Source organism: Cygnus atratus, chromosome 5 (genome assembly GCF_013377495.2).
Source record: "Cygnus atratus isolate AKBS03 ecotype Queensland, Australia chromosome 5, CAtr_DNAZoo_HiC_assembly, whole genome shotgun sequence".
NCBI classification, from domain to species: domain Eukaryota; kingdom Metazoa; phylum Chordata; class Aves; order Anseriformes; family Anatidae; genus Cygnus; species Cygnus atratus.
Window position 1 is genome coordinate 10,131,737 of NC_066366.1, and position 72,089 is coordinate 10,203,825.

General features: G+C 39.3%; 1 protein-coding gene across 15 annotated transcripts; it reads right to left on the reverse strand.

The window, feature by feature from the left end:
- Positions 1-4,656: 4,656 nt before the first annotated feature.
- On the reverse strand, positions 4,657-59,623 carry ANO5 (anoctamin 5). 15 transcript variants are annotated; one of them, XM_050711114.1, is made up of 22 exons: positions 59,412-59,572; positions 49,575-49,619; positions 46,862-46,932; positions 34,593-34,706; positions 28,615-28,683; positions 27,142-27,426; positions 26,680-26,793; positions 25,065-25,180; positions 24,064-24,198; positions 22,715-22,820; positions 22,565-22,625; positions 21,259-21,410; positions 17,451-17,525; positions 16,569-16,791; positions 13,785-13,954; positions 13,442-13,539; positions 13,046-13,176; positions 11,397-11,602; positions 10,061-10,242; positions 9,019-9,079; positions 8,839-8,944; positions 4,657-8,387 (listed from the first exon to the last, which is right to left on the reverse strand). In XM_050711114.1, exons 1-22 carry the CDS (start codon positions 59,470-59,472, stop codon positions 8,341-8,343), a joined length of 2,628 nt encoding a protein of 875 aa, XP_050567071.1. In that variant the 5' UTR covers positions 59,473-59,572; the 3' UTR covers positions 4,657-8,340. The 15 variants fall into 15 exon arrangements, with proteins under 15 accessions (XP_050567071.1, XP_035406302.1, XP_035406290.1 ...); XM_035550409.2 differs by lacking the exon at positions 9,019-9,079 and adding an exon at positions 41,122-41,169; XM_035550397.2 differs by lacking the exon at positions 9,019-9,079 and adding an exon at positions 41,122-41,169 and having other exon boundaries at positions 25,065-25,231.
- Positions 59,624-72,089: the final 12,466 nt, after the last annotated feature.

Below are 72,089 nucleotides of genomic sequence, written 5' to 3' on the forward strand. Positions count from 1 at the left end.
CATACGAATTGCATTTCTATTTGGGAACCAGAAGCCCATGCAAGGAAGACTGTTAGCAGATGAATGGAAGTGTGACCTGGCACCTAGGATTCAGTGTCTGCTAGTACTGCCACTTCTGAGGAAGCCAAAAAAGCTGTCATGATACAGAAGCAATGCTATGTGAAAGGGGAAAAAGCAGGGAATCCTTCCTGATTGTAATATACTCATAGCTTGCTTACAGCAGCACGATGTCTAGACACCTTGCAGCACAGAAATGCTGGTACTGCTAGCGGTCGCAAAAATAACAATTGCCATCATATATATGGTGAGCTGTATTTTTGTAAACCTCTTGGCCCACCTACTGCAGCAACTTTTTTAAATCTGGATTTCATAGTGAAATTTTGAATTCTTGGCCACATTGGAAAATGGTAGCAAAATTTTCATCAGTATAGATGGACCCAGGATTTTAGCTGAAGAATAATATAGAGACTACAACCAAAAAACAGGCTCAACCATACCATGATTGTTTGCTGTCACTGCTAATATGATAATGTCAACAGAAATGTTTATTCGAGAGAACCCAAGAGCAAGAACATCTGTTGTGATGAGGCTCTAGCAAGGCAGAGAATCCAGCCTTCAGTTTCTCATACTAAAATGTTCTCTTTGGAGTATTTCTATTCCTCCTCTGGAAACATTAAAAGAGCCACCTAGCATGCAGCCCATGCTTCTTGAACATAGGCCTCCTGTTACATTGCTGCAAGAACTATTTGAGACAAATTAGTAAAAGCCATCAGCACAAGAGATGCATGTGGCCAGGGGCAATCTGATACAGAACTTTTCCACTGTCACTTTTCATTGCTGCAGACGGTATGGTCCAGATACCTAGCCACATCAAGCATTTCAAATGCACTCTGGAATAGAAAGAACACGGTGGCAGTGTTTAAAAGGCTCATTTATGTAATGTCTCTTGACTAGAGAAGTAGTTCTGCTGTCCTGTACATCATTCAGGGTGAAAATACACTGCTGAATTCCCTTTCTGTCTGGCTGTAAAATGGCGGGCCACTGGGAACACCAGGTGCTTGCATTTCTTTGTTGTAGCAAACAGTGCTCCTGCTGCAATGCCTACAGACAGTTATGGTGTGTGCCTGGAAGGAATACCTGGAACAGAGCAGGGACATTTGGAAATCACAACAAGATAATACTGTGCTTGTTTTTTTCCCTCTTCCTTTTGTCTGTCCATCCATCACACTGAGGCTGTGTAAATGAGCTCTGGGAGAAGGAAAGCTCTGGTGAGGAGCGATGCTTCAGCGTTACAATCAGCTGAGCGACCCACAGTGGTGCTTCACCGAGGCTGCTTCAGATGTGCACCATGTGAAGAGCACCAGAAGGCAGGGGTTTGCTTATGGTGTGTGGAGGGAGTGCCCGCCTTGTGGGAAGCGAGGGCTCACAGCACACTGTTGGAGCATGGGCTGTGTAGGCATTAGGGTGTACACAGCTCAATACAGACAGCTGAAAAAACTGTACACTGTGATAACTCTCATAGACTTCATCCATTCTTACAGTAGCACATACGTAAGTAGAAACAGGTCTTGTATGTATTTGCAGCTCAATTTGTAACCATGGGACTTGTAGATCTAATTAATTCTTTAGCTGCTCTGCTTCCATAGCAAACCAGCTTTATTGCTTGACTGTCCCACCTTTTGTTGTTTGGCCTTTGAACACAGCAATTTAAACATGGCTGGCTAAAGGTGTCATTCAGAGGAGTTTGTATTTCAAGTAACTCCATGGTCTTTTACAGCAATTGCCCTGTCTTTGGGCTGCACACATCTATATCAGAGCCTGATACCAAGAGAACAATGATCATCCTGAAAAGAGCCATCATGCAGACAAACATTACCATTTAAAAGCAAGAGCACCTGTGCTTTTAGTTTAATACCTTCATTACTGCCTACATCTTCAGATTAAATTACATAATATATTAAAAAGCCACCTGAGTTTAAATCTCTCTTTATTTCTCCTTAGGCTAGATAGATATGTAACATTTGACCACAGAATTACTGAGGTTTCTATTCATTTCTGGCAGCAACCATTCAGCTAATGCACAGGATTGCTAAGTAATAGCTGTGGGCCTTTGGACCATCAAATGAGAAAGCTCAGTCAGGCAGCAGTTCGAATACAAATGTGTTTCTGACTAGTTAACAGTATTGCTGAGGAGTTAAGGAAGAGTCATACACTTACTAAATGTTTTAGGTTGACTCATTTCTGACTGAGAAAGCATAGTCACTGGTTGCTGCAGGGGAATGTGCATATGTGCCTTCCAAAAATTGATATGGCTGCTGAATTTCACATCCTACTCAGCTCCCAGCAGATTTCTCAGTACACATGCTTATGTAAAAAAAAAAAAAACCTTCCTGAGCTGCATCTGAATGATGTAAGTGTTGGGTAGGGACAAGTAATTATTTAAAACCAGAACAAGATTTAATTTAGCTCTTTCTTTTTAAGGACACCAAGACTATGCTGCAGAATTGTGATGACCCCGAGTAGGCAGGAGGACAGACAAGAAACAGTAGCCGTGACTGAATGACGTTACATTACAAAGTTATTTCCAGAATATTTGAATCGTTGATACAGTAATGGTCATTTTTTCTCCCTTCACTGCCTCCCCTCTGTATAGGGAAGGAAGCATTTTGATGTGTTAGTCCTTTGTTTGGGCTGCATTAGCCCTCTTAATCCCATCTCTTTGCTATACCAGAGGTTTGGGACACCCCCCCCCCCCCCGACCCAGCTTCATGTAGTAGCCTGTTACTCTAACAGTAGCCTGTTACTCTAGCTTTAGTTACATCTGGGACTTGCAGGAGTTGCCAGTGGTAGAGTTGTGCTGACCTGAAGGTATTTTCACTGTCACTACCAGAAATGTAGGTTTTCTTTAATTTTTGAACAATTTGAGGAATGTTAGACAAGACATTTTAATTGTTGCAGAGCCCGTGCTTCTGAAACAAACATGAAATGTGCAGATTTCAAATTCTGGGATACCATTTCTTCCAAGGCTTGCTTTTTGTTTTTCTAATAATCTACTGGTGAATGGGGTTACTTATATAGTCCTACAAAAACAGAAATATGCAGTGTACAAGATAGACAGAAATGCACGTGTTCAAAACCTTTCTTCCATTTCAGTACTCTCTACCATTTTGCATAGCACAAATAGGAGCTTATTTTTAGAAAGACCCTTTAATATGTGTAGCTGACAATACTGAGCAAACTAAATGCCACCAACCACCAAACACTGCTGTTCATTTATAGTACAAAAGAAATGAAGTTAAGACTTCATAAGGGTAACTATAATTTTTGATCATGAGGACAAACAGATATGTTCCAGGATTTGTGGATATCTGACAAATTATCATGCCATTCTTATAAAATACAATTGTTTTTGGATGAAAATCATAGCCTCAATTAAATGTCCTTACCCATTTGCCACAGGTTTCAGTGTGGGCAATGAGCCCGCCTCCAAGAGCAAATCTTGAATTTGCCTGAAAGCTTTTAACATTTCTATAAAGCACGAATATCCCCTATGTCCTGCAGAGCAACAGCACCTCCCTTTGTCTTTTTTTTTTCCTAATCAGTTTTCTTTTCCCATCTTTCTTAATTATTCCTATTGATACCTAATTAAGTAACCTATCACACCTCAGTAACAAACAATGGTGATAGCATAATACATAATTACACCTTGCCTACTTTTTTTTTTTTTTTTAGTGCAGATTAAACTGTTTTGTTCATCTCACACATTTCTTTCATGTGATTGTCTTAAATTATTTTTTTAAAGTTCAAAAGAAAGCAACTTACTATGTCTGGAAGGTGGTGGTGTTGCCAGAGTTTTGATAATGTGGTTAACAAGTTCCGGTGCTAACTAGTGATGGCAAGTGATTCATTGTGATTTAACTCCAAGTCCCACACCAGTGCCACAATTAAGTTTTAAAAAGAAGGTAAACCATGTAGAGGTATCTATGAACATTAAGACTTGACCAATACCTTGAAAAAATCTTGAGCTCTATTGTACTCTCCAGTATACATCCTCCAAGCTATCTAAGCACACGTGAACCACTCACGCTGCGTGTGAAAAATGTGTGCGTGACTGAGAGCTTGAGGAGAAGCCACCTCACGTCCTGACATCAGGAAAATAAAAACTGTATCCAAAGAATGAAGGAAAAAGTAGCCTGGATGAAAAATGAGTGTAGGTTACCATGCTGTTTGTACCATATCTTGAGGAAGATGCAAGTACTCCATCTTGTTCACTGAATTGTGGCCTTCTAACATAAGGAATTTGGGAAGCTACAATCACTCATGAGGTAGCATAGCTATCATATACACATGCTATCTCAGCTGACGTGCATTTCTTACAATATATGCAGAACTTAGTACATATTTCTCTCAGTAACTAGTTTCTTAACAAAACATTCAGTTGGAAGATGATAACCAGATGTAGACTTTCTTACCATTTTTTTTTTTTTTTTTTACTCAGACCACTGCAGGAAACCTGTACACAGCATCCAAATATCCTGCAATGAGTTGAACAAATCTTTATGAATACTCTTCTCCATGAGGCTCTCAGGGCATTTAACTTGCTGAATTCTTGATTTTTTTAAAAAAAATCAAAAAAACAAGTTGACAGCATATTAAAAATAAACACTGCTTTATTCGCAAGGTTTAAATCTTATTAAATGTACATATATAAGTTAGCTGAATGCAATGTTTAAAAAATTACCCCAACATTAGTGTATCATATATCAGCAACATACTTCGACAGAAATGCCACTCTGATTACATGACGGTACAAGTCAAAACAAGCAGTACACACAGAACAGTACTGAAGTCCACGTATTTCCACTCTTTCCATTGCCTCAACCTGATAGTCTTACATAAAAAAGTAAAAACATAACAAAATCTTCTAGAAATAAACAGTATAGTGTTTTGTAGTAGCACTCATTTTGCAGTCATTTGCTTAGATCATACTACACAATCTAATGTATAAATACTAAATTTCAACTGGAAGAAAAAATTCCCTGATTGTATTACACTTGAAAGACCAATTTTATTTTCTAGCTAACTCTAATGAAGCAATCTACTGTAGCTTTAACTACAGTAGTTCCAACACAGAAGTAGCTTTGCTTTGGTTAAAGGACACTTTTAGATACATATTTTAAACACATCAAAACCAAATATTCTAACAGTAAGAACAAGCACAGCCCCAAACTGCCCAGACCGTTTTTTCTTATTTTGTCACTTTTCAAGAACACTTCAGGAAATATGTATACATGGACCATTATAATCCTAATCGTGCTAATAATCTTTTGTCAAAATACTGCTTAATGACAAGTAAAGGCAAATGATGACATAAATAGGTGTTAGATTTTCTGACATTATCTCTTAATATGACAACACATTTTCTCTTTAACAGTTTCTGTTATACTGACAAATAACGTTACGGAGTGTCATGATATATTTTTAGATACATATATTTTAAATAAGTAGATCCCAGATATTTTTTTACTTCTTATTGCATGATACAACATACGCAGAACATGTTTCAATAGCATCAAATAGGAAGTGATGTCAAAAAACAAAATTGAAAGAAGCAAGAAGTGGGGGCCCAAACATGAAATCAAATTCAAGGTCTGCACATGGGGCTTCTGCATCTCTCTGCTATATGTATCCCAAACTACGCTACTTCCTTGTTTTCCTCCATCTTGCTTTTAAATAGCAAGAATCATTCACAATGCAGCTATTTTGCTGACAACTTTTCAAGTGTAGTACATGAGGACACTTTATTACAGGATCTGAAGAAACTCATGTTCCGTATGCAGGAATAGTGCATCTAATGCTAATTGTTTCAGATCTGCTTTCAGCTTCAATCAGATCTGTACATTTTGCATAGAACTGTCATTTTGCATCTCATCACCTATTTGAAACAACTGTTTGCATTGCTAACAGTAAAAAAAAAAAAAGTCTAAATTAAGCAGTTTAGTTAACTGTATAGATGTAAGAAGCAGGAAAGTGCTAACATTATATAAATCCACGTGTCACATACGTAATTATGGTGAATGATACTCTTCTTTGGCTTACACATTAAGCAGCAGAGATAGCTTATTTAAACATGCATTCCTGCAGTATATCCATTTCTTCAAATGTATATGAATATTCAAGAACATGGTCAGTTCATCATAAACATGAATTGCCAATATGTGTGATTTATCAAGCAAACTTACAGAACAATGCTGAATAACTTACAGAAAAGTAGAGAAATGTACATCTGCTTCAACTCCTTGACTGGCAGCCAAACCAGGTGATGTTTGTTCGAGGTAGGCACTTCAATGTTAGAACTTTTGCTAGTTATAACAGTTCCACTGAAGACACTAATTTAAAACTCTCTTAAAACATTAAGATTACTAGCCAAAATATTTCAAGACACAGGCTAGGTCTCCTAAAATGAAATATGGGAACCGTAGGTTGTGGATCTAGTAAACAGTACATAATTTAGCTGATATCAAATACAAATCTATCTGATTTTTTTTTTCTTGTACACTTGCAAGGAAGTATAACTTTCAAAGTGCAAATATTAACATCTTTGATCTCTCTAGCCAGTGTATTTCAGCATGAGAGAGCTCAACAGTCTGGTGCTAGTTTACCTAAGCAGTCTAGGTATGAACTGTTTCCTGTGAACGGTCTGCGTGGCACTAACACACAGAAGCGTGCCAAGGCAGGCATTGTTTGGCTAACGCTATAGTTACGTGTGCAGGTTCACAGTATCATGATGCCTGCAAGCACACTTAGGAAATGCACATTTCCACATAGTGATCATCTTCACATCTTTTGCCAAATGCAAATAAACAAGGCACTAAGCGTGGAGGCGTTGATATGTTTTAAATATACAGCAAAATCATCAAAATGCATAACTGCTTAAAAGTATAAGCCGAGGGCACATTCATATACAGGTTGTAGCTACTTTGCACAAGTATTTATCTATTTATAACCTTAATAACTTTGTAGAAAAATCCCATGACAAAACAGAAAACAATTCCTTCCTGAAGATTAAAAAGAAAGATTCCTATGTGTAAGGACAGGAACAATGTAAACAAAGTACATGGCATTCTTAAAATCTTTTGAATATGAATCCTAACCTCTGAACAATCATGTAGCTTGATCAGCTAGTGTGGCAGTCCAGCCCCCAGTCCACTGCACTCTGAAGTCATACTCTGTGGCATGGATCAAGCACAGACGTATCGTTTTAAAACCACACCTTTTGTTAACATTCACAAAAATGGGAAGAATGTAAACAAAGGAGCAGTTTTGGCCAACACTTATGCCAAGCAAATTCTTCCAATGGCAATTTTTGAGATGGAGAAATAAGTTAGCCGCATTTCTCCAAATTGTACACATCTTTTAGAAAACACTTTAAATAGAGGGTTCCACAAAATCTGCATTTAAAGAGCAAACTCTTTGGCAGATGTTATCTTAATTAATATAAATTATGGCGTTTTTTTTTCCTTCACTAATAGATATTAACTGAATTCTGTGCCCTAAAATAATTCCAAGTGGAATTAAGCCAGTATATCTTAAAAACAACAATAACAAAAATCCTTCTAAAAAGCATACAGAAGTTCAAAGCTAGGAACAAATGTTTTGTAAGACCTAGTTGATACAAAAAAGCCCCAAACCCCAACCCAAACCTTTTATCAGGACTTATCAACTGTCTGATTTTAAATGATCATGTCACGAAGTCATCCTTCTCAGCCTTTTCCACAGCAGGAATCCTCTATGATATCCTGTTCATTCAGCTGGGATACAGCCTCAAAGTTTGCATTTAGCAGTACAGGAAGGGCTTGGTGGTAATGACCGTATGATATCCTGTGAGCCCTTTTAGCGTAACGCTCCCTGTATTGGGAACCTAGATTCTAGGATTACATGATTATTTGAAGTGATGGGTAAATAGAGAACAGTGCCCAAGTCTTACAGTTAAATAGATTTACTAAACCTAGGATGCTCAGTACAACTTTTAAAGAAAAGTCTGAAATCTTTGGACTGAAAGCAAAGGGTTGAACCTGTCCTATAGCTTTCAAGTTGATGCATACTGAGCAAACCACAGATAAAGAAGCTAAAATGAGCTAAATCCCAAACAGTTGTATTTTCAACTACATTGCTCTGGATAACTCCATTTTCCCTTCTGTAGCAATGAACTCTTTTTCTGTGGCTCGTTTATCACCTTGACACAGTCTCTCCTTCAGTTTTTCAAGCTCATACTCATGTAGGATTTTCTGTGTTAAATACTTTTCACGTTTTATTTTGGCTTTCACATCTGCAGGGACATCAGGAATCATCCATGCTACAAAGAATTTGACGATGAATACAACGTGCTGCAAAAAATAACATTGTGTATATGAGATGTGCACAAAGATTAAAACATTTCCTGTTATACAGAAAATTTACTTCCAAACCATTTATGAATTAGCAAAGCCAACAGCAAAGTGTCAGGTTCTGAATTCCTAGCATCACTTTCTAATACCCATGTGTGCTTCGTTAGCTGTTTTTTACCCTACATAAACCACCACAAAACGCTTTTAGGATTTTCAATACAGATCAAATCTAGTAGTGTCCTTATCAGTTGTTTTTACTGCTCTTACTCTGAGGTTGACTTACTGATGTCAAAAGCCCTACTTAGACTATTCATTTAAGACGGGTATTTGGGATTACTTAAGGAAGAAACTCTTTTGTACTCTCAGCAATTCTGTTTTCTGTAACATTAGTAGCTACCTAGCAAACGTATAAAGGTATTAATTTCAGAAAGGAGTAACATAGGTAACATACCTCCATAATAATTATAAAGGCCAGTTTTGCAGCAAGAATGTGCCAAAACTGCATAGTGTGTAAATATCTCCTCTCGTGATCTGGAGGATATCGATAGTCTCTGTACCTGTTGAATAGAAAGGTATGCGAAGGTGAAATGTCATTCAGTCTGAGACAGACTACAAGCTCAGTGACACTTACAGGCAAATACAGCTGTCTCTTAAGGAACCTTTTCATCTTGTTTTCAATGGTCTGTTTCCTTCTGCAGAAAAAGGTTGCCTCTCCATTTGTTTCAATCTTATGTTTGCTTAAACATCCACACTCACAGCAACAGAATATAGATGAGTATGTGTGAAATTTTTATACATAGCTTACTCTTTTTTTCAAGCAATAATCAAATAATGCAGGAGTGATGAGATTTATCACACAATAATTAACAAATATTAAATAAATCCAACAGATGTTGACAGATTACATACTGAAATAATGCAGGGCTTAATGGAAGCACTGTCTGGAATTTGTGTTCTAACACTGCTCACATGTATAAGTAGGATAAAAACTCCCATGTCTTTAAAACAAAAGCATCATAAAGCTGTAGCAACAACTTGATTTTTTTTTTTCTTCACCAAATCAAAATGCTTCTCTTTTACCACGGACTTCTCTGAAATTCTTTCCCAGTTCTTCCAGAAGCTTCTGATAATTCTTGTGGTAAGAAAGGACTGTTTTCTCTTTTTATTTTTTTTAAATGAAAGTAGGATGGACCACAATTCCAGAGATATTTAGTATGGCAACAATTGACTTCAAAGACCGCATCTCATTTTCAGCTTTGGAGTCTGAACTGCCCCTTAATGATGCTTCCTTGGCCACTGAGGAAGCCAAATTCAAGCCTAAATACCTTGAAAATTCATTTTGGTGTTGCAATCTTAGGGACATCAATCTCCTCCATCACTCAAAAAAATAACAAACAAAAAAAATACCAATAGCTTAATTGACTAAAAAAAAACAAAAGCAAACCACATTAGCCATAAGAGTCTCTTAAAAAAAAAATTTCTTTTTAATTATGGGCATGATCTCTTACCATCTCAAACACTGCCTTTTTAATAGCTTAAATGCTATGCCTTACATTTCAGAATGATGAAAAGACATGATTTAATTTCTAGTAAACTAATTAGATCTGCAGTAACTTTTTTTTACTGTATTCTAAATAAAGGCACAAAATATTTATCATTATAACAACACCAACCTGCATATGACAAAATTTTCTGGGTTCGTTTTAGGCTTATTTCTCTCAGGAAAATCAGAGATTAGAAACACTGACAAACTATTGTTTATGTATCCGGACATCGGTGAGTCATCACTTTCAGAATAAGCGTAGTAGTAAACTAAACGAGGAATCATGTCTGATGTGAATGCAACAATAAAAGCCTGAAAAAGAATTTGACAAGAAATTAAGCAAGTTCTACACAAAAATTGTGAGCAGATTCATAAAGGCTTTTTGGTACCGACTGTGGCATAAACCAGGATCCACTGAGCAAGGGTGACACTAAGAGGCACCAAATCCCAAATATCTTTTTCTCTAGAAGAGTATTCTGACTTCAAAGTCATTCTTCCCTTTCCTCTCATTTACTAAGTTATCAACTGTTTTATGCAATGCAGGACACATTCCCGTACTTTCTCAGCCCTAAACCGAATCATCTTAAGTCAGCATTTACCACACTCCTTGGTGAAAAAAGAGATGCAGGCTAGAATTCTTCCAAGAACAGACGAACTTGAATTAAGTGTGTGAATCAGCCAAGTTATTTTATGAAAAAAGGGGAGCCATTTTCTCCAGCTGTATTGAAAGAGTTAACAATGACTACTGGCACGTTTTGCCTGGAAGCATGAGATATTTGAAATGCTCAGGTACCTTGCTACTTGGGGGTTGGAGTTGGATGATCCTTAAGGTCCCTTCCAACCCGAGCGATTCTGATTCTATACTTTGGCAATAGCTGCAGGTGGTTTTGTTGCCTAAGACATTTGCAGATCTGATACTGCTGAATACACTACATTAAAAAGAAGCAACTCTTTTGCCCAGTGGTCTGCTTTACATTACATTCAAGATGAAATACTGAAATACCATTTTGTTTCCAGTGTGTAAGAAGTACCCTAAACCACCACCCCTATAGGGGCATCCAAAAGCAGCTGAACTAGCAGCATTCCCACGGAACAGGCCTTACAATGATGAGAGAGAAATGTCATCTGGTAAGCAGACCTAATCCACCTCTCTTGTCCCTTATGGTCCCCTCTGGATGATCAGCGTGCTTCATCAGACTAAGATTCAGACTGGATTATACCATTACAAAATGCTGAAAAAAAATTTCATGTGAATGAAAGATTATAGTCCAATGAAATATGGATGCACATCATCAGCACACAGACAAGCTGAATCAGCCAAACAGTTGTACCCTATCTCCATAGGGTAGCATGTGATAAAATTAATACTGTTGATGAAGGAGAAAAAGCATTAGCTGATTTTTAAATCCGCAAACTCCGAGTCCATAAAAGAGTCAAAGCTGACTTAGCGCAGTTAGCTTACTTACGTTAGTGACAACAGACAAGATGGCCATTCCATTCAGAATTTCTTGCCAAACTCCTATGCTATGTGCTTTTGCAGCCACCGGTCTTCTGTACTGAGTGGTTAATTTCCAGGAGTCTACTCGAATCTCCAGGATATTATTCATCAGCGCAAGAAGCGGAGCCAGAGGAAAGGACGCCACAAAGAGCGTAATGAATCCAAACTGAATGACTGCAAGGCAGAAAAGACAATTGCTGACACCTGCCTCTAGTAAAGCACCTTCGGGATGACAACGAAACATTCAACTTGGCCCTTACAGACAAATGGCAAGCTTCTGTCAGCACAACAAGTCTCCTCCAGCTCTGCCCAAAGCAAAGTGACAAACTGCCCCAGTCCCAGGCCTGGTCTCTTCAGGCTGCAGCAGCAAAAGGGAAGGGAAATTCAGGTCCTGAAAAATGATGCTGTCAGCAGTGCTGGATACTAATGCTTTCATGGTGCTGCAGTTCTGTTCTCATAAATGGCAAGTAGCTGTAGGGGAAGGGGAACATACTCACACATCAAATTTCTGAATCATGAGAGGAGTTAAAGAAAAAAAAAAGCTGTTTTTTCTCTTTTTCTTTTCCTGCAGTTTGTGCAGATTAAGTAAAAACCCAAAGGGTTTCCTATCAGTTAGACTCCTAAGTAAGAATGAGGAAATACTTCTATTTTTATCACAACCTTACCTCCACCTATTGTTAATGCTTTAGACAAAATATTAATGCCAATTTTCCACTGGGGAGTCTTAACTTAGTTTAAGAACTGTAAATAAAATACATAAATGATCACTTTAGTCGTTACCAAAATGAAAGAAATCAATTAACAGGCATGACTAACAAAATTGATTTTTCTTTGAGTATGAATTTCACAAGATCACAGCCCTTCATGAAACATCACCAAGTGTACGAAATGACAATAATATAGCTTCACTAGTATTACAGTCAATCTAGAATACTTAAAATTACAAGGGACCCCTTTTTAACCAATTTTGTCCTTCTAATAGACAAATATATATGTATGTATATATATATATGTAAATATATTTTAAGTATCCTTTAGATTTAGTTTTCTGAATTTCTTTTTCTAATTTCTCGGGTTTTGTAAACTAATTTCATATGCTAATCCTGTTCGCGTTACCCCTGAAAAAAACTTTTTCTGTTACTTGAGCTCCCTCTGCTGGTCTACTGGACAGTATCACAGCACAGCGCAAACCAAAACTAAATGGATTCTCTCTGATCTGGTTCATAGATCTCACGTCCGCAGCTTAGACCCCACAGCATATTTGGCATTCATCCCATGCTTTGAATTTCCACTGACATCAGCTGATAATGTGCTTGGGAACAAGAACGAGATACAGACTAAGACAGCTGGCTGCACTAAGAATAATGTTCACCATTTGAATGAGTGAAACAGTGTTCACAGTGTTTCTATGAAATTCTATCCCCTGCATTTGAAGATGCAAAGACAGCTTTTTTTTTTTCCTCCTCCAAATTGGGCTGGCCTATTTAATCATTTCCAGCTATTAATCCTTTACTGTTTACCATATGAAAATGGTGCCATCAGCCTTCAACAACTTTTCTGCTAAGTGTCAATACAAAGTGCCTTGTCCTCATTCCAAATGTATATTTTTAAACTTACCCATTTCTAGATATTCATAGAATAGGCCCAAGGCTCCAAATGTCTGCAGATCATGGTCCTGCTCCCAGCGACTATACAAATTTTCTGGATTATTTCTGGCTTTCCGTCGTCCCCACCAGTTACAAATCCAACTGCACATGCAGAAAAAGTTAATAATGAGACAAACAGATCAAGGATCCCATTTTCTAAACAAACTCCTTGTTGCAATATGCTTTTACAAACATGGCTTTCAAAAAAAGATGCAAAAGCCGTTATAAAACTGTCTACTTCCTATGCACTTAATTTGCACACAGTATTTTTTATTGATTCATCATATAGCAATGCTCACTAGCCAACTCTTGTTTCCAATAATTTCCTCTGTCCACAACACAGGCATCTCAGTGTAAGAGAACTTACGGTACAATGGCCTCTTGGATATTTCCCCAGATCTGCTTGCCAGCCATGACTATGGTGAGCTGTGTCGTCAATTCTATCAAGCAGCCTGCAGGATCACACTAATAGAGACAGATTGGGGGATTAATGGACATGAATAACTGACATTAACCAGATAAAATACATCTTACTGCTCTATAAGTGAAAGAAAGGAGAGAAGTTCTTAAAGATTATTAAGACAATGCTTAATTTTCACCTGGACTGCCAGTTAAAATATCCTTTTCACCAAGGCTGTTAGAGAAGGACATTAAATGCTCAACATGCTTGATAAAGTGCATGATAAAACGTCATGATCAAAAATTCCTACCTCTTCATTTCGCCAGCGATTGAACATGTATGTGTATGCACCTGGGTAACCAACGAACTTCCCTTTGAAAAATGCCACATAGAAGCAGGATGAATAGTAGTTGACAAACTGGAACAGGAACATTTTCATAGTGAGCCTGTTCTCATACTCCATATGAGTTCTGGGAATCTCTGTGAAACCAGAAAACAGTAATTTTATTTTCCGTTATTCCCTTAAAAGGGTACAGTTTCATAAATACTTATCACCCACAGTGACTTTACATCCCAAAAGAAATGAAAACAAAAACAGCCCTCCAAATTCAGTTCAGCAGATGGAGCACCCGTCCTCAGACACCCTACCCTTAATTACAGGTGCAATGTTCTGAGTAGACAGGCAGGTGGAATTCCTTCTTGAAATGTTTATTGGCTTCTTGATACTATCTGCTATCACTTGTAGCATCCCCAGATATTTCATCTCAGAAACAGGCACATCTCAAACATCAACTAGCAAGGGCTCCTAGAGTATGATAATTCTAATGTTGGCAATGCACAAGATAAGGAATATTTTTGCATTGTGGCAAAGAAGTATGTTACGGTACTGCTTCTTCAATGTGCAGTACGTATGCAACTTAAATTGACATCAGGCCTCCGAATTATGAAGCTCACAGCGGGGGGAAGAACAGGTGAGGATACAGGCTGCCCAGGAAAGTGGTGGAGTCCCTTTCCTTAGAGGTATTTAAGAGGTGTGGAGGTGGCAGTAAGGGATGTGGTTTAGTTGATGGGACTCGGTAGGTCAGGATGATGGTTGGACTTGGTCATCTTGAAGGTCTTTTCAAACCTAATGATTCTGTCATCTTGGCAACAGTTAACATCACAAAGCCTTGGCTTAAGATTTGGCTGCCTCCATAATCACATTTTCCATCATATTTACCTTTTTAAGGTATCAGGGAGCCCTAAGCACAGTATTTATAAAATGGTAACATGCAACCAATTCAAGCTGGAAGAAAGGGGAAGAAAATAAACCATAAAAATTCTACTTCCTCTGAATTGGTCAGGATCTGGCAAACATGACCTCACCTGCCCTATGGTACAGTTATCTCACATTTGAGTAATGTTTTCAAGTTTGGTGTAAGTTTGCATGACTGAGGAACAGGCGGTATTTACAAGGAACATGAAAACAGGCCACTGTAGAGGAAGCAGTACTCAGAAAGGTGAGGAGGTCTTCCTAGGATGCAGCTCATAAAGATATTCACATTGTCACTGGGTTGTTCAAATGCTTACATCAGATACTCAATGTCCAGTACAGAAGAGATAGGTTGTACATTTGCCCACAAGCATAATCTGGCCTAGCCTTTTTTTCAAGAATTTAAGAGTTAAGGGAGCTACAACAGACGCTCCTGACAGATGTAGTCAACGTTTCATATTCCCATCCTCAGCCACTTCTCTAAGCCTTAACTGCAGCTCCTAAAGCTGCCGTAGGAGGGCAGCAGTCCAACAGACGTAAATAAATTACTTTCCCTCTGCATCTGCTAACTGCTGACAGTGCTGACAGTTGGGAAATCAATCCTTCACGCTTCGAAGCAGGAAAACAACATGACAGCCTTCATGCTCGTAAATCGTGCCTTTCAAGAAAGAAAAACTAAAGATTTCTGTTATTTTTGCTAGAGGCAATTTTACTTATTACTTGTTCTGTTTTTCCTTGGTCTAATTAGGCCAAGTGAGGTAAGCAATACACATCTGAAATGAGATGGGCCAGAATTAATCAAAATGAAGCCAATTCAACATCCCAGTAAGTTTCTGCAACACATGCTTTCCAATTCTTAATTCCACTTGTAAAATGTCATTAGAAAAGATCACCCAACTGCTTTTATGACAGCTGTACATACTACAAATATCCAATAATTTTCAGCTCCCTACATGCCCCATTCCTGCTGAGTATTCTGTGAACGTTGCTTCTTCTTGTGAAGCACCTACAAGGACTTGTATGTATAAATCATTAAGGGAAAACAAAAAAATACATAGCAAGGTCCCTAGGGAAGGACAGATCCACCAAGCAAGCAGCAGTCAAAGAAAACCTGCCACAAAACCAGGAGATCTTTCTGCATCTGCCTTCCAGTAAGCAAGCTCCTCCAGCTCTGGAGCGAGTCTACTGAAAATAATGCTGCCAATGGCCGTACCCACAATGACACATCCTCGGCCCAACTGCTTCTCAACCTACTCAATCTCTGCCTTGAATCTAACTCCAAATCTGTAAATCCATACCTAAGAGAAGGTGTATTAAGTAAAAAAAAAAAACCTGAAACATATACACCATCCTATCCCCCATTCTCCTACCCACCCTTCTCCCTCCAAAGTAACAAACATGATTATTTCATGTTTTGTTTAAAAACAATGTCTGTTGAAAAGCTGCAATCTCTTCTTAAGAATACATCCTCAGGATTTCTAATTGAAATACTGGGAAGTCAAGATGTTTTTAGTTCTGTTCGGTGACTCTAACATAATGAATTTTTAATTATGTTCTGAACTGTGATCACCTTGTTAGACTAGTTTTAATATATGCAAACATTGTAATATGATAAAGCAGTTTATGCTAACTATTCAAATGCAAGGAAAATGTTTAGCATGGCCATGGATACAACTGAGTCTTTGTTCCTAACCACAAATTTATGTCCAAAATTACTGAGAACCCCTAGACAGTTGGACACGGTGATCTTTGCAGGTCCCTTTCAACTGCAGCTATTCTCTTCTAGATAGCTCCAACGTCTAGCCATTCCTCCAGAGTTCTGTCTTCGTTTACACTGCTTACCCATATCAGTAATCCAGATAGCTATTCTCTCATATATGAAATTCAGTATCATGATGATGACAAAGTTCAGGCAAGAGGCTGTGACCGAAGTTGCCAGCTGAGGGGTCAGTAATCCACTGATGGGCTGCAGAGTTTGAGTGTTTTCCATGAGGCTGGCAAAGGCGGCATACACTGCAAGACGATATACAATCACAGCTATCATGCTAGCTATGATCAGAGACACCTAAGGAAAAGACAGAGATGTCAGACACACACCTCAGTATAGATATAAACTCATGCATCTTCTGAAATAAGTTCATCATCATGCTTTATACTCTAAATTTTATTCTTAAGGGTATGAGTTTAGCAGCACTGGAATGCAAAATACACCACAGGTAAAACACTTGGTTATATTAGACACATTAAAGCCACAAAAATTCTTTTGTTAACAGAAGTAAAGCAGACATTCAAAAAAACTGTGCAGAAGGATACAAACTCAAAAATGGAGATGGAAAAGACATGTTAGATTATATTGTCCACCCTGAAATTCACTCTACAGTTATTTCTATAAAGAAATACGCTGTTACTTCATTGTAGTGAATAATATTATATTTTTTTCACCTTTACTGCACATTTTTTTACTGTTGCTTGCTAATGGCATGTAAGCCAGAGAACAAGTTAGCCCTATGCTAAAATGTCCCATCAAATTACTAGTTAATGACAGATTTCCAAGGTTTCTTATCTTTGTCCACTGAACTGAACTGCATTTTGCATGACCGCAGGAAATCAGCAGGACAATAATCCAAGCGAAGCTAACACACTAGTGTATGTGTTAATGCCATAATTAGTGATGATCAGTAACTGTGATAAATGTTAATGGGATAATTCAAAGAAGATGCTCACCCAGAACAACACTGTAGTTCCTGAGATGCAGAACCGCACAGCCTGGCTAGTTAGAGGCAAGTAAGGCTCCATCTCCTGAAACAGTCAAGCAAGCACAGCATAGTTCACAAATCCATAAACTTATTCCAACATCAAGCAGCACACAGAGCTCTCAACAGCTGTGGGAAAGTGACCACATCCAAGGAAAACCACTCACAACCCCTCTCTCTACAAGGGCAGGTATGACATCATTTTGAAAGTGCTGAACAAAAAAAATTCCAAAAAGATCAGGACCAAAGCGGCCATAACAATGCTAAAAGTCAAGACAGTACCTGGAAAGAATGGTTAAACCTTTGTGAAAATCAATTAGTAGCTGAAGGAAAAAGACCAACTGCTTCATTGCATGAACAGGGCAGAACTGTAATGCTAGGTCAGCTGTCATACAGCACTGAGTTCAAAACTGGACTGGTTTTTAACAAATCATTTGTGTCAGGGTTTCTTAATGATCATGTAATTGGATGTACCATGTTTTTCCACACAGCCAGAAAGCATTTTCTTCCACTCCTTCAATATACTTATTTTTGTATTGAAGAAATGGCTGCATTCATTAGTTGCCAATTGCTGCTGCAGCATCAGGCAGCTAGGTCTTACCCAAAAGAGTATTCCCACATAGCACAAGAACAGTTTTCCATGTTCGTGTAAAGTTTTCTCTTTAGCAACCAATTCTAATTCCTAAAATACCAGATCACATGTGTTAAGAAATGACTGTTTCAAAATCCACGCCAATAGAAAAAAATTAGTGGCAAGTAATCTGAATTTAATAAATCTTTGGGCCAGGGTACTGTAGCATACTTCTTTTCCTCTTGGAGGAAGGAACTTTGATTGCTACAGGCCAGCGCAATATCAATCATTCTACTGTTGCTTTTTGATGGCAGTATTATTTAACCAATGAGCAGGTTGATACAGATGTCACTGTTACAGGTGTAATTTGCTGCACTCTCATGAGAAAGTAAAATATAGTGCCTATATCTGCCTGAAGTATACTTACTAAGCACATTTATCAATAAATACTTTAGCCTCTGATTATTACAAGTTTTTTTTGATGATGGCAACAGTTTGACGCTATATCAATAGAACTATAAAAACAGCTGAAGAGAAGATATGAGCATAGATATCAGGTGACTTTACGTAGGCTCATAACGTTTTATACTTATTATGCATTAATAAATATTTATGTTCTATACTAGGGAACAAATGTCTTGCATTCTAGGCTTCTTGAACAGTTTTCTACTTTGGAACAAAATACAGACAATAATATACAATGACTGAGTAATTTTGAATGGAATGTTTTGTTATTTATTTATTTAGATTCAACTGCAATCAACAAAGGCAGATTTTAGTTATGATCTAGCTAAATAGTTCAGCACCGTAAGGATGATACCAATACAATTTTAGTTGCAAATGAGACGTTAATTCAATCCTGAAGATGGCAAATTTTTATTTCCGTGCACCTTGAACCTTGAATCATGGCCAGGAGTAATGAAGAAATAGTTTTCTGGTAGAAGCAAAGCTAGCCTTGGGATGCAAGAAACTCAGTGACCTGTGTCCATATCATCTTACCCAGTCTGCAGAATTAATTTTTTTTCAATTACTGTTCAGTATTACATATTATCTAATGAAACAGAATTATGCTAAGGTGTGGCTAACCTGTATGACCTGCTGTAACTGGGCATTGATAAGGATCACTGCTAAGCCCTGCTGCACAAAAGCTTCTGAAAATCCACCAAGGTAATAAATGTATGCGTCATAAAATAGAGGATTATGCATTCATCGAATTTTTATGGCAGCTGTTAATGCATAGTTACAAAGCACAGAACTGTGCACTATCTCAGTCTTAGATAAGAAAAATATATCAAGGTCCAATTTCTATTTCTTTCCTAAATCAATTCCAAATAAGCCATCTACAAGATCTGCATGAATTTAGAGAGAGAGCAGTCTCTTCCCTCAAGACAGTTACACAAATGCACCTAACCCATGCCACCCTGGGCTGTCATCGGCTGTGGCCAGTTCACCTCATCAGACTACAGGTTTTGGACCCTGCCATATGTAACCACTGCCCATGAGCCAGTCCAGTACTTCCTTGCCCTCACACAATCACTGCAGTATGTTACCTCAGAGCACATGAGGGCCCTGAACTGCCTCTGTGATTCCCCCTGCTCTTTCCTTCAACTGCAGCAGAAACGCTGTGGTTCAGTTGGTTTTTGTTACTGTGCAGTTATGTAAGAAAGTGGAGGTTTTCAACCTAAGCATACATAGGGAGGCAAACTAGCAAGTAAACTAGTAAATCTGTTTGCAATTAGCTGAACTAGCTCATCAAAAATTAGGGTTTGCCTGAAGGCATTTTCCTGAGTACGCAGAAAGCAACACCTTGGCAGAGATGCGCTCAAAATCATAGTGCTTCTCCTGAAAGATCTCTGTGTGACTACAGCGTACAAGTTGCTGGTACAAGAACACCAGCATTAATACTGCATGTGGAGAAGAAGGAGAGACAGGAAAAAACTTCTATATGCTAATTTTACTTCTCATATCTCCTAATAATTAGGTAGACAGCCTTGAAAGACAGGCCTACTGTTTACATAACAATGCTCTGGCTAAGCTGTTTCTTTTCTGAAGACTGTGTCACCTTATTATACTCATGACTAGTGAAAATAAATTGTTTATAGACAGTTCAAGGAAAAGCAAGGTTGATTTCAAAATACTTCAAATTAAGGTGGTAGATATTGTATTGGAATACAACCATCTGATCCCTAAATTTGTCAAATAACTCCTTACCTAAATTAAATGTAAATGAAGAAGAGTTCAATAGCGTGGTTAATTATATCTCTATTAGATTTCAGACAAAAATCTTCAGCAACTTCCATCTCTCTAGTGTTTCCCAAATAACGTGTTTGTGTGTCAAAAGAAAAAAACACAACTAGCCATGCTTGCATATCTTTAGATCAAGAAGACTGCTCTTGCAAAGGGGTGAGAAAGGATGCTTTTAAATAGGTGAAGATTTCAGACTGATATCTTGAAGTGTAAAGAACACCATACAGATGCTGAAAGATGTAAACTCCACCTCTGTATTCCTGATTTCATATATCTATTTCCTGTGGAAATTAACATCATTAGAAAATAATTAATGAAAATTATAAACACACCCCAGAGGCAAAAAAAAAGTTCTCATTCTCTGTCAAAAACCCAGACAACAAAGACATCTGCAGGAAGACAGCAACAGTCTGAGACGGGACGTGCCTCTCATGTGTGAGAGGCTGATGTGCTGAGAGCCCTCAGTTACCAGTAACCTCAGACTGGAAAGCAGTGCAGCTGCACCACTATGTGCCCTGAAACATAGGGCTGTTAGCTGCAGGACTCACTGACGATAACAAGGCTATGCTGCTTTCAGCACCTAACACACTTTTCTCTCACCCTAGTCAAGGTGTGCAAAGCTCAGTACTCACCAAGTGAATGCCTTCAGTGAGAAAACAGTGTGTTACCAAATGCTGCTTTGGTATTCAGTGCATTCAGTGAGGCTGCAGAGGGTGTAGTTGGGATCATGTTCTACAAACGTAAGCCATGCTGATTGCCATCACAAATGTTGTGCGGAGATCTAATAGCTGAGGGCCTGCCCTACTCCAGTATGAAAGTAGCACTGCTTATATATCACACAAATTTTTACCTAGCAATTAGATACAGAACTCAAGCACTATCAAAATTATCTTTTGGTACATAACTGAATTTGCATTCTTGTCCATTCAGATAATGTACACTACCCAGTAATCTACATTACCTGAGTTACAGGATTCTTCTTCTTTTGGGTACATTTGGCCTCGTACTCTGGCCTCAGCTGGAGTTGTTGCTGTTCCTCTTCAAAATCAACCAAATCCCACTCATATTTCAGTCTAGCTTGCCGTCTCTTCCAAAACTCCAAGAAAAGTGTAACTGCAATTTAGAAGTGTTAAAGTATAGTTATAAAAGAAAAGCAAACAATTTTATGAACCAAGTTAAACTTGTTTCTGCATTGGCTCCTATTCTGCAGTCTATTATTTACTCTCACTATGTGACCCATTTATTTTTAATGACTATTACATTTCAAAGCTAAGAGCATAATACAGATTAAGTATATTAATTAATCTAATTCCAGAAATAGATGAAAAGGAAGGTGCCAAGACAGAAAAAGGCTATTTCCATGGTTATGACAACCATGTTCAAGTAGTTTTAATTCTCATATGCAAATAGCAATACCGAACTAACAAAGGAACTGTGATAATTCAACTAACTGCTTGCACATAGATGTGTAACACATGAACAGCTACTACAAATCAGCGGAATTGTTTTCGAGTTGTACATTTGAAGGATTTGTTTTGCTTTTTGATGATTGTTTGAAATTGTGATCATTATAGAGACAGGGAATGTCTGATGCTTTACATGGTCAAGAATTAGTTTAGCTTGTGTGTTTTTAAATATCGGAGAGAACTGATTTCATACATAAACAACTATAAAAGTTATACTATTATATGATGCTCAAAAGGCCATTTATAAACTACTTTAAAATGTAAACCTCGGGTAATCTGATTGCTCTTATTTGAGCTGGAGAGACTTTATGGTTCATACAATCACAGGAAACCTTATCTTGTGCAATTCTAAAGTCTTTTGATGGTACTTCCTGAATGAGTAATCCATGCTTAAAACCAAGAAAAGCTGAGGAAAACAGCCATACAAAATCAGCTTATTCAAAATTATTTTGAGAAATCTTTGAAAAAGGTTAGTAGTTACATCCTTTGATAACAAATACACGAACTAGCCTTCCATTAGCACAGATGTCTGTGTGTATTACTGGAAGCTCCGTATTCCAACTGAAGATTTCATTATATTTCATATTTATGTATTTGTGCATGTATGTGCATATACATATATACACACACACACACACACGTTTGTTGGTTATATTTGTGTCCTTTTTTCACTTTTGCATCTGAGGCAGAATATTAAAGCAAAGCCATTCACCCTCCTCCTTCACACCTCCAGTGTCCCTAACCAGTTTGGCCAAGATCTCTTTATTGCTTAACTTAAAACTTGTTAGCAAACGTACTCACCCCATATGCCCATGAAAATCGCAAAAAAAAGAGTCGCCACGTTGTCAAACAAATGGGAATACTGCAACAGAACACATAGGAACAGTTCAGTAACAAAACAATGCTCAGCCCGATCAAAAACGAGAAATGGCTGAAGAACCAGATACAGACCTCTGAAGACTCGCAGGTGGTGTTTAGTCTCCAGTACTCACACTCCCGGTCACAAAGAGGACACATAATGATTTCTCCTCCAATTGCAGGGTCACAGATCTCTTTGCTGAGGACAAAAAAGTTGCACAGTGTCTGTTTTTGTAGCATCTTAAGAGCTGCTACATAAAAGTCATTCACCAGAAAAGAAAAATGTCGAAGTTTGATTTGTTCAAAGCTCAGTATTTGCAGCTTCACAGAGAATATGCCAAGCCTTGTCATTATCACTGGCGTTAACCTGTAGTCAGTTAGGGCAAGCCATGTAAAGGCAGCTGCTGCAAGAAAGAGAATGAGCTCTGCACTTGGTATGGGCTTTCTGATTTTTTTTTCCAGTAATGAATCAGAGGTCTGTAAGGAGCTGTACAGCACTTGCACTGCTTTCAGGTGAGATAGCAAGCCATGTTATTTTCCATCAAGTTAGTAATGTGCTCGTAACACCTTTCCTAAAAGGAGAGGTGTTAATTCAACTTGGATACCTTTAGTGCGACTTGTTATTTCAATTTAATGACTACATTGAGTGAATTTTACTATCCTGTGTATACTTCAACATGTATAGCAATATTCCCAGGTCAATTCTGAACATAAGTTATGTTTGAGACATGTAAGTCTCAAAATGGCGTGATACAATAGAATGGGTGCAGTGATATTCTGTGTAGAAATGTAGGTAAAATGCCTGTTGCTGAGCTTTAACTTATGAAAATATCTTTTACAGTTAAAACTCAACATTTTCTCAAATCCTTATAAAAAACAGTAAGCTATGAAATATCACCCCACATCCCTGAATATAGTAAATCTTGGGATCCTTGAAGAAACAAATACAATGTTTATTTGAAAAGAAGTAAACTGGCTTCTGAGATAATTGAGCCATCTCTGACAGTAGAACACTGCTGATCTGTACCACACTCATGTTTTTGCTAGTCAGTAAAAATGACAACGTACATATAAAGGCCAATAGACTACTCTGCAAGATAGATTAAAATATAAAAGCATAAGGCAACCATTAACACTTGAAAAAAAAATGGAGATACATCACTGGTATTCTGTAGACCTTACGTGTTGCACGGAATCCTATATATAAAGTTGTTGCCAAATGGCAATAAAATATTGCTTTTCACCTGCAAGTTGAGTCTTGCTAGTTAATAGTTACCAGTTCTACACAGGCCATCCACCACCATTTAGGTCAATAGAGATAGCCAAAGAATAAATTTGTCTGCTTTGAGTTTAAAAGTTTGTTATTTTTCTACATGAGCAATGTTTTCATACTGCTTAACTTTTACCATTATAAGCCCAGGAGATTTCAACATTAAACTTACCTGCTCATATTTTCATCCATTGTAAACAAGCCATAAAGAAAGCAGATTACACCGACAACTGCTGCAAGGAATAGCATCTCAGTGTAAAATCCTAGCCAGGCAAAATAGATTCCTATCTTCTCACCGTAGTATTTCCTGAATACAACAAACAAAAACACAACCATCACAACTGAATAGGGGATACAAAGCACAGTTTAAAACTGTGGTAGAACAAACTACCCAGAGTCAATATGAATCAGTTGGCAAAATTCTCATGTAAAATAAGAAAATCCATGGATGTACTCTCATAAATATGATACGTAAAGCCAGCTGTTGCAAGTTATACAAGTTGAAAGAACAAAACATATGGTTTCCTTTGAAACCCTTTTCTCCACCCCAGCGGGAAACTCCATCTTTAAATCCTTTCCAAATCAAGATTTACTTTTTGTTTTTATTTTTTACTGATCACATAGTCAGAATTAAAGAGTAATTTATCACAGAAACAAAACTGGTTGTGTAATGGAAGTGCTAACTGTAACCCATGAATAAAGCAATGCAGTTGTTATATAATGTGAACTGAATCCAAGAAATGTTGGGTAAGGTTAGTTTCAATTTTGGTTTAACACTGAATTAAGAGTCAAGCTTCAGAAACTGATTTTATCTACATGTTTTCAGAACTATGTCGAAATTTCCAAATCTCAAATCCATTTAAAAAAATTGTGGCAGGTATTTATGATAAAATTCAAGATATTCTTTATAGGTGTTCATCTACAGATTAATTATCTATAAGGTATCTATCAGGAGTGCTGGCTAGATTGTATGAGGCTTAATTTGCAGCACAGCACATTTCCAATTGCTAGTAAAAAAATATGCCGTGTCCTCCAAAGCCCTACAGCCCAATTAAGTGTCCAGTTCTCATCAGATCTTCATCTTACAAGCGGTAAAAATTTCCCAGCTGGAAACATCTACAAATCAATATAAGCTTGTATTACAGTGAAAACCAAATGAATATGATATTTTACCTGATGAGATCCAAAGGCTGCTCTTTGTAGAACCGTAAGAAACGGGCCCACTCCATATATAGTGTGTACCTCTCATTGTCACAGTTTGGATCACTTGCCTTTTTCCAGTACTGACACTGTGAGCAAATCAGAGGAAAGGCAAAACAGCTCATCGACAGATTCAAACACTAAATTGAAAGAAGTGAGCATTAATAATGATGTACACCTCTTAACTTAGTGCCAGTTAAGATAATCTGATATTCACTCAATCACACACTCTGCTTCAGTACTTGAAGTAGCAACCTCTTCATATATGTAATGTTTTAAGATAATATGCATTTTCGACATGAAGTCGACCTGTACTGCATGTAGCCACTTCGTGTTATGTTACACCAATGTTGCGCTAGTACAACACAGGCACTGTGTACTCATTTACTCCAGTAGATTACTGCAATAAATGGTTTGTTCCTTTACACTGGTGTAGCATATGGAGCAGCAGAAACTCAAGTTTCTCTGAAATAGAAAACCACTGTTTTACTCCTGCTTCAGTAAAAATGATGTAAATTTAAATCCTGTTCTCTGTAGTTCAGAATCAGGCTTTCAATATAAATTCCACAGGCAGTAGCATTTCACGGAGGGTTGTAAACTAGGGGGATATAAATCAAAGTTGGTTCCAGCCTCTAGACATTGCACTATAATGCACTCAGTGCTGTGTTTTTTGAAGTTGTAATGCAAGAAGGAGCGAAATGAAATTCTGACACTAATTGACTTCAGTAATGGTCATCACTATCATATACCCGCCAAATACCAAGGAAACATAGGAACTTGGTCAGTTTCCTAGAAATTAAATGGCATAAAATTACCATAGTTTCTCATAGCTCTTTTAATTTTATGCCATAGAACTCAGCTGTTTAGAAACATTTGGCGGTTCAGTTTGTGATTTTATTTTTCCTTTTTTTCTGAATGCTTCTTAATCACCAAGAAAAGCATGCAAATTGGTTGCTAAGTAGAAATCAAGAAGTATAAGTAACATAAATTTTCATAACAAATTCTCAAACTATTTTAAAGTATTAAATAATTTGTCAATGATTTGTAAGGCTATCTCATGATTTGGGAAGTTTGTCTTACAATTTAAGGTTGATTGTATGTGTATAGAAAAGATAATTGTACAACTACTCTTTATTACCTGTTTTTTGGTACTCCCAACACTATGACATACCTTCCAGCAGCAGTACAGCCTAGACTCTCATCAGCTCAACTTATCCCCTATAAACCTACAGAATATCCATTTATCCTTTTTTTTTTTTTTAAAGGGATCTTTCTAATATTTTACCGCATAATCTGTATCATGAATATTATAGTATATTCCTGTGCATTAAGTTTGCTACAAATTATGTGACTGACTTTCTAAGTCACACCCCAGAAACTCATCTGTAGGAAGAAACATTTCAGCACATAAGAGTCAAACAGCGAGGCTGGCACATATTTCTCGTGAATTGTAAAACAGAATGAATTACCAGGACAAACTGAAGGGTTTGAGTACATTTTCATTTCTGCTGGAAACAGCAATGTTACAGCAGGTAAAAGATTAAAACATTGGGAAATGCTCGAGGGAGCAGAAAGCTAAAATACTTACATCATGAAGAGGATATGCAGCTGAATATGTGCCATTATTTAGCAGTCTTTTAATCCCAAACTTTTTCTTTCCTTCTTCTGTTCCATATGGACAACGTGTAAGAATATAATTAACCTGAGATTCAAACACATGAAATTCAATCCTTTCCTGCTTTAAGGCCACTTAACAGAACCCTACAGTGGCTGTGCACTGTGTATAATCTGCAAGAATATACAAAGGAAGAAGTATTTCTTCACAAGGCCTGACCCTGTGAGACTGTGAAGGGCAAGCCTGTCCTGTAAAGTCCAGAAGACCCACTCTCACAAATATTATTTCAGCATTCTAAGAAAGATGAGCAGATATTTAGGCTTCCTCATATTTACCCACAGATATAACACTTTATATACTCCTTCCTTGCATGTATATTCCTACAGTCAGTGCAAATCAACTTGTAAATGGAAGTAGACAAATTCATGTACGTACTATTCTGTTTCTCATGGATGGTGAGAAGAAAGTGCTCTCATCGTTAATGAGGTACAGCTCCTGCTTCTCCTTGCTGAACGGTGCAGTGAAATAATCCGGCTCAGGGTGCATCACCTTCTCGGGAAGCCTGAATGGTGTAAGCATACAGTCCAAGGGGTTCTCCACCATCGAGGGAATATCATTTTCCTTGATGGGAACTTTAATGTTCAGCACTTCTGCGTATGTGATCAGAACCTCCCATGGGGCATGGATCTTGACAAAATAAATCTTGCCATCTTCAGATTCCTGCCCCGGAAGAGTTAAATCTGACATCAGACTACACTGTGCTTTATTGAAAGATTTATCAGAACACTTGTTATACACAATTTATTTCCTTTTAAATATTTTTCTAAGCTTTCAAAAAAAGATTTTCTTTTTTAGGACTTCTTTTTAAACACTGAATAGCCTATCTGGGTGGTTGACTGAAGACGCAAATAATCTGTGCACTCCTAAATGCTCACAAAGGCTTTTCAGACTACATTTATCTTGTACTCTAAGGCTTGAACACACTCATTACATTCTGAGTGCATTCAAAATGCAAGGGTTTGCTGTGCAGGGCTGGCCACTTGGCAATCCAGCTGTCCTTCAGGCCACTGTGATAGATTTTAAAGCTGCTCTGTTTCCTGGAGGGGGCAGTTTTCATAAAGTGGACTAGATCACACAAGACTACTTGCAACAACACCCTACCAAGAGCTGCAAGATCTGTTACAGCCTTACACCTATGATAAGGAATAATCTTATTGCAGGCCGCACCCCACAGCACATGTCCTTGTAGCATTGCTCAGCATGTCACAAACACACACAGAGGAGATAAGAGCAATCATATTTTAACATATTGCTCAATGAATCTCCATCTGTGGATGTTACAGAGCCTAAACTTCATCAAGAAGTTGTTTTGCTCTGCTCCATCTCTGGCAGGAAAAAAAAGGTGCTGACCGTCAGCATCCTCTGGTCTCCACTGACAAAGTAAAACAGTGACACTAATCAACCATCCTGACGTCGTTACACCAGGGTGCATCCTCAGTGTAATTACAACAGCCAGAGAGCATGTGTTAATCTAGTCACTGAATTGCAAATGGCTTGCAAGTTGTTAGATGAGATTAAACCTAGCTATGAACATATTTCCTATTTACATGGTTTAAGTGAATTCACAGCTATTTTGAAACTGTTTTCTTTTTGTTATGAAATCAAAAGCATTTAGTTCTTCCTGAAACAAAATACCTTTCTTTAGACAATCCTTAGGAGCCTGCCTGGAAAAATAACTCAGACAGACATGTACCTTTTTTCACTTAAGTTAGTCGTGCTCCATGAAATCTGCTAGAATCTCATCATTTTTCTAACAGGGCCAAGTGCTTTATGTTTAGTCATTTGCAGGTTTCTTTAGTACAAATTTTTCTTCAGATGCCTTTTTTTATTTACTTTTTTTTTTTTTACCTTCTTGTCTTCTGTTTCTAGTTCTAAACCAGCCTTCTGCAGATTGCTCTCAAATTCTTTTCTTCTTTCCTGAAGAGGAATAAAGACACGTTACTCACCCATGAAGTTAGTAACTAACTGATCAGTGACTGCTGACTTTATCTCCTTCCAGGGATCCTGATAAAGACCCCTTTACGCTACATGACCTTTGTAAAAGCAACCAGCCCAACAGACACAAGCCAGCTGCAGCACACCAGCAGACTCTCAGCAGCACAAAGGGAATTGTGCTGACCCACAACACCAAACTTACGTGTTACTTAGGAATAGGCTCATAAACTGTGCCACCCTGGTAAACTGACAATTCAACTCTGCAGCCTTGAGCATTTCTGAGTTGTTAGGAGGCTTATTATGACAATCCGGCAGTACTTCTAAGAGAATGGGAAAAACTGGATAAAAAGAAAAATCCTGGAAGCATTTGAGAAGACTGCTCTGTTATTGTTTACAGTGACATCTCGTCACCAGTTTAATAACCCTGCCTGATGTGGATGTTCAGGTACCCATCGCAGACCATTCAGACAGTATGCTTTATCAACTACTTAGCTGTAAAACTAGATAAGAGTACGAAATCACCACGTGTATGCCCACATGTGCTTAGCTTGTATAAAATTGGCATGGACTTGAGGCACAGATAAGGAAACCTGCCTGTGGCAGTGCGTGATGGATGCGTGACCTCCGTGAGTCTGATGCCGAGGTATCCTGCTTCAACTCTGCTTCTTTGCCAAGTAATCCCTAGGCAGTGTCTTTAGGCAAGATCTCCTTCCCCTCCTTCTCTGCAGAATTTTTGCTCCTATTGGGAGACTGAATTAATTTCCTTTTAATTACATAACATTTGCTGAAGAACTGCCAGAATAACCACAAGTTCTACTAAATATTGAGCTGTAGTCTCATTAGAAAGCACTAGCTAGACAACCAATTGATTTCTAGCTAAAACCTGCAATGACGTGTGACGTGTTCTCTACCATAGCCTTATAGAACACACATCAAGAAGGAAAAAAAAAAGAAAGTCTTCAGCCAATTTTATGTTGCTGTGTTTCTGTGAGAAGCAAGGTGACCTAGTTACATCGGAGTTTGCACGAACTACTCAGATTAATGAATAGACTGAAGAATAGGTTTAATGGCCCTCAGATCTATGCTAAAATGTGTTGTGCTATCTACTGTGTTACTGACATTGCATTTTAACCTCTAACATCTGATTTTGCCAAATATCATTAGTTATTAAATTAGACACTAACCTAGAAGAACTCAGGAATCACGGTGAATCCTGAGGCATACTGAGGCAAACACAATTCTGCGCATTTTTTTTAATTAATCTATCCCACAAATCTGCCTACGTGCACCTGTATCAACACCAGAGAACTTGTTTGCTGACCTGCTGATTGATCTAAGAGAAAACAATACAACTAAGAAGTGATTTACAATTACATTCAGAAGTGGTATATAAAAGCTGATATTCAAGACTCGTATCCAAAGCTATGTGCCATTCTGGCTTACATTTTCTCCAAACAAAGCACACTGCCATGCGTTCTTGCCCTGGCAAACACTGGAGGAGATCCAAGTGAGTCAGCCCAGAGGTTCTCTGCCACCAGATGCTCAGCAGCCAGCTCCTCCTTGATCTGTGCAGCTCAGCAATAGACAGAGCCAAAGGGTACAACCCTGATTACTGAGCTCTTCTTACTATATATTTAGCATGATAAATTGAAGTGCTCTAATAGAAATTACTTTTTACCACCTTGCTCTCTTCTAGTAAGCCACCTTCTCTGAAAGACATGTGAATGTACTGTACTTTGCAGCCACTTGAAACAACCACCTTTAAAAGGAAATCATTCTGCCAGAAAAACAAACAGAACTAAAACATTAGTCCCCTTTCTTGTCAAATACTGAATTTCTTCATATTGCTATGAAAGGCTTACATTGGACAAAATGTACTCTTGGCCCAGTGCCACTTTTTGTGTTTTTAATATATACACATAACAATTTTAAGCTCACTCCCTCAACCCTAAAAAGCCACACTCGGGACACATACGTGGGATTCCACTACAGACCCTGCCCTGCTGTCACAGGGGGGTGATGGAAGATAATCCTGTGATTAGGCCAGTGATAGTGGATTCATTCCCCTCCCCACATTTTGTTTAAATACAGTTCTTAAACCTCTCAGAAGCATCTGCAAAAGGCAGAAACCACATTTTCTGAGACTACTGTGGCCCACAAAGCATAGTGGGGGATACAGCCTTCACCTCTCCCAGCACACTGTGGCTAACCGCCAGGCTGCTACAGGATGACTTTACATTAATGCATGCTTCAGCAGAATGAACCCTCCTGATAAGATTAACAAAGCAGGATCCAAAGTCCACCAGCACTAATATGCCCAGTGCAGACACATCGCTGGATAATTAGCTACCCAAGATACAAAGACAACTGTTACAGATCTGTTCCTTGGTAACAATGCTGCTATTGCAAGTAAAAACAATCACTAAACAGAAAAATAAGCCATTTTAGGTATTCAACACATTGGTTAGTCAAACCCCTGACTCCCTCCGTACTCTTCCCCTCCCTTCAGGCAGGCAACACCAGCCTTACAAATGCCTCTTCCATGTCAGGATGCTCAGCCTTCTTCTGACCACAACCTTGTGTAGGGCACTGGGAAACAACTACAACCTGTAGGAACTGCCACATGCTGTAAAGCACCCGTGAATTCTGCACCCAGCTGCACTGGGCACTGGGTGCCAGCTGGCACCCAACGGGCTGCAGGGGGAGCAGCCAGCACCTGAGACTGCTGCAGCTGCTGGCTCCCTGGCTTTGGGCTACCTGGTGTCAGAGCAACTCCTGCTTTCTCCCAGAGATGCTGAAAAGCGGGAGACGTCTAGATAAAGTCTCTTTCTGTCTCCAGGTCTCACGGAGGACAGGTGGAGTTTGCTTCCAGTAAACACAGAAATCAACAATTACTCTGCACAGAGATCCCAGAGTCCCAGTGCTTTGTGTTTTTTTTTTTTTGTGAAGAAATGCACGTATGGGCAATAAAGATCATGCCTGGCACTACCCAAATAATTTCTTAAAAGTGTTTTTCAAAATTTATTTATTTTTCCATATCCTCATATATTTAATATACAGTTAAAATACTATACTGCTGTCTCCTAGAGGCTTTAAGGAAAAATAAAACTTCTGTCTCACAAAAATGTAATCTTCATTTTTGTTTACAGAGACCTTGTGTTTAGGATTTATTCCTGTAGCTTATAGAAGGCAAATTCAAAACAGAGTTTAAGCTGGAGAGGTTCTGGGGAACATCAAAGAAGTTAATGCATTTGTTTTGCATGAAGCTAAGGGAGAAGATGAACAGACCGCCTCTTACATCTGTATCAGAGCCATGGGGAAGCACACAAAGAAGTTTTTCATGCCTCTCTTAGAAATGCAGAATAAAGCTGTTTCCTCGAGACAAGGAAACAAAACCCTTTGTCACAACTGTTATTCTCTTCTTGTAAACATTTCTATTCTTAGCTATTAGATTTTGCTGTATCATTGTACTACAGTACAAGAAAAGCACATTTCTTTCCAGCAACAACTGTACAACCATAAGTCCAGTATCTCAAGCAAATTCCAAAGGCTGCACTGCGTCAATATTTGGATTTTGTTCCAACAAATACAACAGCACAGTACTTCTGAGCTGACAAGTCTATATTAAGTTACTGGCATATTCACTGTATCAAGGCCTATGCTGAGCATAAATATAGAGTAAATGTCACTTTCTCTGCAGATTCCCAAGAACTATGTGAGAAGTGATGTGCCATAACATTGACATCTCCACCCCTGCCCAGTCTGGGAGCACAGAGCTAACCTGCAGAGCCACAAAACCAAGGCCTTCTTCCATGGTGTTGTCAACTCTTGCTGGTAAGAGACATATACAGAATGAAATCTCACAGAACTTCATGTAGGTGTTCTACTCTCCTGCAAGACAGATGCTTCTTCCTAACTAAAAGCATTTTTACCTCCAAGAGGAACCACAACGTTATCTTGGTTTTCCTACCCTCCACGTCAATCCTTCAGTAAATAATGACACCCAGGTACATGGTCTCTCGCCTGGCTAAGATTCCATTTTCCTTCCAACTTGAAATATTACCTAAATAGCCTCCATTTCTTCCCACGTGTTATTGGAGTATGACTAATGGAAAATATCTATTTTAAGAGTTGCTTTCACATATTTTGCATGGATATCTTTTTCCTCTCTCTACGCTTTCTGGCCTCCTCTACCTTCTTTTTAAAATGCATTTTGTTTTATGGTAGAAAAAAAAATAGCTAGGATTACAGCCCGACAAAGCCTGATAAAGCAGCAGGGTGAGTTTGAAAAAGCATGCCTTTGTACAAACCTATGATGCCACAGCTATAATGTAACACTGGCTCCCAAGCAAGTCTCCCAACATGAGTAACTGAAGATGGCAACTGAGAGATGCCCAAGCAGGGAAAGGCATCAAACAGCTGATGGCACAGATTCTTGCTTTTTCATGGTAACAAGAGTAAGAGGCAGGGGCTGTGTTCTACACTAGACCATATTCGCATGCAAATATAGGCAGCCTAAGTCTTTAACGAAAGCAGTATTTCTTTCATAAAGGAAGCAGTAAGCATTTATTTATTTAATTTTTTACCAGCCCAATCTTGCAAGTTTTGTTCAAAGGAAATTATCATTTTTAATTATGAAACACTTTAATACAACAAGATGTAGATGAAAAACATTCTTTACTTCACAGACCTTCAGTTTTGTTTGTGATTCTGTCCTAAGCTTTACTATAATTTTTTTTTTCTTCAGGAAGCCCTATCTTTCAGAATAATGCGATTATGTGAGAATGGCTTTTTGGTTGTGGTTTGTTTCCCTCTCCCTTTCTTTTCAAGAGCAAACTTTGGAAATACCTATTAGAGAGAGTAGTGCGCAAACATAACCTCTCCTGGCTCAGAAAAACAGCAGCAAATAACTAGGAAACAAACTAATTAAAAACCCTGCATTATTTTTAATGTTATGCTGTACATAAGTTTATTATTTGTCCTGACTGCATCTTGTAGTACTGGATTTTTAAGTAGCTTGAATTCATGTATTGCTCAAATGTCAGTGAGAGCAAGGAACCAACACGTCATTTATTGATTCCGTCCACCCTCTTGTTACCATTCAGGCAACTGCGTCTTGCTGACAAGTTCAAGGATGATCACTAATTGGAACTTTAGAGGGGAGCCCAAACTTGCTTGTTACATAGGAGGAGGTGGTTATGCTGTGCTTTGTTCCACAGGAGGTCTCTTGTCAAAGACACTTTAAATATTTTACTAGAACGACAAGGATATATGTAGAGAGCAAATCAAACAGAGGCAAAAGCTCAAAGAGGAGATGCTGCACTTGTTTTACTCAGAGTAACAACAAAAAAAGTTTTCAAGTCTTAAAAGGAAAATTACATGGATATTTGCATGGATCTAGTTCTCTGCTAACTGAAGGCAAGGGTGAATAATCAACACGCAGCCCATTTGTATAAAATATATAAACAATGTTATCGTTACTTCTCATTTGGATAATGTTTTGTTTATTTAGAAGAAACTTCCCTTCATTTAACACTGTTTACAGACACAGTTTCACCAAAGCCTCAGTTTTTATTAGACTGTTAAATCAAGAAAGCAAAATCATTTGCATTACTTGGCATTAAGCTGATTCTATGATATACTGAGCAGCCTTAATCAATGGTGAGTGATCAATTCAGGAAATAAAGCCTCCAAAAATCTAGTAAAATTGAGTCTCAAAGCACAACACCAAGTTGCACATATTTCTGTACACAGAACAGCTTTTTAGGCTTCTGTAAAATGTTTTTACAAAGTTCAATTCCAGCTGAGTGTACTGATGTGAAAGACTGCACAATTTGATACTCAGGTTAGGATAGATAAGAATCAGGAACATCTCAGAAAAGCGAACTTACCAGCTTTTTTTCCCATTCTTTATTAAGATCATCCACATAGGAGAGAACAAAATCAATTCTCCTGACTCCATCCCTGAAGAAAATTGAATCTTTGCTTTGATGTCTTTTATCAATCTGTGGAAGATATAGGCATATAATTAAAAATCAAGTATTGCTGTTGCTCTAAAATAACAGAAGACAATGTAGTTTCCTCTAATTGTCTCCATTTTTCCGTTTCTTCATAGCTCAAGGTACACTCGGGCAAGTTTTAACAAGGGCTATATGCAGCTAAAATTATTTCCAAATTAACTGCCTATATCCACAAGCACTACATGTAAATGACTGGTTTGAAGAATAAATAATATATATGTTAGTGTAGCAACACCTGTGAACTGCTATCATTTATTCTTTCACAGTTCTTAGAATGTGTCACAAATGATCAACACAAGCGATTTCTTCTGCTGTTAGTAGGAACGCCACTCTACACCAAAGCAATCTAGGGCACAGTTCATCAACTTGAAGCAGGTGGCAAGAAGTAAGCTCCATGCATTTTCTTCTACATAAGAAAATTCAAAAAGTCAACCACCACAGAGAAATATGTCCCAGCAAGGATCACAGACAAAATGAGCACATAAGCAATACAAGGGTTACATTTCAAAACTGAGGAAAAAAATAACAAAATAAAATGCATCAATGCAACAGGAAAATTAATATTCTAACAGATCAATTAAACTTCATGTTTTCATTCATATCGGCATGCCAGAATATTGGTTTAATAAGATGATCTTTTCTGGTGAGTAAGCTACAACAATTAATATTAAGCAAATAAAGACTACTGTCTCACTCTGCTAAAAAAAAGTTAATATTAGGTAATATTGTTTATTATTTTATTCGTATTTAGCTCTAGCAAATTGTTTATAAGATTAGAAGCTCATATAGCAAAGTGCTCGCTCTAGAAGCTAGAACCCTGGACTAAATTTGACTTCATGCTAAGGAAGCTTTGGTTTTTGGTTGTTAGATCACATCCATCAGCAAATTGACATTTAGTAATAAAGGATCAAATTGGGTTTTCATTTTATTCAAGTAGGAACCAAAAAGAGTAATTCAGGGAGATATGTCTCTGTCTGCTCCCTCTTAAATCATATCAAGATGCATGTGAAAAAGTTCTCTGAAAAAGCACAAAATATTTGCGACTGTGAACTCCCAGTTAACAGAAGACATCACACAGTGAAGCATGTTATTACTGCAGCCATCCAAGCCACTTGCAATATCATTCATCACTGTTTTACCCTGAGACGTCGCTTCAGGAACAGATTATATCTCCTTCCACTCTGCTGGAATAACCAACAAGTAGTTAGTAAGCACAACGCTCCTCTCCAAGACCCCAAGTGGAACTGCTTCCAGCAGTACCCCCTGCCTCAAGTTAGAGAGAAGTCTGTGGCCTTAAGCGAGCCAGAAGAAGCCTCCAGGTACTAGAAAAAGCAAAACCACCCACAAACAGGATGGCCATTTTTTTTTTTTTTTTTTATTAAAGGGAGAACTGTGCTGACATTCATTTTGAAAATAATCTCAGGTATTTCAAAGTAATAACTCTGAAAATGCTAATTGCCATTATTTGGACATTTAAGCATATTTTAAAAGACCAGTAAGAAAGTTTCTTTGAATGTAATGCAAAGGTAAAAGCTCCAGCTAATGAATGGAGCACGCATGTTGCTATTATAACAATGAATTTGGAAGCAAAAATGCATTCTGGAGACTTCCCGTATTTCTGAAGCTATACCAGTCTGTTGGGAGCTACGAAGCTGCAAGTCAGAGTAACACAGCTAAAATAAATTATTTCCTGAAAAAGCTGCAATCCTCTGCTTTCTCTCTATAGCAATTCTTCTGTTGTTTTTTGTTTGCTTCTCTTTTTTTTTTTTCCTTGAGAAATATTTACAGCAGACCAATTATGACAGACTACTTCCTAAGAACTGAAATCAGGATAGCTACCTCTGAAAATGCTTTTGCTTCCAAATGCAGTATACAATCATGCAAGACTAAGATGCCCACAAAAATCATGGAATCCAGTAAAAGAAAAGGAACAGCATTTTCTGTTGTGTGCTTACAGTTTTGTCTGTAAAAAATAAGTGACTATAACTTGCAGCTGTTTAGATTAACCTGATTAGTACATAAAGCCACATTGAAACCTAAACAGTATTACCAGTACTTCTATTACTCAACATTGCAGATAACTGAACCCTAAACTGCATTCTAGCGATGTATAATATTGGGGATCATCATAAAAATCAGGCTACCTCAACCACCCATGTATAAAGGCAGAGGGATGCTCACACAGACTTTGTCTTAGTGAACAACAAAGCCATATATGCAAATAAAATCAATAATAATAATATGCTTCAAAAAAGCTCCTGCCAAATAAATGTCTCAGTTATTTGGGGAGTATAATTATAATTAGATCATTTCAAAAAACTAGAGTTATATTTTATCTTTAGTGTTTTCAAAGGTTGCTTGTTTTCCAAGAGGTATCAGAGCCCAGCTCAGTCATTACAGGTCCGACTAGCATTTCAGAAGGTGCAGTAGTCAGCTTTGGATCTGATCTGAGAATGACAACTAAGCAGTTCTCCTTCTGCACACAGAATTATTCATCATGGATAATGACAAGCCTACCTATTAAGCCCATAAATTATTCCTCTCCATTTGGATTTCACAAGGAAAAAAAGATCAGTCTTATATGCTCGTGCTATGCTGGGAATAAATGTGCACTTATAGGGCTGAAGTACCTGAAATGCTGATAATTTGCATTGGTTGTATTTGTGAATTCTAAAACATTATGGATGACTACATTTTACTTCTGAACAGCTCTTTTCAGAGCTGTGTTCAAACTAAGTCATCTTGGGCAACCTACAGTTATTAAGTTATCCCTCATCACAGCAGATAGTCTGTGATGTGCATCTTCTGTAATACCAGTAACCAAATGAACGGTTCTCAGCGCAATACAGATAGCAAGCAGAAGCTTCTGAATAACTGAATAATACCCAATGAGGAATTACAGCAAAAAAATGGAGCTCGTCTCCTCTCAGAGGCATACGGTGAAAACACAAGAGGCAACAGCCGCAAGTTGCAACAAGGAAAATTCCTACTGGATTTGAGGGAGTGGCTGAGCAGGAACAAGTACAACAAGTTGCCCAAAGAGACCGCGTCATCTCCATCCTCAGCAATAGCACACCGTGACCAAGCAAGGCCCCAGTTGAGCAACCCAATCCAAGTTTCAAGGCCTCACCTTGAGTGGGAGGTTGGCCAAGGAGACCTCCAGAGCTCCCTTCCAACCTAAGTCATTGACTCTAGAAAGCATCACTGCCAGTGTCTGGCATTTACCAGGGCTTCCAGAAAATGAATAAAACTATCAGCCACAAAGCAGATTTATAAGAAATACTCATTTTCCCTTAGGAACTTTTCAGTTTTAATAGTCCAATAATCTCTGTAAGAGCTAAGTGTCTTCAGAGCATCTGGACAGATCAACTAATTGAGCACTGTAACAGTCTAGCATAAAGAGCTAATTTTTCTTTTCACCTAACTATGTAAGTGCAAATTAACTGGATACATGTGGGATTACATTAATATTAATAGTTGATCCCAGAATTGTTAACTTCCGTCTGGACATCTCCCCGAGGTTGGTGCGTTGGACCACGTTTAACCAACCAACCACCCACGTAACCGGACTGCAGTCCTGGCATTAGGCAAACTGCAGCCCTGCAGCAGGAACTTCTGACTCAGACAGGACAGGTTGCCGGAAAGACTACAACATCAGCAGGGAAACAAATAAAGCACAGCTTAAGACAAAAGTATCACATTGACTTCTGCCCAAACGGATTTGGGTAGAGTGCATAAATGCCAGCTGGTGGTCATGCTCTGAACTCAAATCCATTAAAACTTCTGCACGTATTAAATACTGTCCAAATACTTCATGAATAAGCCTTGGCCACCTCCCTCCCGCAGGTGGTTCAGATATGCTTCTGCAGGTCCAAAGCAAACAAGGCAGCCACCACTAACAGCAGAGGGGAAAGCAAGCTGCTGGCTGTGGCATCAGCCACTGAAACCCTAACAGAAAGTGCTTCAGAGAAACAACTTGGGATTGAAACTGAGTGAGAGACTGTAGTAAATATTTCCTTAGCCTTACTCACCCACCCAAACACACAAGTACCTGACCTTGGTTAATACAGTCATCTTTCCTTCAATACTCTCATGTTTTATAGTATCTGGAAAAGCAAATGTATTTTTCAGGTGCCATTATACCAGGCATGAATGATTTCATCCCTCGTATTTACACAGGATTCAGAAGGATTTCTATTTCTGGTCATCCACATAACAAGAAATGTATGTCGTTACACACTGCTAGGCTTACTCTCCACTTTTATGGAGTTTCCTCCAAATATGCCCCACTACTAAATATCCCAGCCCTCTCCATATCTGTAGTTAAAAGATGAAGGAACTCTGATTAGAGCAATGCTGTTCAGATTAACCTGTCAGAAAACTGCAGCTTTCTTAGGGGCCTACGCTGAGAAATGCACCTCCCAAACAACCTCCAGCTTCCTATTTCATAAAGGTCAAGCCCTACAGAATTGGGGCTGGAGGTTCAGGGGTTAGCTTCTTTCATCACCTTCTGCTTTTTGTATCTCAGAGTAGAAAGATCGTTTAGAGCAGTCATTTCAGCAATAAACTGCTTAACAGCACTAATCCAAGACATGCAGCACAATGAACTACCTCTAGCTATGAGTAATGGGCATTCTAAGCAATCATGTCAATAATATCCCCATCAGCATATCTAGCAGGTGTTTAACTGTACTCCTTTATCAGAGAAGAAAGCTTCCTGAGATTACAAGGAAAACCAAAACAAGCAATATTTTGCTTGCTTACAAGCTTCAGTTTACAAAGCAAATGTATATTTAACCTCAGATAATCATGCACCCAATCAGTTTTTATTGCAGACATCGTAACAAACCAGTATGACTACATTATAAAGCAATTAGGCAATTCATAAATTAACAACCCACTGCAGGAAAAAAAAATCCAGAATACTGAAAAAAAATCACAAAAATGTAAGGAAATGAAATGTGAACCAAAATACAAGAAAAAAGCTCTAGACCTGGAAGGGCAAGCAACACTCGGTGGCTTAAAAACAAATTTAACACACTCATTCCTACTGCAAGCTGAATATTCGTATACCCCAGCCCTTTCCATGGCAGCAAACATGCTGACAGCTCCAGGAGAAACATCCTGAGTAACATCCTGCTGTGCCAAACATACCTGTTAGAAGTTGAAGAGCAAAAAAGCTCCTGTAAAAGCATTTACACAACATTTGCATATACACAGGCACTCTAGTGAAAATCAAAAAAGCAAACTCCTCTGCAGTTCCTGCACAGTGAACTCAGCTGCTGTCAGACCAGAGAGGCACTCGGCATGAAGTTCTCTTCCATCTTCTTCCTTGGAGGAATTCAGGTAGCTGCAGCGCTCACCGCTTCCAAGGAGCGCGTTAACAACACACTCAACACCATTTCCAGTTATGCTTGGTGCAAGCTACACAGTTGCACTCAAAACCATAACCTTTGCCACCAAAAGAAACAAGAAAAGCCCCACCTACTTCAGGGAGCTATTTTTGCACCTTTAGCACACTTGCCTTTTAATTTTGAGCTACAATAAAACCTGAAGGCTCGAAAACATGCATTTCAAAGCAGTTTAAGACACTCAAGATGTTTACACTAAAATCTGAATACGCAGTAAAAGCCTTTCTGGACAAAAGAACAAATTAAACAAGAATAGAACAAAGAAAAATAAAAAGGATGCCAAGACAGCATGTGTTAATGTAAGACACCAGAACCCAATGTAAGCAAGCAATCTGAATACACCTCAGCATGTACTTCTCCAGTTATGTTAAATGAGTTAATATTTTTTTTTCTCCATAAAATAATGGAGATTTCAAGTCTTCTGACATATTTGATAATTACCACAATTATAATATCTGAAAATTTCAGTTAAAGGATATTTTGGGCCTTTCCTTATTATTTTTACTACAATAAGAAAAATATGCAACATTTCAAATGATGCCAGGATTGGTTAAAACACATTCAAGTATCATGCTGACTCAAAGCCCTGCAGATTATCATCATAAAAAGGGATCTCCCATTTGTTAGTCACACCGTAGTCGGAACACCCTATATCCCATAAACCCAAAACAACAGTAAAAAAAAAGCAAACTTTCCAGTTTTCTCCACCAATAATTAACTTTTCAATTTTGTCTCTTATTCACCATTTGAACCCTTTCAATTACATTGAATTTCTCAATTAAGCCATCACATTATGTGCTCATGGAGCCATTGCCTAGGAATAGACTCAAAAGCCCCATTCATTTTCATATGCTAGGAAAGCAATTGTTTTTCAAAGGATGGCTTCCTGGAAACTGGAAAATTTTTAAGTGAGGGACTTCTTGGCATATGGTAATAGAAGACGCCACACAAATTCATGCAAGGAAGCATGAATGTTTCTTACTGCTTACCACTTGATGATCAGGGATGAGTAAAGTAGTCTCAGTGCTGCTTAGACCCTGCTGCCAGTGGCATCACGGGAAAAACATAACGTTGTTAGCAATGATGCAAAGGATGCTTTAAAATAAAAGGCTATTTCAGGAAAAACTGTGTAGCTTCGGGTTTAAGTTGCTGCAAAGCTATTCTGTGTGACAGCTGGATTTTCAGTCCAGTTGTTCAAAGTTTAAGCAGATCTCTACTTCCTCAGATCAACTGGGCCGCTAGCCTACTGCCATTGACTTTTACATGGCCAGCATTGATTTTAAAACATTAAGAATTACTTTTAATACAAGCTATACAGTATTCCTCATCATGTCCATCATAAAAATTCAAGTCCATAAACAACCTGGCACAGACCGCAGTTCACAAACTGATAAAGAACAACTTCTAGCAATACTTCTTATTCTTATTTGAACATCAGACAAAATGTACACAACAGACTTCTGCAATTGCATTCAGAACAAATATGATGCCTACTTATTTTTTCAACACAAACTATACACCATGCACACACTGAACAAAAATGGATACAAGTAGACAAATAATGAATCTCGTAGTGTAGACAAGGCAAATATGTATCAGTAACTGTATTGGTTATCCCTAGTGAGATTTGCGAGGACTTCCAGCTTCCTTTTGATACACAGCCAGGCAAGGCCCCCCCCGATTTGCACTGTACCAGACCCGTGTGCTCCCTTTTTCCCTGCCCGGGGGCTTGCGGGGTGCTGCCACATCCCCTGGCCACACTCCACACGTGGGTTGGGTGATAGGACCGCCAGCACCACAGAGGACTTGACAAAGCAGTTATCCTACGAAGACATGGCCACGAGCTATCTGCGCTCCTGGCCCACGGTTATATGAATGCTTGAGCAAGGGATTTTGAGATCAGGCTTCACTACTGGGAAGAATAATGGTTTGCAGTGTCTCATTCTGTTAGTAAGTTCTCACACTGATCTTTTGATTTGCTTCTGAAAAAAAATCACAACAGACCGGTGTAAATGATGCAAAGGAAAAGAAGGACTGTGTTGTGAAAGTGAGAGACTCCCTGAGACTCCTGACCTGCCCCTGTCCAAGCCAGCACCCATCCTTCAGCTTTTCTTCCACCTCTCCTTCCTGCGCGCCCTCCACTCACAGCTTCCCACCTTGTGTGCGATTAGATGCAGGCGCAGGCTTTAGCCACCCACTGGCCCTAAGCTGCCCACACTGCTTTACTCAAGGATAAATCTTGGTAAACTGAAATGCCAAAATAGAGCTGGAAGAGTCTAGCTAAAAACCCTCTGTATGTTCCTATGCATTTTGTCAACTGCTTTTCTGTTAAACCAGGGAACTACTCTCGCTGTCAGTACAATTGTCTGAAATGAATTAACTCGAGTCATGGGGGTTAAGTGTTTCAAAATTGCTGACAGTCAGCATACCTTTTCTTACACATTCAAACTGGTGTAGAGAGACCACTTTTCTGTTATATGCCAAAGTTTATGTACTGTACAACAGGGCTTCTACCGTGATAAAACATAGCCCTCAGAATGAGAGCTAAGCAGTGCTTTCAGGAACACTCAAATAGTCCAACTTCATTCAGATGAAAGCCAGTAAGTAAAACACTTTGGCACTAGTGGTAGCAGTGTTCAGCTGGTCCTTCATACTTTGCAATCCTCTCTCAGAAGGCTTTAGCATATTCTCTCTCAGATATTCCTCTGAATATGTTTTGTAGTTACACCTGAAAGAAGCCTTTTCATATGTCCAACTAGACTTGGAAACCGATTTGGTCTGTTTCCACGATATTAATAATAGTGCTTCTTTTTCTTTCTACTCAAAAATCCACTGGTCTGCATTGAAAACTGAACAAGAATGACAGTAATGTACATTATGATGGTGGGATTTTTCCAGAAAAAAATCAACTCATTTGGAATCAGCTAGAGAAGGTACAGTAGCACTTGCTGCTCTCAAAAAAAAATAAAAAATCCATGTGTCATACCGCTAATCTTGGTAAAATACATCCCTTTAACACATTTGATGGAGTTATGCCAATTTACTTCTGCTACAACCTGGTTTGAATAACAGCTGCTTGTTCTCAGGTCTTCTCATGATCAACTTACAATACGGAAGATACTGAGTAACAGAATTTTTAGTGAGCATTTTGTTGGTGTGAAATTAACAGAAAAGGCGAAGATTTAATATATAGCTGTGAAAAAAGAATTTCTAACTTCTTACAGCCAGACTGGGGCACAGCCCTACAGCTTCATGCAAAGTAGCACAACCAACTGCGAGGGTGAGGAACTCAGGGTCCACGTGCATACACTGCACATATTTTAAGTGACTTTACACTAGGGAGTTGGAACAGCAGACAAATAATCCTTAGTGAATGCCTCTTACAGATGTCAATAAACTACAAACTATCTTGTGATTAAATCTCCCACATAACATGCTATTAAACAGAATTGTCCCATAGTATACTCTCTCTCTGCATAAACTACAGAAGAAAAACAGATTCTCAGTTTTTATTTCATTCATTTTCCAATTTGCCTGAAAGGACTATCAGAGGCATTTATTTCTTGGAACAGGAACTCTATAAAGACTAATTCAGTAAATTCTACTTCAAGATTCAATTAGGACAGTCATCTATCCCTAACAGGAGTGGTTGTCTGAATTACTGATTTCACAATGACATAATTGGAAGCAGTCTCCTTTGCAGTGCCTACACAAAAACATCCCTATCATGTCCCTTTTTTCCCCTCTGCAGTCTGCTGAAATCTCCTTGCCTCCTGTCATGACCAAGCATCTAGAAATGATTCATGCTGTGAAGCTTCTAATATGGAAGACTGTTGAACTTTAAGTGCTCCTGCTTCTTTTGGCCTCATGGGAGATTGAGCAAAGGAGAAAAATGAGACTCAAGAAGCAGATGAGGAAAAAAACCAACCATGCAGTAAAATTAGGAAAGCAGATTAAAGCACAAATGCAAAGTTATGAGGAAGGACCAAAAGCATTGCTGGCTGGAGACATGACTGCTTTTTGAATCCTAAACTTCATCTGACTTTTCTATATGCGTTGGCAGGTTTCATGACTGACTGTTTTTCCCCTTTTTAAATTTTACTTGCATAATTCCTTGTGTACAGATTACTGTATAAACTGCAAAAGATAAAAATATGCCAATGAACTATGGATGTTTTCTCTTTTACATATTTGAAGCTAAATATCTTTTTGCCCTCTCCACTGCTAAACCAACATCAAGGCCTTAGCTTTTTCTTCCAACTGCTGAGCAGAAGTATACTGTTATTTCAAGTTATGTTTTTTCTCTTCCAAAAGAAAAGACAATGCAAGCATACTCTAGCTGTGACCAGAATGTAATTTCAGGTAAATCTTTTCCATTAGTCTTTTTATGAATCAATTCCATTTACGTTTTAATATCGCTGGAATTAAATCCTTTTAAGACGTCAAGTGCTAATACTTCCCAGTTGAAAGGAATATAAATTGAAGTCCATGGTTAAGTAACAAGACATTTACCCATCTGTCATCAGAGTAAATTTATAAAATAGAGAAATGCACTATTGGCCAAAACAAGAACAAAGCACATCCACCTGAGCTTGAAGGGGTCTTTGTAGAAAGAGGAGACAGCACGGGTTTTCTCACAGGCCAGGATTGATGACCCTACTCAACTCCTACAGGAATGCATTAAGGATGACAAAGACAGGCTATCAACAAACTGAGGGAAAGGAAATTCTTCCAGTCTGTAGAGAAGAAAAGTGAAGTTGAGATGACATATCAAGATAAAGGATTAGCATTATAAGAAAAAAACCAAGGCTATCTTACTGTTGGAATCAATTCATGGAAACACTTTAAGGATAGACTTCACCTGGATATATAGGACATTAATCATCAGGAACTAAGCTTGTCATGGCAGATAAGAGCATGAAATTGGGCAAGAAGATTAAAAGCAACCGTGTAACTTTATGCCACGTTAGTGCATAGAAAGCAAAAGTTTGGTAAATGAGACCGTGTTAAGGGACGTGGGGTAGGATGATGTGAAACACAGAGAAAGTGTTAACTTAAATGTAAGCAAGCATCAGATGACCAGCTGACCTGAAGAAACAAACTATCTAAAGCCAAGTATGCTGTCTCCTCTTAGAAGGAAAGAGTGGAAGAAAATTAAAGTCAACTACTGAGATGCTAGGATATTTCTTTGTGATACTTAAGAACAAATTAAGAAAAAATAATTGTGTAAGGAAGTAAAAAAGATAAAAATGCAGCATGATTTTACCAACAGGAGATTCTGAGAGAATAACCAGACCTATTTTTCATAAGGAGACTACCCCCTGGACAAGAAAACCCTGAAGACCAAAGCCTCCTTTCCTATGAATCATAAATGTTCCACCTTTCAAAAAGGTTCAAATCCCATGCCCCTACACATAATGTTTCTCACACCCTTCCTCCCATGTTTCTTGTCTTTTCCCACAGCTGAAGTCATGAAGTGAATTCTTTCAGGCCCTGGTGAAATAGGTCATCTTCATCTAAACAGTGACACTCAACACGAACCCAGAATCAGCTCCAAACTGCTGCCTATCATAGTATGATGATTCATACGCTGTAACCTGAGATAGCATCAGCCTGGGTTCAGTAAAGTAATTGATATTGTCTGCTCAAAACTTTTCTGGAAGAAAAAGATGTCCATCACACAATAGATGGAGAGGTACCAGACTGAACACACTAATAGTCCTTTAAGATGGAACTTGGTAGATTTATAAAAGCATTTGGATGATCGGGCTGCATGTGCTAGCAAGACAAACATCTGTGTAATGTAAGAACTTGGAGTTTTGTCTTGACAGGATCATCTCTAAATTTGCCTCTTAAAAGCAGATGAGGAAATGTTTTATGCTTTTGAAGTTCAATAGAACTACATTTTGTCAACGTTCAATTCAACAGTATCATTTCTGGGGAATGCTTTCAGCCAACATAAGACACCATATTTCAACAGAGCAGCTATTTCTATTCTTAGCTAAAAGTCTTCCTATGTTCCTTAAACATACAATAACAAAGAAGAAATCAGACAACAGAAATTAAAACACTAATTTCAAGATCACGTAATTTCAATATTCTTTTTAGATCCATTTCTTAACTGAAGAGTACCCGTACACCTGTATGTAAGATACTGCGTACTTTATGTATTAAGCAATGAGGTACTGTGAAAAACAAGTAACTGATGCTTTTTGGATTGCCCAACTTTTGGGTTGCATTTCTTGCAAGGAAGAGGTATTCTTATAACTCTTCTAATTGGCTTTCTCATAAACAGCTGCATTATTAAAAAGTACCTAGAGCACAGGAGTGTAAGAGTGCCTTGATTTCCTAGTAGCTTAGCACGTAGTATAAAACCAAGTGTTGGGGTTGTGGAAGAGTATTATGCTTTTCCAATTACCAAAACACTGCGATATGTGATTCTTCTTTCAAGACTGACACTGGGAGCACTGTTAAGCCCCATACTGTTCCACTACTGCTAGTTGTATTGTGTTGCAGTCTCTTACAAGACTCAGTGAATAGCAGCATTACTTGTTTGCTTTTGCTCCTTCAAAACACTGGAGAAAAAAAAACAAACGTGCACGGATAAAAATGTACATATGAGAGAATCTAACAGCAGTATTATTTTCCAAAAGTAATTTCATCTTTCACAGTACTGTTCCCCTCTCTTTTTACCAGCAGAGTGTTAATGCTACCTGTACTGTACCTTACCTCTGAGCTGCTTGGGACCTCTGATCCTGCAGTTGAAAGCGTTTCACATAAAGGTCCATTGCTTTCTTCCCCTAAAAAATATTCAAAGAAACATTCATATAAGTACATGCCTTTTAAAATACCCTTGTATTTGAAAGTGAAGAGAAACTTGAAGGCACGGAGCTATGAACAAGCAAAAGCAATAGCTGGAAAGTGATATTCAGCTACATAAAACCTTCACAAATGATTTTTTGAAGGGAAAAAGAACACCCTGAGACACAAGACACTCAGCCTGTACCAACTGGCTGTAACCTCACAGTCGCACAAACAGTTCTAACTGTGACAAGCAAAATCCAGATGAATCGCGTATTTGAGAGGATCAAATTCTTTCTTGCCTCAAATGTCCTATGAGTTACTGTCTAATGAGGGTCCAACACCTGGAGCTTTGCTGCCTTGTTTCTCAAAGTTCTGTTATCTCTGGGGTTGTTTGCTAGAAATTGTTTTCTGCTTCTAAGGGATTAATGGTATGATGGTAAAGCTCATGATTAAAGACACATAATGGAGATATGATGATAGAATCAAGAATATCAACTTAAGTTACTAAAGCTCGTTTAAAAAGTTCCTTAATTTTAACAGCAGCATTGAGCTCTGACTTTCCCACAGAAAAGTCAGTCTGCCAAGGAGACTACTACTTAATGTTAACACGATAGGGGAAATTACACTGAGCATCTTTAAATACCTAAATCATATTGAGAGGTTGGCTGGGTTTGTGGCTCTGAACCTCCTCTGTCAAAAGTTTCCTCTGGAGATCAATTCCGAGCCCATAAGCTCAGCTCCTGCTCTAAGCAGACTCTGTATACAGCCATCTCCTTGCTGATCAGACAGAGCAGTCATTTAAATAACTCCCCCGCCAATGGAAAAGGATAAGCGGTTTTGTAAACAGCTCATCAAAGCCTACAGCAGGAATCTAATAAAGGTGCCTCCTTCTTCCAGAAGAGGATTTATCATGCTCCTCTCTCCGTCAAACAGCAAGAAAGCATCAATGGGCGTAGCTCAGACTGGACAGAATATCACAGCTTAGACCAGAGCACTTTCAGACAACTACAGTTACTTTATTCCTACAAATAACAGGAGCCTATGTTTTTTATTTGTTTAAAAACAACAAAAAAGAGGCTGCAAATACTTCCTGTCAAAAATCACATCTGTGCAGAATAAAAAACATTCTTCAAAAGTTTTTAATAAACTACAGAGACAAAGAGAAAAAAATGCTCTCAAGCTGTATCTAAGCTTGCTTAGAAATAATGGTCTTTATGACTTTTAATCTTACATCTGATGTGATGAGAAACTGGGCAATGGTATATAATGATACATAACAGCAGAAACATCTTCATTATACTAAACCTAGAGTTGTTGCATGCTATTTCATTAACGGAAAACATGCCTGCACAATCTGTATTTGTAGGTATCTTGTAGTTTGAAAAGATAAGTTTTATTTACACGCCTAGAGAAAGGTGTTTGTATATGCTGACAGAAGCATGGAGACCAACGTTAAATCATGTGGAAGTAACTAATTTAGGCTCATTTTTCCTACCCAAATTTATCATAAATGCTAAAGGGACTATGCTCCAAGACAACATCAAACACAGAAAAAGCATTAAGAAACAGCTTCAGCACAGAAGTGAACTCAGGTTACTTCCCAAACAGCACATTCAACACAAGAGAACCACAAGGCACAAAACAGGAGAATATCATAAGAATACCGCAGTCTTTATTCGAAAGACAGCCACTATCAAAATATCCAGAACAAATTGCTTGAGAAACTGTTTCTGCAAGGATATTCCTGGAGAGAGGCTCTACCTTGATACAGGGCTCTGTAAGCATACGCAAACTTGGCAGCTGCCTAGAACAGCTGAAACAAGAGAAAGGCAGCACCACCACGGCACTCTGATGGCTGCTTTGCCCATCAGGCAGGAAAGCAGGTTGGCTGCTGCAGCTTTGGCTTAAGGTAGCAAGCCCAGGGCCCAGAGGCAAACGGCCCAAGGGTTTCAGCACCCAACTTTCCGTGGCAGCAGCAGCCTGGCACCTCATCCTCGGAGCAGTGGCGTTCAATTTGCCAGTGATGCTGAGAGGACTTGAACCAACTCCGCAGCCTACAACAGCTTTGGCGGTTGTATTTTCTGGATTATGATTTCTGTAGCTGTGAAAATTGAACCATGGGAACAAGCATGATTATGAGCTTTCTTGGGAAATGCTCTTCTAGTAGCACAGCTAATAAACTTATGAAAAGAAATCCTCTCGGTAGCTCTAATCCAGGGGAATAAAACTGAATTAACACAGGTGCAGCACACAAGAAGGCAGAAAGAGGATGCAAAACATAAGCCGAGAAATACAACATACTTAAATGTTTGCTCCTTGAACAACATATAAGCAGGTTCCTAGACAGCAGTACAAGAAAATGCATGTCCATGTCATGTAGGAAGGTGTAAGGGAGCCGCAACGCAGAACTGCAACAAGCACTACGAATGCAGATGCCAGGCTAGCGCTTAGCCAAGAGGATAAGTAAAAACCGACTTGTAAATCCCACTGCAAAAAAAAAATGGCCTGTGTGTGACATCAGCGATTCAAATAAACTGAAGTCTGATTTCCAAGAGGCTCTTGGAATTTTAAAAACAAAAAAAAGCAACAGAGGGCACAGACAAAAGGAAGGAAGGCGGGACACTGGCTAGTACAATACCTTCTGACTGCAACAGCTTGAACTTGGTGAGAACCGCAATGTCATCTTCAAAAGGAAAAAACACTTCAGTAAGAACCAAAAGCCTTTTTAAGGACAATCCACTTCTAACATGAATCCATTTAATATGTCTCCTCCACCCTTTACAGTAAGGGCCCAATAACCAAGCAAATGAACAAGCAGTGACAAAGGCCCGTGACCTAGGCAGAAAGCACAGAGCAGGCTCCTCTTGAAATCTCTGCATTTGCCCTTTTGTCCAGGCACTTAATTGGGCAACAGAAGCAAGGATGTCACTTCCCTGTATCGGCAGCAGGGAGGACATTAATAATTTCCCCTACCCAAGAAAATGCCTTTAAAACACATTCAAGAAATTGCATCCTCCTATCTAAAGGTGGAGTACAACGATATATACTGATAAAACCCCGATAAAACCAGCATCTTTAAGGGAACTGCCTTGTTCTTCAACACTCCATGCTCTATGTAAAAAGATCTAAAACCATCAGCACACCAAAAGGAATGACAACATCTGCTAAACATACACAGCCCTTCAAAATTCACTTGTACGAATTGTGGTCAGGCCTCGCAATTTTGTTTTTTTGTTCAAAATTAATCAGAGAACCACGCTATGATTATCAAGATCTATTAAAATAGTTTCAATGTTCATTCATATTACTGGCCTTTCATAGGCGTGCACATGTCATATCTGAAGGAAATGCTGCTTTCCCTATGTTATTTTTGGTCTCCAACAGCCCTACAATTCTGTGCACAGCTATTTCTAATTCCTTAAACATATGCATCCTGGGAGTTGGACATGGCTGGAAATGAGTGAGCTTCCTATGCCTGTAATTTCGCAGTATTATTAACATACGCTATCCTAAACTATACCCGACCACAAGGGAATCTACTTATAAACTTGCAGTATGCCACCCTGAACAATTACAGACCACGTCTATGTCAATTACAGACCTGGATGATCAACAGTAACCCAAAACAGTTCACAGAAATCAACATTCAGAATTGGAGACTGGAGAATAGACTGAAGAATCCAACCATGACTGATTTGGCCTGTTAGGATAACTGTAGTCTGCTCCACACACACACAGAAAAGTACTTTTACTAATGCAATCTTACTATTTGCATAACCAGCATGAAAAATGGCTTGGGGTGTAATGAACTGGTGAGTCATTCTGGAATAGTCCAAGTTTGTTCACAGTGCCTGAATCACTTCCTTTTTTCTACACGGCAAACCCAGCACTTTAGGAAAAATAATTGAAGCAATTTCATTCCGCGTTTGAACCTATTGGTTAAATGAAGTAGTTTAATATGATTAGTATTTAGGAATCAAAAAGCTGTCCTTCAAAACTTATCTGTTCATTCCCTGATGAAGGACAAAAATCCCTTAACGGTCTGGACGCTGACATGCTTACAGTTTTTCAAAGGCACCACTGTAGCCACAATTTAGGGAAGCAAGCAATCTATTTGAGTATGACTGCAAGTCTAAGATCAGACGAATGGATGAAGACCGCCTGCTTGACTGACCTAACTGTTCTGAGACAGTATGATAGGAAGTGGGAAATTCTCTTTGATTATACTGCTAATACGGATTTTATAAAACTAAAATTTAAAGTGACCCAAGGGAAAATAAACAGTTATTCACCCTTACCAAATAGTGAAAGAAAATTTTATTTCTGGATATCCTGAAGATACCGTCTTAATAAAGCCCTGCCATTATTCAATATGCCTGCCTGTCTGATGGGACAAGAGGAATCAATTTAAAAACATGGTTACATATTGCTAAATCAATACCGTATTTATGGCACCGTGTCCTGTGCTCCCTCAAGATCTCCATGGGATTAGTGCTGTAACTGTCGACTAGGACCTACTCTGACTGATTCCTACTCTCAAGGAGTCTGATTCAGCAATGAATCACTAACAAAAATGCATACTGAAGATTACTGCTCCGAAATAACATCGTTCATTCCACATAAGCTTTATAATGATTATTCTAAGTGCCTCCATATCTCAGAAAAGCATGGCTTTAAAATAACTTATTAACTAAATTTATGCGTATATTGACCAAATCCACCCTGTTGACAGGACACAGCCCCGCTGTGCAGTGAAGCCAGACTCGCTGCGCCCTGCTTGCCTGGGATCACGCGCTGGAGGGGAATCACGGCACGACCCAACTAGACTCCCCAGCTCGATGACTGCATTGCCTGGGGGAACTGAGGTCCCACCTAGTCTGCTGGCTCCTGAGCAAGTTAAATAAACACTGTTACTTCACCTGGCATCATCCGAAGATTAACAACTGCACTCCTGAGCCAAAGATTCAATCTCAAGGTTACGCTTCAAGTACTTTATACCCACTCAGGGCTGCTCCTTAAAACTATTCCTTAACAATGAAAACATTCGATTTTCCATAAACCCAAGATAATTTAGTAGGAACATATTAAAAGAACTTCATGATCCCCTTGGAAGAAAAAAATGCGTTCAATTATTACCTGCTTCATGGCCATATTAACTTACAACGTTTGTTTTATTATTAATGAGTGATTGCACAGAACGGGTATTTATCAACACGTAGGTAGTAAAATAAAAAACAGCAGCATTTTAAACAGATGAATATATGGGAAAAAAATCAATGCTAACAATAACAATTTGGAAAAGATACAGTCCTTACCTCTACTCTAATTTTGACCATGAGCCAGCTGTGTGCCCTGGTGGCCAAGAGGGCCAATGGGATCCTGGCATGCATTAAAAGGAGTGTGGACAGCAGGTCAAGGGAGGTGATCCTCCCCCTCTACTCTGCCCTGGTCAGGCCTCACCTGCAGTACTGTGTCCAGTTCTGGGCTCCCCGGTACAAAAAAGACAGGAATCTCCTGGAAAGAGTCCAGCGGAGGGCCACAAAGATGATACGGGGCCTGGAGCATCTTCCCTACGAGGAAAGGCTGAGAGACCTGGGTCTGTTCAGCCTGGAGAAAAGAAGACTGAGAGGGGATCTCATCAATGTTTATAAATACCTGAAGTGTGGGAGACAGAGGGATTTGTCCAACCTCTTTTCTGTGGTTTGTGGGGACAGGACAAGGGTTAGTAATGGCCACAAAATGGATCACAGGAAGTTCCGCACCAACATGCGAAAGAACTTCTTCACAGTGAGGGTGACGGAGCACTGGAACAGGCTGCCCAGGAAGGTTGTGGAGTTTCCTTCTCTGGAGATATTCAAGGCCCGTCTGGATGCCTACCTGGGCAGCCTGCTCTAAGGACCTGCTTTGGCAGGGGGGTTGGACCCGATGATCTCTCGAGGTCCCTTCCAACCCCTACAGTTCTGTGATTCTGTGAATCTCTAGTATAGTAAATGTGTATTATAAATCAGAACATCAGGTTTACTCCTAGCTGCCTTCCTTTTATAAAGACCATAAAACCTCCCCTTTTGATTAGAAGGGGCTGGGTTAAAAAAAATAAAAGTTGTGTAAGTCTGTTTTAGCAAAAAACCACAAGCATAGTGTTGTAACACAGAACTTGAATGACCCTTTCATGTGGTTAGGGCAATAACCACTACTGTATTGTAAGTCCTGTCTGTGTGAGTTCATCAAATGTGCTGTGAGCACCCAAGGTAGCATTTATACCTTTTGGGACCTATCATTTTGTAGAACGACATATACCAAGTGATTAATGGGTTCAAATGCAATTGAAAGAGAAAGCCCAGACGAGCGATAGTTGGATAAAGTGAGGTATTTTTACATTGGGTTGCATTTAGGTGCATATAAGTGATGGGGAATAGGATGGCAAATAAACCTTAGAAAAGCAGGGTTAGTAAAATACCAGCCAGCAGAAGTCCTGGCAACTCGTGAAGGACTACGGCCGTGCCTGTTTGCACTTGGACTATTTATATGTCGAGGGCCATTTTTCATCAGCACTGACTGCAGAAGCAGACAAACAGCTCGAGCAACTGCTGTGCGCATACATGGAAATGGCAGGTGTGTGCCCCACTCACTCCAGAAAAGAGGAAGAGAAGGCAACTGCCCTATTGCTTTCCATCACAGCCCAAGAGCGGCAAGCACTTCAAAAGGTACTACGTACAGACTTGCTTTCCTAGTGTTCCCAGAGGCCCCTTTAAAATCTCACAGCATTATTCATTAATGCACTGCTCCGACTTTCACTGAAATCATTGATTTAATAGTGAAGCAACGCAATCTCTCATTTCTTTCAGCATTCGCCATGCACTAGAAGCAGCAGGGGGCCCAACACACTGCTTGCTCGATGGACGGGCATTACGTTCCCATCCTTGCACAAGAAATCTTCTGTAGAGACTGTAAGAGAAAAGCAACACGTCAACAGGGAGCTCAAAATGGGGCAAGAGTGGGAAAACAGAGGGGGGACTGGATTTGCAAAAGTGAGGAACATATATGACTTGTATTTACTCAATGAGTATTTACTAAGCAAGTAAAAAGCACACCACAAAAATCAGGCCTTGCTGTCTGCTGGCAGGATGCCTCAGCTGCTTGTGACCTGGACACTTCATTTCAGACACTGGGCAGCTTCACCACCCCATTTCCCACCAACCAACAAAATGATCAGGGCAACAGACCAGAGCTGCTGGCACTTAGGGTTTCTCATGTAAGCACCAGCTAATGAACAGGACCCAAGTAAGCCAAGACAACTAACTAGCCAGTGGCCTCAAAAACACATCTGTTTGACATTACTTGTCCACATGGTATATTTCTAGCACACTGTAAATTGGACAAATATAGGCTGTCTGATTTCCTACCAGATAATTAAGAAAAGCCTTTGGAATAACAAACCCCAGGGCCTTTTCTAATATAGGGTTAGTGCGGAAAATTAAAGGTCTGCATCGTGAGCCCTACCCACATGGCTTGCTGGCATTCTGCTGCCTTGCCAAAGGCCTCAGATTTCACATTTACCCTTGGGAGCCAGCTAAGTAAGGTCACGTGGGATTTCCAGTTAGAAAACTGCACTTCACCTTAAGATACTCTCACTTCCCCAAAAAATGCATTTGGAACTTCATTAGCTCTCCTGGTCATCATCCTGTTTGTTTTGCTTGGATCTCCTGATACAGTCAGAACCGTCCTCCTCAGTCCCTTCCTGATGCAGTGTGAAAAGACTAATCCCAGCACAACCTCGGATGTATTCGAACTACATATAAATAGATTCTGAACCCTTTACTGGATTACCACAATACTGTATTAATTTAGGTAGGGAATTAAGCTATTTTCTCAGCCCTTCTGGAGAAATACCCTTAAGCAGATATTTATGTTGCATCCCTTGCCTTGCCCAGATTGGTGAATTCAGAATGGTATTAGGTTACGTTACCAAAGGTAATTACTGATTACCACGCTCCTCAGCACAGTTAGAGCACTCAGTTCTCAGCACTGATTCCAAACGCCTGCCTTATTCTAGGCCCACAGCACCAACTTGTCTGCTAGCATACCTCTTCTTGGCATGCATCCGGCTAAAGCAAGGAGCATGTGTTAACAGTCATAGGTCCACGCAGGAGGTTCATCATGGAAAAATGTCTGTGTCTACAGTACAATCCAAGTAGCCAAGTCCCAATCTGGAGTCAACCCCACCCCTCCAAGAATTATTAGTCCTCAAAAACAACTCCTGACATATTATTCAGCTTTCTGCAGATCGCTAACACCTCAAAACCCTTTACAGAACTGTAATTGCAAGAAGCATCCCTAGCGATACGACACAAATATCATTCATCCCTGTGGTGCATTTATACACATGCACTTGTGGAAAAACTACCCCCAAACATAACTACTAGTAGTACAGAGGTACTGCTAGATAGCAAAGCACAACCTCTGCAATCATATTGCTCTTCAGTTCCACCCCCAGACAACAATAAAACAACACACAGAAAAGTTCACTGCATTACTACCTTGCCACATAAATGTGAAAAGGTGCCAAGTGGTGTTGTGTGCCAGATCATGTTTCCAATACTTTTGGAATACGTTTGTATTAGGTGATCTGTACGTCTCCTCCATGTGCATACATGCACAACACACAAATTAGTATACAGACAGTAAGCACAAACAATTTCTTTTGATGAAATATCTGCCAACAGTTTTCTGAGCCTAATTTTAAATGTCCATTTTCAGCAGAACTCTTACATTTTATCTGAGTTTTTTCCTTGAGTCTCAGTAATTATTAATGACTTGTACATAGCTGTTGAGGTGCTCTTCCAATTTAGGATAGTTATCTCATTTCTGTGGAGTACAGACTTCTCTCAAACAACAAAACCCTACATTTCAACTAAGCTCTCTGTTCGTACAGGTGCTGACTAATGTCAGGCAGATTGCATTTATCTGTGCAATAAAAGTTGGAAAAGCAAACTAACTTTGAATTTTGTTTAGTAACTTGAGAATTACCTACAAAAACTTTCCGGTGTACAATATCAGACTTGGGTCATAAAATTTCATGGACCAGCAACAGAGACTGGCAAGCCTCCAACTGTAGATGTACTTTCATAATTTTGAATTTTAGTCAGATCTAAAGCCTATTTTTTATTAAAAAAAGAAAGACACAAAGCAAAATCCTATGCATTGGAAACCTGCCTTTCAATGAGTCCTGTAAAGGTGAAGCAGTGACCCTGTTTTATATAAAGGCTAAACAGCATTGGCCTGAGACAGCAGAACCAGTTCAGTTCTCTCTTCCAGTTGACAGAGTTCAGCTGTATTCCCCAGCTCTCAGAAAAGTGGCCTGAACATCCCACATAATTGCCAGTGGGTTAAGAAGGCAGGCGAGAGCACTTAATGCTCCCTTTGGAGGTGCTCCACTTTGCCAGTCAGAAAAAGTTGACAAAAGTGACTTTACTCTCACACACAGGGTCATGAACTAAAAGAAAAGTGTTAGGTCTCATTCACCAGTCCAAGGGCAAATCATTGTAACTTTTCTTCTTTTTTTCCAGTTGACAATCACTGGGTGAAATTCCTATTTAACCCCACTCCACTACAGTGGTTAAAGTTTGCAGTTTTTAATTAAAAGCACTACAGCAAAATATCTTTTTGCGTGCACTAAGATACAAGGCGATATTGTGCAAGCTATGGGGATCTGTTCCAAAAAGTAAACTTGCCTACCACAAACTGTAATTTTCTTTTAAAACAAGGTTTACCTTTTGGATACCCAACACATATTTAAACTGTGCCCCTGCAGGGACACAGCTCAGGCAGTAAAGAAATTCCACAAGAAATTCTAGACGTTGGTTGGCGGGGCTAATGGAGTATCGCCTCACCTGCCTTTTATATTCTCAACTATGCCCAAATTTCTTGGAGCTTTTATTTCATTACCTGCGAATACATTTTCGAACAGTTTTTGTATTAATACATCTTCCATTTTAGTCTAGTGAGAGCATGATAACCCATCTTTGTTTCTACAAATTGACTGGAAATTATTACATACATTTCTTCAGTAATTAAAGACAGATGTAGTTTTGAACATAGGCCTATGTTTTGATTTTAAATTGCTAATATAAATCATAATTTCAATTAAATAACCAACATGCTCTTAAACAATAGTAACATTTGGTCCCAAATAGTGATGCATTACTAGAAGTCAACACTGCCGCAAGCACTTTTTGGAAGTCACGCCATCAGCTTCTCCTGGTATTTCAGTATCTTCCTTGGAGGGAACACAGGCAAGATGACCAACCACCTCGGTGAGCATTGCAATTTAGAACAGTTAGGTAAATCTTAGAAAGACGAGCCATGGCTTTGGTCCACTCCCCTGCTACTGAAGGGGAACATGAATAATCTTTCTGCCTTGCAGAGGAGAAGCCTGGTTTGGCCTCCCCACACAGGTTCCATGTTCTTGTAGAACCACACATATGAAGGCAGCACAGCTCAAAACACGGCACCAAGCCAATTGTGAGCTTCCAGAACATCTGTGGTCTTGGGGTGTATTCCCCAACAGAGATACTGTAGCGTGAGCATCTCATGCAGGAAAAATAATGCTGAACGACAGCATAGACAAAGAAATATTCCTAACAACAAACTACGGTGTTCTTCCTTTGATACTTATATTTGATTGTTCCAAGTTTACTTTCCTGATTTTTTTTTACTTTTTTTTTTTTTTTTATATTTAGGTAGATGCCACACAGCTTCAACAAAAAGCAAAATCACACACTTTAAAGTGGAAGTTATTACCTCATACTGGTGTAATTCAACAGGAAGCCAGAAAACTTCCTTCAAGGTAGAAGATTTGGCATGTGAACTCCAGACAGACTGCACACTCAACTAGCTGCTGCTGCTGGTAAGTTGCTTTTCATTCCCCTGACTTGTTCTTCAACACTCAAGTTTAATGAAAGGCTGTAGTAAACTAGAACTAAGTGCACGTGTGCTCCCCAGATATTAATGTGTCTTTAAGGAAAAGACGCAGCACTTATTTTTTCTTCTGCCTTGTTCCTATTTACTCACACAGACCCTACTGTGTGAGCAGACATCAGGCAGCTATGGCTTGAAGCCTGTGTAAGAGGCCACCTTCTCCTTCAGAGCACAAAGCATATGTTTAGATCTTTGAGATGTCCCAGCGGTAATATATACATATTGATAGTTTTTGTAGGCCATAACTGAAGGAAGACCTCATTTATTTTAAACCAAAGACTTTTATTTGGACAACCAATTAACAAACTTGTAAAAGTCTACTCAGCCCATATGAAATTATTTTTCCGTTTTAGGAAAGTATTTGATTAAAAAGTGAATTGAACTGGTACATGATTTTGGATGCACAGTTATGTGCTACTGTACAGTATAAGCTAATATGTCATCCTTGTTCACTGAAACCCCTTACATTCAGTGTTTATGACTAAAAAGAAACCAAAAAAGCCCCACAAGATGCTCATGGGAAAAATGAGAGCTACAGGATTCAGTTTACATACCAGACTTCCAACATCACTCCCTACACAGTTACCACACGTTCTGTAACTATTTTTCCGTCCCAAGCTCCGCCAGCCGAGCAGCCCCCAGTCAGCGCCGCAGCCCAGGTCGAGCACTTCTGGGCCGTGACTCTGGCCTCCATGCAGGGCTGGGATAACAGCTGGCAGGCTGGGAGGCTGCCATACCCCGCCTGCTCCGACCCCGCAGCCAGACTGCCAGCTCGGGGGCCTTCCTCGAGGAAGGCCAAGGCTGGGCTGGGCTGGCACAGCTGGGACATCGCCGCTGTCACTGCAACTGGCTGCTTCTGGGCAAGTTTTGCACTCATCGTTTGCTGCCAGCTCTCTGAAACAAATCAGTCAAGTATTTTGAAACCTGCGAGCGTACACTATTGCTTAAGCTGTTTAAAATGGTATTACGTTTTATTTTTTCCTAAAACAAACGCTGTCATCAAGCTCACGAAGGAGAAGAGACAGCTGCCAAGCCCGGCACGGATCCAAAGGTGGTGTTTCCCTCCTGCGGGGGCTGCACCTTTGCGGCTGCTGCCAAAGCATAGCTCCTACCAACTTTTTCTAGGCCAAAGGGTCGTGGGGTTTATTTGGGGCGTGCGAGTTTTCAGGATGTTGCTGCATTACCGCACCGCCAGCTCCGGCTCGGCGCTGCCCACCCGCTCGGCACTCGCAGCCCGGCGCCGGGCTCGCAGGGCCCCGCCAGCTGCCGGCCAGGTGCGGCGGGCGCTGCCCGGCCGAGCCGCGGCTCTCGCCTCCCGCCCGCTCCCAGCCCCAGCCGGGGAGCCCCGGCAGGGCCCGGCCCCTCAGCGCCAGGCGCCCGGCAGCGGAACGGGGCAGGCGGCTGCGTCCCGCCCGGCCCGGCCCGGCCCTGCCCTGCCCAGCCCAGCCCGGCGGGCACGGAGCCTCGGACCGGCCACTCCCGCCCCGCGGGCACCTACCGTCGGCGGACGGGGCCATCTCGATGAGGGTCTCGCTCGCCTTCCTGCCCAGGCGGTTCATGGCGGCTCGCGTTCCCCGCGCTCCTCCCGGCCCCTGCTCGCCCGCGCCAGGCGCTGGCCACCTCCCGGAGCGGTGCGGTGCGGTGGGGAGCAGACCGGGGTGAGTCAGGGGGCGGGCGGGCGGCCATGCATGCGCACTGCCCGCGGGGCGGGGCGGCCGCCGCCCGGGGAAGCCGGGGCTCCATGGCGCGGGCTGCCTGACGGGGCGGAGGGGGACGCGGCCCAGCCGCTCCCCATACTATCACCCCCCTCTCAGCCGCTGGCCCTCGAAGGCCGCCCTGCACCTTCCCCGCACGTTTGGAAAGACAAATGGTCATTTGTCGATTTAGATACAGCAATAGGGCTGTCTTTGTTTCTGGGTCTTTTATCGTAACGTATCTTTGATGAGAGAAGTTGAAGGAAGTGTGATAGAGTAACATTCACTTCAGGCGGTTCTCGTTTTTTCTCGTTGGGGAGGAAAGCTGGCCCTCCTGGTCCTGCCGCAGGGGTGGCAGAACAGCACGCTGCTCCTCACCTCTGCTGGATCAGGCACTAAAAGGTATCACTGTCAGCTGTCCTGACTGTGGATTCACAGCAGTGCTAGTAAAAGCGTTGTTTTGGCTAGCTGTCCTTGGGTCTTCAAAGTCATAGGTGAGAGACAGACAGAAAAAAGAACAAAGCCTGAGGAAGGGAAAACGGGGCATGGAAAGGTGGCAGATGAAAATCAAGTCTTTCCATCTGGGTGTTGGATCAAGAGAGAAAAGCAACACAAGTTTGGTGCTGGTCCCTTGGTCTGGCCCAGCCTGCTTTGGCCTCCCTCAGGGGCTCCAAACCAGGCCTCTCCCCACACCCCCACAGAAGGCTCCGATGGCGGCTGCTGCGCACTGCCCTGGAGCTGTTGTCATCTTTATGTCCCTAACAGCCCCATCTTCTCATTCCTTCAGTAACTAGGGGTAGTTTCCGATGCACTGTTTGTCCAATACACTGGTTTCACATATTTTTTATTCATTTGCACTCCCTCAGGGCAGATCTTGAGGCCTTTTTACCGATTAACTTTTTTGTTTATTTGGCGTATACTGACAATGTAACAATTGTATGCAACAAACATACAAGGTTTTGTTACTTGAGCAACTAGCATGCAACACCAGTTTCATGGAGGATTTCTCAATGGTAAACTTAATCAAGTCAAGCAAGTCCCTCAGTTAAGGTGCTGGGCCTGCACTCCAGTCTACGTACGGTATTAGGCCTTTATTTTTACTGTATGGCGTTACTGCTTTGAGAAGTATATTTTTAGTCAGGGGCGAAACCTAAAAACATATCTGGTTTCTTTCCAAAGTCTGAAACGTTTAGTTTGTTTTTTAATCTCTGTACTGGGAGCAAAGCCTACAGAAATGGCATGCTAAGTGAGAAGCATTTAAACAACTTGTAACAGCATACAATTCACTAGGCCAGAATGTTCAATTTAAAAGCTGTGTTTTCTAAGCCCTATATTTTATCAGAGCTTTAAATATAGGATAAATGCTTTTATGCCCGTAGAAGATGCAATTAGAGTTCCACCATTTAACAAGAGCCAGAAACAGCAAGAATTTCAGTGGCCATGGCTAGGTTTTGCCTTCTAATTGCATGCTTTCTCTTCCTAGCTCCACCCAGCATGTGTGGCAGCGAAGCCGACCATATCTAAAGCTATGTAAGTACTCCAAAGATGATTTTGCAGATCTCTGTAATTGGTCAGGTTCATGGTTTCTTGAAGCACTGAATTTGTGTAAATTACACAGTGGCTTATGTCAGAGACAGGACAGAAATCTGCTCCCCCAGGAGATACAAAAGGCCTTGTGTCTGTAGCAGGTACACAGGAGGTATATGCATTTAGCTTTCTTGGATATCCTGAGTTTAAGCAGCCATTGTCTTACTCAGGGGCTTCAGAGTATGCCAAAGTGATCTAGGACCAAACTTCCTACAAAAATCACAGGCCTTTCTCACTCTCACCTTACATTTTGACTGATGTTCATAAGGCAGTGAGTCAGGTCAACCTATTAAGCTGACTTTTTTTTTTTTTTTTGGGTTTTCAGTTCTGTGACTCGCTGCAAGCAACAGGTACTGCTAACACAGAGATGGAAATGGGGGACCACACAGTGGCAGAACTAATTTATTCCTTAAATATCAAGACGACCAGGAATGCCATTGTATTTCTGCTTTCGGTGGTCTGGGGTTCAAATACTGTTTCTAATACTGTGTATATATAAAACAAAAAATAAAAATAGTAGAAGACTTTAGGTGTAGTTAATATGCATTGCCAGAAATTGCTAGCAGTGATTATGCTTAGGATGCTCAGCAGTAAAATGTAATTTTTAACTGTGTGCACTAAAGGCAAGCAGATAATTTGTAGCCCTTATTTTTATTCTTAGCCCTTATAAAGGCTTTTTCAAAAGTATGGAACTGGTTTAGGAGCCATCGTATTTTCAAACTTAGTTAAGTGCAGAAAATTGGGAGGATTGGAGGGCCAGATTTTAAAGATATCTCTGCTTCCATCATTGTCTTAGATAAGTAACCCATAACCTGTTCAAAAGCACAATTTTCATTTTGAGATCCTAGCTTTTGAAAGTCCTGTTAGAGGACTAAATCGTTTGGTGCCCAAGCATCTTTGAAATATATGGCCTAAATAGAAATAGATGAAATATATGGTCCTAAATCATGATAAAAATAAAGCTTTTGTGTATAGCAGTTAAATGCTTTGAAAAAACAAACAAACAAACAAACAAACAAAACCTATTATTTACCCACCATGAAGGAATATAATATAGACAGTTTTGTTTGTTTGTTTTTACCACTTGGGGATCTATAAGCTGTTAAGATGCCATGTGCTTTCAGGATTCTGTATGCACATATACATCCCTGTCACAGTCTCAGAAGGTGCAGTAACTTTCTGCCATGGAAAATGTGTATTGTGCATACTCCTTTTGTTTAGAAAAGTTTTTTATATATTCAGTTTTAGTAAGTTCTCACATCAGACTGCGAGCTTAAGTCTGAAACAGATAGAGTAAGAAAACACAAGTTTGAAACAGATACAGTAAGAAAAGGTAAAGCATCGTATCTCCTTCCCAGTCTCTTCAGTCTACAACCCATGGAGCGTTGCTTTGCTGTAAGGTTTCAGTTCACACAGATTGCATCCCAGAAGCCGATGTTGCCACCTCCCTCCACTTCTTCAAGCAATTAAAATTCTTTGAGGCTTTCCAAGTTGAAGAGCCAACAAGTTTCTTTCCCTGTCTTTGAATTAGCCCTTTAGAATATAAATAATAGTCTCATTTGGAAAGAAATTAATCTTCTAGAGACCAGTAGAGCCAGATATCAAAGAGGTTTAGAAAGATAAAGTTGAACTCAGATGGAAGTTAGGTGCTCAAATCCAACATTGCAATAATCAAAACTCCCATTTGGTTACCACTTGCTATTGTAACTTTCATAGGCTTTTTTTTTTTTTTTTTTTTTTTTTTTTTTTTTAATGCTGCCAGAACGGAAGCATGATACCTCTTTCTCGGGCAATAACATCAGTTAAAGCTTCAACACTTGCCTGGAATGCTGGAGCTCACAGACCAGTTACTGTGACTGAAGGGGATTTGACCTCTCCTAATGCAGTGCCACACCACCAACCTGTAGGCTGTGTTAGGTATGGTGAACAACTGAGGAGCAAAGCAGGACACAGAGATGATGAGTGAAGTACCTTACACTCTTCTGTTACAGTTGCCACAGTAAAGAAAGGAATGTAGTAGCCCCTGATCTCAGAGAAAGCCTGAGGGAGATTTTTACTGTCTGGAGATTCAGTCTGGGTTCCCTAAACTTTTCCTGCGTTTTACTCAGAGGTTGTTTGATATCTGACTCTCTCCTTGCACCATGTGCAGTCTTTCAGGCTAAACACAGCTGTCTGAAAACTCCAGGGTCAGGCACCTAGGAAATACAGCAATGCTTGCTGATGGAACAGGCATTTGAATTTGTATATGAAGACAGCTAATTCTATTTGCATGCTGCCTTGAAACCTTAAAAATCATCAGGAAATGGTAATGATAAGAGGCTGCCATAAACAGTTCCGGTGTTAGGTGGCAGAATGTAAGCGATTCTTAAAGAAAGTTTGACATAGTATGCAAAAGTACTTAGTTACTCACTGCATTTTCTCTTACTTCACACTTTTCAGTTAGTCAGCTGTTTGTACTAAGTGGCGCAGGCAAGAATAACACCTACAATACCTAAACAAACAGATAACTCTGAGGACTACAATCTACTTTTTCCTTGAGCTGAGTTACAGCAAATTTACCATAGCAGAGCTAAAATCAACTGTCTGGTTTGTTCTCTACCCTAGGGCAAGGAAACTACATGGGTGTGGTCCCAGCTAAGCCCAGCCACATCTCTGCAGGGTGCTGACTGCTCTGGGAGGAGGAAAGCATGAAACAGGAACAATAGTTCTGTGTCCTTTGCATGAGTAACAGATGTTTTGAAAGTGCTGCAAGAGATCAAGGTAATCTTAGCAGAAAGCTGTATTTTGGTGTTTTAACAGAAGCCCATATCCCATTTCACACACAAACACACATTTTAGTTCTGTCATTTTGCAGTTGCACTCCAATAACTGGATTCCCCAGCTTACAGCTGCTATCAAAGCCTTCTTGAAATAACCCAAAGAAACCACAAAAAAGACCACAAGGAAAAAATTACATTGTTATGTACTGGGGAGTAGAGAGTATCCATCTCTTTCATGCTGCTCCAGACTTTATAAGGATACCCTAATACGCAAAAAATCTATTCATTAACTATGTGTGAGGCGTGATTCTTCGCTCTTGTTGTGTCTTCGTGGATATAGTTCCATTGATTTTACTAAACTGCTCCTAAAAAGATGAGCGGAGATCAGTATTTCATTCTGATCGGTTGTGCAGATAGGTGCGTTCATATAAAGGATTACTGAATGCAGTAGGGATGGGATAAGGCTACTTCATCAGTTCTGGCACTTAAATGACAATGTTAATTTGAGGACATTTTAGTAAGTTCCTACGCGCTTTCTAGCGAAATCATCCATTTTCTCTCTCTTGCTATTATAGTTTTCCAGGGTTTAGTGCCCTCTTGTGGTAATAGTGTTTTCTCCTGTGAAACTAGGTATGCTGACACCTCGTGCTTCTTTTTTTTTTTTTCTTTTAGTTTTCTCTGCATCAGTTGATTACCCCTTGGTGATAAATGGATAAAATTAAGTGAAATTATATATATATATTATTTTTTAAACACGGAGGGTTGTGGATGGAGTAAACGAGGAGGCTGATGTGTGAAAACCAGAGCACTGAAATATTGCAGGGAGCTAAGTAGCTCTAGCAAAAATATTGGAAACTTTAGTTCAATTCAGTGTGCATTAATCAGCTTAGACAGTAAAGCAGAACTGAATTATAACGGTACCATAAAATTAAGAGAGCAAAACATTGCAGTTTTGTATGAGATAAAATGTAATCTCTCACAAATTTTTCAACACACCTTTTAATGACTTGTACATCTCTCATATGTGCCCATTTTTAGCTGTTCTTAGTTACCTATTTTATTGCAAATTTACACAAATATATAAAGAGATTAGCAGCTAAGTCAAAAAAATAGTAGAAAAATATAAGCCCTTCTATATGCTGATTAATAAGGCAGGATATTCAAGCACAAATTATTAGCTGACAGGCTGCTGAGAATAATAGAAATAATGCTACGAGTGATTGTCTAATCCTGTGGACAGTATTGAATGAATGTGTTCTTCTCTGCTGTTTACAAAATTCTTTGTGAAGAACAATAGAAGTTACAGTGTAAGCTTTAAAAAAATGTTTCACTTTTGCTGTTATAAATTATATTTAAATTCTGCATATTTGGTAGATTTACACCTAATTTTCAATGCTTCCATTTAATGTTGTGCACATGCACAGCGCCCTAAAAAACAACTTGAGCAATCTCTTACATCAAATGATCAAACTACATCTTCTCTTTTCAGCCCATCTCCTTGGGTATGCTCCACAGTTTAGTTCTAGTCCCTTGGCTGAAGATTTCCACCCTAATCAAACTGTGCAGTGAGCTGCTAGTTCTTGTTTGTTGCAACCTTTCAGTTTCCTTTTGTACTCATTTTCACAGCTTTTCTGTGCAACTATGTGAGATACACAGTAAAATATTTCCAGCCCTTCCCCAGTCTCTAGCTCTATCAGCTTCCTACACCAAATCCTGTCTGAAAAATGTAGTACTTATCTCCCCACCCAGGGGAACCCTTGTGCAAAGTTGTCAGGGCTGCCCCAGCTGGCCTGTCCATCCTAGTCACAGCACAGGCTGAGCATATAGATGAGTTACGTGCGCTCCGTGAACATGATGAGCATCCAGGAGCAGCAGGAGTGGTGCAACACACAGGTACTCTCAGCCACCTCAAACATAACAGGAAGGATCAGGCAAAAAGAAAAGTGACAAAGTGAAGTAGAAAAGATGTATCTAAAAATCATTACTTTGAAGTATAAATAGTAAGATGAAATCAATATAATTAAAAATTTATGTACACATTCTAAGCAGGAAGTAGCAGAGACTGATGAAAAGTGAAAAAAAAAGTCAAAGCAATAAATAAGAAAGATATCAAATTGAAACTTTCATTGTTTGGAAAGTATTATATTTTAAATTTCGGGGAAATGGAGGAAATCTCTCAAAAGGCAAGGTGCTACTGTGTTCCCTCTGGCTTCTAATAGGCCTATGAGGGCCAACCATAAAATATTTTAATGCTGTTTAGCTCTGGCTTCAAGTAGGAAAACTGAAGTGTAAAAATAGCAAGTGTGAATAGCAAATAGGCCAGTGCAGAGTTCAGTAATTTTGGTACAGCGAATCTGATATTTGAACACTTTTTCTGTAGCTGTCTCTTAGAATGTTAATTCTACTTTCCTATTAAACCGTTGAATTCATAAGAAGAGCTCTGTCATCTCTAATAAAAGTCAAATCTGTTTTCTTGAGATCGTTGCTATTGTCTGTAATACAGTTCTTCTTATGAATTGTATATTGTATTGTTTATCAGAAGACAAACTAGTTGTGACTTCTAACTCTGTCCTCTTGGATAATCATTCCAAGTACATAGTATATTTAGAAGAATACTCCCCTACTGCAAATATATATTAGTAGATCTATTTTTAAAATATTTCAGGAACTCCCATTGTGTTTTTTCTTTTCAAGACAGGTCTTTAGGTCTAGAATAACCTTTCCTTTTCTCGGATCAAACTTGTTCCTCGATTTTCTCAGTTTTCCAGCACAATCATACTTAGCTTCTCAAAGGCATAGTTTATCTTTCACAGTTTTAAATTGAGCATGATCAAGAACTGAACTAGTATAAAATGCACTTTTTGGCCTGGATTTTAAAAGCAGTTAATTGCATGAAGACTCAGTGATCATAATATCTTTCATGCCCTTCCTGAGTTAGTGAAGAAGCTCCAGCATCAGGATATGCAAGTGTAGTGGTCTTGCTTTGAATTGCCGCATGCCTTGCCTCATTAGTTCTAACGTGCATTAGAGAAATGAATGTGACTTTAAATAGGAGGGGTAGCACTGGCTTTTCCCGATCCACTCCTACATTAAGTAAGTCAAGTGATGCCACTTCATTTTTCAGTTCAGAGCACTTCTTCACGTTTTGATAGAAGTTTTGAATAATAATACTAATATGAATGCCAAGGTCATTTACTCTTTAATTTTCAGTGATCTTGGGTACTAGAATCAAAACCTTGTGCAGTAACTGTAAATACAACTATTCTAAGTCCATTTTTGCATGACTCTGCTAAAACTTGTCTGCCTCAAGTTAATAGAGTGGACTTCAGTTAATCTGTTAAAATTCTTGTGTTTCATAAAAATCAGCCTTTTAGTAATAGGTCTGTGGTTTCTGATGTGATTTAATTTTTCTGAGTCTGACATCTCGAGAATTAAAATAGAATGACAATTTTTAAAACTGTCAGTAATCACTGTTCTTATCAATCATTATCCAATGAGGCTCTATGCGTATTAGCTAACTTTGCCTTGGTCTGCAGCAGCTTTTTTCTTCATTTCCTTTGTACTTTCACAAGGTAATGATGTTATTAAGCTTCATCCCTCCATTTCTGTTTGTGAAATTGATATCCTCCTCACATTCTTCCTGTCATACTCAAATGAAAACTGAAACAGGCAAAGCATTTTTTTTCTTGCACTTATGAGCATCTATCTAAAAAATAATTAAAAAAAAAATCTGACTGTCTACTTATGGTTTAGTGTCTCCATACCATAGCCCTAAAGAAATGCTAATGGAATAAGAGTCTATTATTATTTTTCTGTCTGCATGCTCCAAGATTCATATTTAAAATCTCTTGTTATTCTGTTATCATGCTTTTATCCAAACGTCTGGTAACATTTGTTTTGAATTCATTTTCAAGATCATGCTTTGTCACTAGACTGGTGGTCATATTCTCTAATTCAGCACAATTGCATACGTTGTCAGGGTCAACGTCAGCTACAGCACTTGCTTTAATTAAGCCTTATGAACACTAATCTCTTTAGCAGTGTTATCTGATAGTGGAGAAGTGCTTATTAGTATTCCTTTACTATGGTACATTTACTAATTCATACAAGAGACCTTCCTTTTCCAAAGGCCAGCAACTTTTACACAGTTCTTTCCCAAAATTTATTGCAGTCTTTAATACTGTCATCATTCCATGCCCTTCTTTTCTGTTTTGAGAAACCCATTTTGCATATCTCCCATAAATGTTCCCCATTTTTTTTCTTGTTGGTGTCATTTGTTGTTTTTAGAGCTGGGGCATGGACTGTGACTGTGGGCTGTGACTTTTTCTATTGATTTTCTCTCATGAGAAACTGAAACACAGTCATGTTCTCCACCATGATTACATGGTACATCGAATGTGATCACCGTGACTATATGCTATATGAGAAACTAGATTTAAAATTTTCCCTGTGTGGATTCCTTTTGCTGACCATTCCACTGCTGGTTTTAATTTGGACAAAAAATGGGCTTAGACAGTGATGGGATAAGCAATATCATCAGCTGCTGTTCCAGAACAGTTCCCCTTGTCACTACTGATCATTACTATTATAGAAACAGTCCATTGATTATCAACTGCAGTTTGATTGATAAAATTATTAACAACAGGAGAATTGTTTCTTGTTTTTATACTATACATCTCAGAAGTTGCTTAGCTAGCTGTTAAGGGGTATGTCAGGAAATAGGGTCCTGTGTGAGCTGTATGAAAAACATGATAGATTTTCCTTAGCTTTATTACACCTATTGTGAACTCGGCCAACTGAGCTCGGCTTTGTGCAACAAATAATTCCCAGTGATATGTTTCAAGCTACTATCAATTTGCCAGTGAAATCAGTTGGTTCAGCAGGGCGTAAACATATCTGAGCCAAATCCAAACAAATGGCTTGGCTGAAGCCCCATTTTGCTGTTTCCAAATGTAAAGTAACCAGCAGGAATTGTGAAGAGGTAGGGGATTCACAATTGCCTTAGCATTATGGTCCATACTGGTGTTGTATTTAACTCCTGCCAGAGTAACCTAACCATAGCTTAGTTCTTTACTCCTACTGAAGTTTGTGTATTGATCTCTTCCAGCTCATACCTACCTAGGTTATCCAAAAACCCGAATTACTTCACATTCAGTCTAACAGTTCCTAGGTAAAACAACAACAACGTTAGCGAACCTATGACACAGTTTGTAATTCCCCATCAAATTCAAGCCATATAAAACTCACTTTCCGTAGCATAAATACATAAAAATATATTTCACAGTGGGTTCCCTCACCCCTATTTTTTTCAGGCTTCTGTAATTGTGTGGGAAGTATAGTATATACTCTTATTTGCCTGTATACATTTCTTCCTACAAAATCAAAAATAAATACAATTTAAAAAGAAATATTCATACCTCATTTGTGAACACTTACAAACAGTGTAAGTACTTCCTAACAGTAATTTAACAAGTAGAGAGAGATGCACATGTATAACATAGATTATAGTTTGTATTCAGTCTCCATTAAGCTCTACAGCTCCTACATGGACAAGGGTAATACTGAGGTACTCTTTTTAATGAATAATTTGTGTTGTTGTTGTTTAAATTGCTTTTCTTATTTTTTCAGAGTGAAAATGTTTTCCTCTGTATATAAAAAATATAACCCGAGAAAACAAGTCCTCCCCTCTCTACTTTCTTTCACACTTCACAGCTCTTATTTTGTTCTTTTCCTGTTACATCTCACACTTCTACACAGAGTGAAAATTATGTGTAATTTGAATAATAATTCATGCAGGTTTACTGCTGTATCATGTGTACAGTGTTTTACATCAGTGAAGCCAAACTTTTTTTTTTTTGTAACAAAGATTCCTCTGGCATGTAACTAAGCTTCACAGTGCCTTTTCATTCTCTACCTCTGTTCTCTCATCTTGTCCCTCTGGTACTACCTAGCTCTTCTTTCCCACCTCCAGATCTCTTCCCCTTCCACTTGATTCTGATATCCCTCTTTCTTTAATTGCTGCTTTAATCAGTCTTCCCTCCAGCACTCAGGTTTGTCTATCATTCTCTTTCCAGCCAGCTCTGAACATCCTTACCTCTTCTTAGAGTTTCAGTGTTTTCCCTTAGAAGGAAATGAAGGTATGGCAACAGTACAAGATTTCTGCTGCTTCCACGGGTGGCCTTCTTTTCCCACACAGCCACATATTCTCCCTTTCCCTGTCTAGCAAAACTAGATTCCTTGCTGTCTGAAACAGAGGTTTCTGGTTCCAGGGTTAGGTGCTCTCACAATGATCTCTTGGTGTTCGGCAGTTACCCTTGGGGAGCAGCAACTGGTTTATGGCTCTCAGGATGCACCTTTGTCTCTTTGTCTGCAAGCACTTGATATTTTACATCTGAAAATATAAACTGCTTCAGCATCAAACTACTATCGACTGTTACTAATACCGATAGTTTGTTCCCAGCACAGTCACTTTGGAAGCGTTAACACTTTTTCACAGTGAATAAATATTAATCTGTTTGAATCTAATGATGGTGTAATTCTTTGGACCTAATCCTGAAATACTTAGTTGGTTCACTTTTAGATAAATTTTGCTTTAGAGTTAATGGTTCAAGATTTTTGTTACTGTTGTAATGTAATCGAGAAAGAGAAACAAGCCTGTCAGAAGCATTCATTTTTAGATAGCAATGTATCTCTTTCTTAGATGAGGAGAATCAACCAGAAAACAAATATCATTGTGAAGGTCTTTAGGCATTACAGAGTGAATGGAAATGCTTTTATACAAGGGTTTGTTATGGCAAGGTAGAAATCATTTTCATTTCTTTTAAATTAGTATCTTGAATTCCCAGAGGCTTTGTCTTGGATTTAAAAAGCACAGAGAAAAATACTGTCCCCAGAAAAACTACTCCGTGTAATTTCTTTCTTCTTTGCTTGCAATCAATCATTCTTTCAATGAGGCTGATCTTATGTGCTGTTCCTTGGTTTCAGGATACTTCTTGCTGCATGGTACCCATGGCTGTAATTTGCCATAATATGATCATTGAATTTGCTGTGTTTAGTCATCTGTGGCTAGGTTCTTGAACATGGTATTTTGATTTGGTTTAATGTGAAGAAGTGTGTTCTTTCTTTGCTTCATTGTTAAATGCTCTTCGAGAAGTATTCATGCTTTGTCTCTCTGTCACAGTGATCTGAGAGTATGTAATGAATGGAATTGCACCGCAGCACCTCACAGAGTACCTCTGCAGGCAGACTCACCAGACTTCTGTTATGAAGATATACAGAGCTCTTATTTGGGGAGCACATTGCAATATTTTTCTGTCTGTTTCAGTGACCATTTAGAGATTTGCAGTCACTTACTGACTTTTTTGGTCTCAGATCTGAAACAACAGACATATCTATTCAAATTCAGCAGGGACAGTCCAACATTGATTTTCATCAGCAAAGTTAATAATGTAAAGGTGATGCTTTTAGCAAGAAGTTTGTTATTCTTGAGACTATTTTTGTTATGGAACAAAAGTGTTTCTCTTGTTCTGATCAAAATAACAGAAAATTACTACAAGGTAGTTGTGTAGGCCAATGATCAGGTTATTAACCTGACAACGGAGAAATGCCAGATCACCAGAAATGGTGTGGCAGAGTTATTGCTTGTAAATATATCCCACCCCATGGAATCTCCTGCTCTTAAAACGGTTTCATCTTGTAGACTTGTCGTCAACAGAGTCAAAGATAAGGAAACTGACTCTAATCTACCTGTTTGGGTGTTCATCTGCTATATTGGAAAACTCACTCCATGTTCCAGCCCCACAGGCATAAAGCTTTGTTAGAAAACAGAAGTGAATTATGGATGATTCAAACACAGTACAGAAAATTACATTAGCATATGTAACACAGAGAGGATTAAGTATAATTACAGTAGCTGTACACAGCAAAGTATAGTCTGGTAGAAAAACAGTGGGACAAAAACTATTCCTGCTGAGTAACCTTGGTGTGCTTAGGGAAACAGATTTCTGGCTTCCTTTGGTTTGTAGAATCTGAATATTTGCCTGGCATGCTTTTTTGCCAAAGCCCAGTATGCAGCACAGATGTTGGGTTAATGATCAATTCATATTAAACCTCAGATGAACTCCTAAGATCAGATAA

What these genes read in the sequence shown, in the direction of transcription:
- ANO5 (XM_035550395.2), bottom strand. Translation starts at nt 59,472, where the DNA reads ATGAACCGCCTGGGCAGGAAGGCGAGCGAGACCCTCATCGAGATGGCC. An exon ending in TAGAAACAGAAGACAAGAAG is followed by an intron (nt 27,427 to 28,614) that starts GTAAAAAAAAAA and finishes CTTCCGGGGCAG; the next exon opens with GAATCTGAAGATGGCAAGAT. An exon ending in CTATGAATATCTAGAAATGG is followed by an intron (nt 11,603 to 13,045) that starts GTAAGTTTAAAA and finishes TCTGCCTTGCAG; the next exon opens with TCATTCAGTTTGGATTCATT.